At 51.5% G+C, this 69379-nt stretch overlaps 4 protein-coding genes across 4 annotated transcripts; all 4 read left to right on the top strand.

Annotated features, from left to right (window-relative positions):
* The first annotated feature begins 6188 nt into the window (after positions 1 to 6188).
* LOC102463206 (thaicobrin-like) lies at positions 6189 to 12674 on the top strand. Its single transcript, XM_075914124.2, has 3 exons — positions 6189 to 6336; positions 10148 to 10250; positions 11544 to 12674. The coding sequence occupies exons 2-3, from the start codon at positions 10175 to 10177 to the stop codon at positions 12044 to 12046; spliced, it is 579 nt and encodes a 192-aa protein (XP_075770239.1). The 5' UTR covers positions 6189 to 6336; positions 10148 to 10174; the 3' UTR covers positions 12047 to 12674.
* A 5588-nt stretch (positions 12675 to 18262) lies between these two features.
* LOC102454390 (thaicobrin-like) lies at positions 18263 to 22852 on the top strand. The gene is made up of 3 exons (XM_025186909.3): positions 18263 to 18394; positions 19941 to 20043; positions 21450 to 22852. The coding sequence occupies exons 2-3, from the start codon at positions 19968 to 19970 to the stop codon at positions 21950 to 21952; spliced, it is 579 nt and encodes a 192-aa protein (XP_025042694.3). The 5' UTR covers positions 18263 to 18394; positions 19941 to 19967; the 3' UTR covers positions 21953 to 22852.
* A 13702-nt stretch (positions 22853 to 36554) lies between these two features.
* LOC102454235 (vespryn-21-like) lies at positions 36555 to 44333 on the top strand. The gene is made up of 3 exons (XM_075914126.2): positions 36555 to 36711; positions 37924 to 38026; positions 39278 to 44333. Exons 2-3 carry the CDS (start codon positions 37951 to 37953, stop codon positions 39778 to 39780), a joined length of 579 nt encoding a protein of 192 aa, XP_075770241.1. The 5' UTR covers positions 36555 to 36711; positions 37924 to 37950; the 3' UTR covers positions 39781 to 44333.
* Positions 44334 to 45332: 999 nt separating this feature from the next.
* LOC102463146 (zinc finger protein RFP-like) lies at positions 45333 to 68316 on the top strand. Its single transcript, XM_006118407.3, has 7 exons — positions 45333 to 46353; positions 48229 to 48324; positions 48884 to 49114; positions 56233 to 56255; positions 59020 to 59135; positions 63114 to 63146; positions 65753 to 68316. The coding sequence occupies exons 1-7, from the start codon at positions 45934 to 45936 to the stop codon at positions 66268 to 66270; spliced, it is 1437 nt and encodes a 478-aa protein (XP_006118469.3). The 5' UTR covers positions 45333 to 45933; the 3' UTR covers positions 66271 to 68316.
* The last annotated feature ends 1063 nt before the right edge of the window (positions 68317 to 69379 follow it).

Below are 69379 nucleotides of genomic sequence, written 5' to 3'. Positions count from 1 at the left end.
CTCGTAGAATGAGGTTTACCAAGTTCGAACTAAGCGCTCCGCTATTTCAAATTAAATTTGAAATAGCGGTTTACATGTATAGCCACTATTAAAGTTAATTCGAACTAACGGCTGTTAGTTCGAATTAACTTTGTAGAGTAGACATACCCTGTATTGGATCTCGATTGTTTTCAGTAAAGTGTCTGGGAGAGATAAAAAATTATACACGTAGGTCTTTTCAAACACTTTGAAATGGAAAAAACGTGGAAGTGTATTTTTTAGTGTGGCCTTTCCTTCCTGCCTCCCCCCCCCCCACACACACAGTTTTCAACCAGGTCTACTTTCTCATGAGGTTTCCTTTAATTTTTCCACCCACGAGTGGAATAAATTTTATTGGATGCACCAAGGTCCATACAGATGTGCACCACCCATATAAACACTGCAGGAGCTCTGCTAATCAGCTGGGTGGCATTTGAATCTCTCCTGGGTGGCCATCCGTGTGCTCAGCTTTCAGGGAATACTGGTCCCTGGGGATCCCCTAAGACAGTGGTTTTAAAACTTTTTTTTTCTTGTGACCCTGTTGAAGAAAATGTTTGATGCCCATGACCCAACAAAATAATATCTTTGGATTAGAGGGCAAGCTTGACGGCAGGGCTAGAGATGAGGGAATGGGGAACAGGAAGGGGCTCTGGGCTGGGGGAGGGGGCTAAGGGCTAGGTCAGGGGATTGGGGAGCAGGGCGGGGTGAAGGTTTCCCTCTGACTGCTTCTGGTCAGCAATGCAGTGGGGGTGCTAAGTCAGGCCTCCAGCCTGTCCTGACACTGTGGGACCACGTTGCACCTCAGAAGGGAACCTGCCTAAGCACCCCCCACTGGTCATCGGGGCCCCCCACAGCAGGGCAACACGGTGCCCGACATTACATAACTGGGTTTGACCCATAGGATGAAAACCACTGACCCTAAGACACAGGGAAAGACGCATCCGGCTCCAAATGAGGGAGATTCTGACTTTGCCTTTCCCATCTTTCCAAAGACCATTGGTCCCTGCCCTAGAACTGATACAAAACTCCCAAGTCCCAGGAGAGACGTGGCAGCAGGGACAGGAAAAACTGGCTGGGCTAGAGAAATGAAACTGTTTCTTCCAGACGAGGCATTGCCCCATTGGGATCTGGATCCTAGAAGAAAAGTAGATGCAAGTATGTTGCATCAGCTTTTAAATCGCAGCCCTTAATCAGCTATGCCTGTTTATTTGGCCTACGTGTGCAAATTACAATGCAGCATCAGTCTTTACCAGGGCTGTGTTATTTCTTCAGTTGGTTTTTAAGGAGAAGCACAATATTTTTCAGATGATTTTTATTAGGGTTGGCCAAAAATTTGCATCCAATTTTTTTTTTGCTGGTACATTGGATTTTCGACTACACTAAAGTTTTTTGCATGTTCAAAAGCTTCAGAGGGGTGGCCGAGTTAGTCTGTAACTGGAAAAACTTCAAAACCAATAACCTGAAGAAGGGGACTGTGCTCACGAAAGCTCATGATCCCATCGACATGTGTTATTAGTCTCTAAGGTGCTGTGAGACTATTAGTTGTTTTCAGAGTTTTTAGTAAAGTTTTTATTTTGCAGAAAACAGCAGCTTGCTTTCCTAGCAAAGGTTTCGTTCTTTTTGTCGCCCAGTCGCCTTTCCACACATTTAAAGTTTTTCAGTTTTTAGCCATGTTGGCCCAAAGCCAGTTTGGTTTTGCCTGTTTGCATGTTTTCAACTGAAATGTTTTGCAGCCTGGTGGTTTATCTGGTTAGCATGATTCACTAATAACGCAGGAAATCTCCCTCTCCCCCATTTTGTTCATTGTGTCAAAATGAACCAAAGTGTGTGGAACAAGCAAAATAAAATGCCACATTTCTTGACGACTTCCATATTTTACTCTTCAGTGACATCTGTTCATTTTTCTCTGTTTCCCCTGAAGTAACCCTGTTTTCAACAGCATGGAGACTTTCCTTAGGATGTGTTATGGGGCGTCTACACAGCAGCATTAGTTCGGAATAAATAACTATGCGAGTGTCTACACAGCTAGTCTGTTCCTCTGAAATAGCTGCCCAAGTGTCTACATAGCAAGCCCATTATTGTGAAATATTTTAGAAATAGCGGGGGGCTTATTTCTGTGTTTGTAAACCACATTCCACAAGGAATAACGCCTCTTCCAGAAATAGCTATTTCGGAATTGCCGTAGTGTGGATGCCGCACTTCTGCTCTTTAAAAATAGCTTCTCCCCCAAGTCAGTCGAAGTAATGACTCCCCAGTGCCTCCTGGGGGTCTAAATCGAGATAGCGCATCCACATTAGGGGAGCCTGCTTCGGGCTAATTTCCAGGCTTCCCTGTACTGTAGATGTGTTATTCCAGAATAAGCTCGTTCAGAGTATTTCTTCCAGAACAGGTGACTCTGAAATAAGCGTGCAGTGTGACCAGGAGCGGCTCGAGGTGGGCTGCGGCAGCTGGCGCCCCAGGCAGAATGCGCGATTGTCGCCCTCGCCTGCATGGCTGTCACTGGAGTCATCATTGGGCGCCCTGTGACGTCATCATTGGGCGCCCTGTGACGTCATCATTGGGCGCCCTGTGACGTCACCATCGGGCACACTGTGACGTCATCATCGGGCACCCCGGGTGCCCCGTTGAAGGCAGCGCCCTAAGCGATGGCCTAGTTGGCTTATAGTCTCAGTGTAGATGTAGCCTTAAATGAGGGCTACTCAATATGTGGGTGACCCAGAGGCGGATACGGTAGCAGGCTCCTTTATTGCAGATACTCCTTCCACCTCGGACCCCCACAAACCTTACTATGCAAATGAATCACAAATTGCCCACGGGAACGTTTCTGTATTGTTGTTGGTATGTAAATATACAACTCAATTACATCACCCTGTAACCCTAATTTAATAACGAGAACACTCTTATCATGCATAATCTTATTCATGTGATGAAAATAATTGGACCTGCCCCTGTTTACAGCTTTTTGGGCGGTTCTCGCATCACAAAGCTCTTGACATCAGCAAGATACAAGGGGAAAGGAGATGTGACCCAGCATGTTGATTTCAGAGCCAATGGGAGCAGAGAAGGGGGGAAGGAAGGCAGAGCATTAACACACAGAGCATCCATTAAAAGCGACATCCTTGGTACAGCTGCTTGCGTATCAACCCTGAGCAAGCACGAAAGGAGGGATCAAAGCAAGCCTATAAGTCAATAGAAGCAGGGTCTGCTCACGCCGTACCCCTTAGTTAAGCCTGACACAGCCCAACAGTAGGGGTGCTCTCTTGTGGGGTAGAAGGAAGCACAGAGTTGTCAGTCTGCCCTAGATCTGGCATTTGCACCTGCAGCACCACGAGGAGGTTTAGGCCTGGGCCATGATCCCCACACGTGGTGGAGCAGGTCTGCCTGCCTATGTCAGATCCTTGCCCCCTTTAACTGACAGGATCCCACAGCTGGGAGGGCCAGTGGAAAGATTCATTGCCTGTTCCAATGGGCCCTCAACCCATCTGTGTTTCCAAGCAGCAGAGGCCCAGGTAAAGCACGCAGCTTCCGTTCTGATCCGCCAGGAGGGATTTCCTCAGGGCTAGGGGCATTCCAGGTGTCGTCCCACCAAATGCCCCAGGAGAATGGAGCTTTTGAAACTTGGGGAACAGGTGCAATTTCCTGGTAACATCCAGCGCTTATGTAGCACTTTGCATCCAGCCAGCTCACGGCCCTTGCTCAAGGAGATCATTATTCCCATGGCCCTTTGAGCTGTGGGGAAACTGAGGCAGGAAAGGTCTCCCATGCAGCCGGGGCTGCAAATTTGGTCTGCTGAGGCCCAATAGAATGCTCTCTCAATAGACTCCCACACTCTGCCCAGACTCCTGGGGTCTTCTTTGACTCATCCAAGGCTCTAACTCTGACCTACGCACTGATGAAAAAGGATGTAACACTACCACTAAAGAACATGCACAAAGACCTTTCCAGGAATCCTTGTTCAAAGCTCAGCTCATAAGAATGTAAGAACGGCCAGACTGGGACAGACCAAGGCTCCATTCAGCCCAGTATCCTGTCCCCCGGCAGTGGCCAATGCCAGGTGCCCCATAGGGAATGAATAGGACAGGGAATCATCCAGTGATCCCTTCTCTGTCACCCATTCCCAGCTTCTGACAAACTGGCTAGGGACATCATTCCTATCCACCCTGGCTAATAGCCAGTGATGCACCTACACTCCATGAATTTATCTAGCTCTTTTTTGAGCCCTGTTAAATTCCTGGTATTCACAAGATCCTGTGGCAAGGAGTTCCACAGATTGACTGAGCACTGTGTGAAGAAAAACTTCCTTTTCTTTGTTTTAAATCTGCTGCCTATTCATTTCATTTGGTGACCTCTAGTTCTTATGTTATGCACCTGGGGCTGTTGCTTCTGGCCCTTTATGTGGGGTTCCAGGTGCTGGCCCCATGCTCAGGCCTCTGATGTTGGCCCCCATGCGAGGTCTCGGCCTCCAGTCTTGCTCCTAGGGTTCCACTCCTGGTCCTGCTCCCATGATCCCGGCTGGCTTCCTTCCCACAGCCCCAATTGTATCCCCAGCCTTGGCCCCCCCATCCCGTCTGGTTCCCCCCAGCTGGAAACACTGCCCTGACCCTCCTGACCCTCACTGTGTTGGGGGGAAGCAGCACAGACGGGGTAAGGGGTCTGGCTTTAAGCCAGTGCTGGGTTTATGCACAAGCTAAATAAGCTATAGCTTAAGACAGTGTTTCCCAACCAGTGGTACGAGTGCCCTTAGGGGTACTTGAGAGAATTCTGGGGGGTACGTCAACACAACTGAAATTTGGAGAAACTGAGGTTATACGGCGCTTGATTATTTTTGTACTTTTCACATCCAGAAATTTCATCGCCTTCCCGGCTATGATAAAATTGTTTAAACAAATGTGTTGCAATGGTAGAAAAAAAATGTGTGTGTCTGAAAACTCTAGGTACTGGGGTTCTGCTGTTACCCTCTCCTCTCCCAGCCCCACCCCTACCCCCACTGCAAGGCTGGGACACACAATATCTGCTAACCTGTGTGGGAGAAAAATCAAATAACTCCAATTGTGTCAAAGGGGGGACTGTGCAGGAAATCAAAACTCTCTAAAAGAAAACTGCTGTAAGGGTTAAAAAGTTTTCCAGACCTCTCTCCCTGTAACAGAGAGAAATCAAATTAACTCTAATCAAGACCCTTACAATGCCTATCTCAAGTTCATGGATACTCCTAGTCTGTCACAATTTGTCATGTAAATCCTTATCTTTGTCACAGTTTGCCTTGTAGACTCCTCCACTCAAGTTCGCATGTGGCTTTGTGTACTGTAAAAACTTACTTCTAGCACTCCTGGGGTGAACAGAAGTCTCAGAGTACTTCTGCTGAGACTTTGATATGTTAAAGAAGAACAATCAACAACTGAACTGTCTAAGCATTCTGTATATAGGATACCTGAATCTGTCTCTCATTGCTGCTGCTTTCACTCTTGGTGTGACAGCCTGCATGCATGCATCATAAAGTTTTTCCTTCTAGATTTCTCTCCTGCCTCACTGATTTGACCTCCGGCCTTGGACCCTTCTGGGGGCTCTGTACCCCAGGGGAGCGAGATTTCCCCCTCGCCTGCCCCCCTCTCCAGGTACAGGTATGAGGTGGAGGGGAATGTGGGGAGTGTCTTTCTGCCTCTCAATTGTGGGCCATGTGAGTGAGACTAACTTTTTTTTTCTTTTCATTTGTGTGCGGCTCCTGACTGATTTTTCTGTGCTCGAGCGACCCCCCAGTCCCGTCCAATGCTGGTTTAGGGCCTCAGATTATGAGGGGCCCTTAAATCAAAAAAATGACTCGTTTTTAATTGCAGCCTCACGTACTGGCCTAGATGCAAATATACAACTTTTTTGTTTCTATTTTCATTCTCCTTTTAGTTGGAATCATGCACATTTCGGGGACAATGCGGTGGGGGCCTCTTAAACATGATATCATTTCAGACCTCAGCATGGCTGGCTCCGGCCCTGCTTTCCCTGGCACTGGGAATAAAGTCTGGTGTTTTAAACCTGTGGACACAAGTTCTGCTGAGCCTGCATCCTCCCGTGCCCTGGGGAATCAGGTAGGAACACCTCCTCAGCTGAGCACAGAGATAGATCTCTCATCAGGGAAATGTTGTGCCAGAGAGGTGTATCACGAATGCTGTCGAACCGGACATATATCTCCTTTTGCAATCTGGGAAAGATCTGGGAAGAGGGAAGGTGTGCGAGGCGAGGCAGGTATATAAGCTGGTTGCAAGCTGACATCTTGAAGAAGGCTGTCAGGAAGTTTCTGAGAGCTAGCTGCAGATCCTGCACGTGGAGGTAAGGGATGTGGTGGTGGTGGTGGGGTGTGTGTGTGTGTGTGTGTGTGTGTGTGTGTGTGTGTGTGTTTCGCCTCCTTGTTATGGCTTGGGAGGGAAAAAGCAACCCTGCTTTATTCTCAAATGCTCAGATGAATACAAAGAAAATATTCAGCCAAACCTGGCCAACACCTGAAAAACGTTTGCCCCAAAGCTGTCCAAAAAATCCCCCCAAAACAAAAAAGGTCCCAAACTGCCAAATACTGATTTTTTTTTCAGCTCAAAACTAAAAAAAAAGTTTGTCCAAGTAAATCATGAGAAGAAAATTGCCCCAGAGATGCTGCAAATAAACAATCAGAAAATAAAAAAGTTCCACGGTAGTTCCTTGCTCAAAGTTGTCCCAGTTAACTTTCAGAAGGGTAGTTGAGTTAGTCTGTAACAGAAAAAACTTAAAAAACAAGTAATAGTGTTGCAGCACCTTAAAGACTAATGAAACACGCAGATGATATCATGAGCTTTTGTGGGCACAGCCCTCTTCTTCAGATTATTAAGTTTCCTTTGTTTCCTTATTAAGCTGTCAATGGCTCTTAGCCATGATGCGTGGGAGTCGTGTCCCTAAGCTGTTTGTCTGGAAATGGGTGACAGGAGAGGGATCACGTGAAGATTCCCTCTTGTATTTTCTCCCTCAGGGGCATCTGGCGTTGGCCGCTGTGGGCAGACAGGATAGATGGACGCTGTTCTTGGGTTCTTATGTTGTCGATCTTTTAAGGAACACACTTGTTTAAAGCAATGTTGTGGTGTAAGGTTCTTTGCTTTGCCCCATTCCACCCGCCCACACAATGTTCCAGCGAGGAAGCAGGGTTGGGGCGCAGGGACTTACCGCACCCTGCTTGCCCGGCATTCAAGTTAGGGAGTAGACAAACCCCTAACTCTAATGGGGTCATTGGATTTGCTTCACATTGTTTCCCTTAAAGTTGCATTGTTCAGGAACATAACGACAATGTTAAGGAAAGAAAAATGTGGAGTCTTGTCGCTCCTTAGGGTGTGTCTACGCAGCAGCGTTACTCCGAAATAACAATCCGAGCGTCTACACAGCCATTCCGTGATTTCGAAATAACTTTGAAAAAACAGACGGCTTAGTCTGACTTCTGTAAACCTGGCTCCACGAGGAATAAGGCCTCTTCTGAAATAGCTATTTTGGAATCGCAGTCATGTGGACGCTCCACTCCTGCCATTTCGAAATAGCTTCTCCCCAGTGCCTCCTGAGGCTCTAAATCGAAGTGGAGCATCCACATTAGGGAACCTGCCTCAAACGAATTTTGAGGCTACCCTGTACTGTAGGGGTTTGTCTAGACTACAGGGTTTTGTCGACAAAAGCAGACTTTTGTCGACAAAACTATACCTGCGTCTACACTACCACCGTGTTCCGTCGACATAACGTCGACAGAACTCAGCAGTTTTGTCAACGCTGGTAAACCTCATTTATTGCATGTAAACTGTCCTTTGCGTCTACACTACCATGTCGACAAAGCAGCTTGCTTTGTCGACAGAACTGAATGTAATCTAGATGCTCTTTGTCGACAGAAGTTTTGTCGACAGTATCTGTCGACAAAACTTCTGTCGACAGAACCCTGTAGTCTAGACGTACCCTAGATGCGCTATTTTGAAATAAGCTATTTTGGAGTATTTCTTCAGGAGCAGCTTATTTCAAAGTAAGCGTGGAGTGTAGACGTGCCCTTAGAGCAGGGCGACTCCACACACGGCACGTGACCCATTTGTTTTCTGCCTGCGGTGCGGTTTGGGTTTACATGGGGCTCAACATGCTGCTCACAGGTGGGATCCTTTAAACATGACCTCCACTGGGAATACACTCCACAACACCGAGGCGTCTCCGAGGCGGGGTGAGCACTGAATGACTCAAGCAGATGGGCAGACTGGAGCCAACGGCTATAGGGTGTTGGTGTGCCTAGTCCACAGGGAGGAGGTTCCAGGAGCCCTGGGGCATTGTGGGAAAAAACTATTTGCACGTATTTGCATGTATATGCACCTCCTTGTCAGTTGTGGCCCTTGGTATGTGCTCTGAGTTCCATTGTGGCCCCCAGGACTTCCAAAGTTGAGTAGCCCTGCCTTAGAGAATAACTAAAATATATAGAATCCTGAGAGTTTGTGGGTAAAAGCCACTTCATCAGATGAAATGGAGTGGAAATTACTGAGCCAGGGGTGTGTGTGTATCTATATCTATATCTATATCTATATCTATATCTATATATTAGCCAATTAGCTAGTCATAAAATGGGATTTTCGGGTCTCTCCTCCACGTCCTATTCCCTTCCTATCTCGCTCTTCTCTCTTGAGATTCAGGTCTCTCACTCCGTCTCTCTCTCTCTCCTCCTCCTACTGCCTCCCCATCTCTCTGTCTCAGCTCTCCTCCCCCTCCTGCCTCTCTCTCCGCCTCTCTCTTTCTCTTCTGCCCCTCCTGCCTCTCACTCTCTCTCTTTGCTCTCCTCCTCTGTCTCCGTCAGGGATGCACACTCGTCCATGCCCCGCCCCCTGGCCGTGTACGTCACCGCCGCTCCCCACTTCGCCTCCCGCCGTGGCGCTCGGCTGACTTCTGCGCTGCTCAGTTGGTCCGCCACGCAGGAGCGGCGCAGAAGTCAGCCGAGTGCCACGGCGGGACGCGAAGGACGTTACAGAGGCAACAGCGACACCCAGCGTTACAGCGTTAAAGAGTCACAGACATTGGGCTACTATATATATGATATGAAAGTTCAATAAAAGTGACTTATTATGTGTTAATGAGGCTAATAAAATCAGGGTAGATATGGCTCATTTGCTGCAGCTGATGGGGAGATGTGACTATCAAGAGAGGGGAAGATGCCTTTGTAGTGTAGATGCCTCTCCCCCCACTGCACCCCCTTTCTCCAGATTTCCCTCCACTGCTCCGCTTCTCACTCCTCCGCCACCAAGAAAGGGGGTGGAGGAAAGGAGGGACAAGACGAGGGGCAGAGGAGGGGAGCCAAGTAAATAAGGGGTGTGTGGTCTTGGTGCAGTGTGGGCGGGATCAGGGTGGAGTGGGGGGGGGGGTCATGAAGAGGTGGGGCAGGAAGCTAGCCCCCCACAGGGGAAGTTTTACTCACCGCCCCATGGGCAGCATTGCCCTCGACAGCACGTTTTCCAGGGTTTGGTTCGGTTTTGTGTTCGCATTCCAGTCACACACACACCGACGCCACACAATCGCACGCCCAGGCGAAGACCGGGGGTGATGTCTCAAAGGCTGGCTGGGGAAGGCTAGATCTCCCAGCCACGCCCCTTTCCCCCAAAGCCCCGCCCTTTCTGTGCTCCTTGGAGCCCACCTGGTCCTCACTGCAGCCACTGGGCCCTGCCTGCACCCCTGCATCCCTCCATTGTGGCTGCTGGCCCCAGGCTAGCCACGCGCGCACCACTCCACCTCAGGCAACCATGTGGCCCTAGCCTTCCTCTCCCTGGAATGGTGGGGATCCCAGGAAACAACACTTCCCTGTTTTCCTGGCCCTGGGCGGTGGGTTGGGTGGCCCAAGAAGCCTGGGTTCTGCTGCCAGACAAACCCCCAGCAACCCCTTCCAGCCACCAACCCCAGTTCTGAGCTAAGAGCAGCCTGCTGCAGGCAGGTAGGAGAAGGCTTGACTTGGGCAGGACATGAGCAGGGTCACCCATGTCTCTCTGGGTAGGCAAAGCCTTCCCCTGCCTTCATTACCCGCCGCCCACAAATTACAGAATCTTCCATCGCTGTTAAGACTGAACCTTGACATGAAGAGGTCGGGGTGCTTAGTCGGCTGCTTTGTTTATATCTCTAGCACCAAGAAGGGAAGTGTCGGGCTGAGATGGCGTCTTCCCGTGCTCCCAGACTCCTCCGGGAGGCGCTGCCGGAGAGAAGCGAGCTTCAGGAGAAGTGCAAAGGTAAAATCCATCCTCTCCCCGAGCCTCAACCACTCCTGGCTGTGACCCTGTCTCTCCGCCACGGGAGGTGCTGCTGAGTTTCCTGGTGCCCTCCCGAGACTGAGCAACCTTTTAAGTCAGGGGTTGGTGAACCTAAGACCCAGGATATGGTCCGCGGCTTGCCTGGATCCATTCCTCCAGACTCGGGGCTCTGCTGCAGCATTGGTGCTCCAGCCGCTCTGTAGTCCTCTCCCTGGGGATGGAGCACACAAAATCTACTAGCCTGCTCCGCACCCCCAAATCTCTGGTGTTCGAATGGAATGTGGGGAGCGTCTTTTCTTTCTCCTTCTCAGTCGGGGGCCACGTCAGTGAGGTTTCTTTTTTTCTTCTCTTCTCACTTGTGTGCAGCCCCCTGTCCTCAGACCAATTGGCCTGGGATTGGTGGGGGAGTGTGTGAAGTTTCCTTCCCCCACCTCTGCCACCAGTGGATCACGGTGCATAGAGGGAGCTGCCACAGCTGGCGGTTCCTTCTCCGTGCTGCGCGATCCTGGCAGGGGGGCGAGAGAGTTCGCACGGTCCCCCCGCCCCCAGATCCTGCTCCCAGTTACGATGATTGGCCTGGGGGCAGGGGAACATGGGAAGTCTCTTGCCCCCTACGGATATGTGGCCCTGAGCGGCACATGGAGGGAACCTCTTGAGCACCCTCGGGCTGATGCAGGAAGGAGCTTGCCTCAGGGACCCTGCTGGGCTGCTGGCTGGGAGGCGCCAATGGTAAATTACTCCCAGCCAGAGCCTGCCTCCCACTTCCCAGGCCCCTGACCCAGGTCACCACCCAAATTCTCTGCCCACACATCCCACCCCAGGTCACAACTCCCTCCCCAATCCTGCACCCCGGCTACACCTCCTCCTAGATCAAAAATCCCTCTGCACCCCCCGACTCCCTCCCAGATCCTGCACCCCAATCCTCCGCCCCAGGTCACAACCCCCTACTCCACCTAAGCTTTCTCCCAGACCCCATACCCCCTCCGTAGAGGAGTGCAGCCTAAGACCACTTGCCAAAATCAAGGAGTGGGCCCCCCCCTCAGAAATTATTGATTTAACCACTTAACCCTAATACAGAAGATGCGGCCCCCCCAGTGCTGCAGTTATTGGGCCACTAATAGGTCCACAGAAGAAGCCCACAAGGGACACGTGAGGCTCCAGGTGGTGGCTGTGTCGGCCCTGCTCCGGGTGCTCGGGGCTCTGCCCAGGGGTTTTCTACAGGAGAAGAACCCCCCCGGCTCTAACGCTCTGCTTCTCTCTCTCCCCACCCAGCGGACGTGACTCTGGATCCGGAGACGGCGCACGCCTCTCTCATCCTGTCTGCAGACTTGAAGTCCGTGACGGCGGGACACCCCCCGCAGGACGTGCCCTCCAACCCCAAGAGATTTGTGAAAGCTCCCTGTGTTCTGGGCGCCCAGGGGTTCACCTCAGGGAGACATTACTGGGAGGTGGAGGTTGGGGATCAGCGGGAGTGGGCCGTGGGAGTCGCCTTAGAGTCAGTAAAGAGGAATGAAGGGCTCTCTCTTCAGCCGGAGGAGGGGATCTGGTGTCATGGATGCTGGTGGCTTCGGAGGGCAGCAGACAGCTCTTCTGTTGTGTCCACACAGGGGTGTGTGAAGTCTGGGAAGATCGGAGTTTGTCTGGATTATGAAGGGGGGTGGGTTGGATTTTATGAAGATGGAAAGATGACTGTAATGTTGGCCTCCTTCAAGAAGGAAGTCGTTTTCCCCTTCTTGTACGTGGGCTCCACGGTTACCCTCACAATCTCCCCCTGAGGCACACTGGGACTCGACCTCCCCCCTCTTCCCCAGGAAAGGCACCCCTCTAGCCATTTTCTGTACAGCCTGCCCTAGCCTCTGCACCCTTGTCTACACACAAGCTTTGCACCAGCATCTGATTTAATTTGAACCGGAGCACACACCTGTGTGGATGCTCTTAATTAGGCTCCAAAGTGGTGTGGCTCAATTTTAAGGGCTTGTCTACAGTCGATGGGGGATCGAGGCTGCAGCGATCAATCCACCGGCGGTTGATTTATTGCGTCTGCTTAGATGTGATAAATCAATCTCCGAGTGCTCTCCTGACGATTCTTGCGTTCCACCAGGGTGAGAAGAGTAGCTGGAGCTGACAGGCAAACAGCCCCCACCCACCTTATTGCGTGGAAGATACCGCGATAAGTACATCGACTTTAGCTACACTCTTCGCATAGCTGAAATTGTGCAGGTTAGATCAGCTGGGGGAAGAAGGGGTCAGTGTAATGTAGACTAGGCCTAAGTGTTGCCAGCACTTGTAGTTTTCTCATGTGTGTCATAATATTTGATTTTTTCTCTTAAAGCCCCAGTTCCCGGAGTCCTGTGATTCCCTCAGGCTTTGAGCACTTATTAAATCAAGCAATTAAAATCATAACAGCCTACGATTTCATCAATGCACTGGAGAAGTTTCCAGGCTTCCCAGTGGCAGCAAAGACAAAAAATGGATTCTTAAAGGCTCCAGCAAATTCAAATACCCCACATTTATTACTGCTAGTTCTCTTCGGTGGGGGGGAGTGTCTTTTTGGATTGGGATCCGTACAGCGCCTTGCACAATAGCGTCCTGTCCGTGAACAGGTGCTACCACAATATACTAATAAGAACACTATTTTTTTTAAATCTGATTTTTAAGAAGCGGGGATGTTTTGAACACGGGGGGTTGGCAATTCTGGGATTGACTAAAACTTGCTCCTAACTGATTTAAAAGGGATCATTTGTGTCGATTTAAGAAGCTTTTGAAGGAGGTTACCTACATCCCGTTGACAACCCCGTCTTTTGTTAAATGGGTGCAGAAATGCATGGAGTTGAGACCTCCCCACTGCATTGTTGATCATCCCAGCCCTGGTCGAGGAACTCACACAACCGCCTGGCTCCCTCTTATGAGTGGTGGCCCGCCCCCACGGGAAACCAAGCCCAACCCCATCATCAGAATGGCGGCCACCTCTCCACCACAGCAACAGGCCTCCACGTGAGCCTCCCTGATGTGGGGTGGGCTCCTGTGGCCCCAGCCACCCCAGTCTCCATGGGGAAGGTGCACTACGCCAGCCTCAGGATGGCTGGAACCCAGGAACTGGGTTGAGGCTGGGGGTGGAGTGTGGGCGGGCCCATGCCTCCATTTTGGGAAGGTGTGGCCTTCACCCACCCCTTCTACCCACCGCCTATGTTCCCGCTAATCTTTTCCATCTCTGTGGGGATTTTTTCCATTCATGTGCGGAATACATTTTGTTGTGTGCGCCGAGGCTTGCGCCAATGTGCACCACCAGCAGAAACACAACACCTCGCTGTGGGTGCTCGGCTAATTAGCTGTGCGGCTGTGAACTCTCTCCCGATTGGCTGCGCAAGCGCTCGGCTTACAGGGAACGTCGGCCCAGAGCTCACACAAGGACTCCAAAGCGCAGAGAGAACTTTGACATTCCCCCATGAGCCACAGCTCGGGTCTAGAGTCGGGGAGGGGAAAGGGCTTCAGAGCCGGGGCTTCTATTTCAAAGCCCCATCTGCACAGGAACTTTTTGGCCTAAGCGCCGACTCCGTGGGGTGTTCTAGGGCTCGATCACCCGTCCCCCTGCCTTCCGTCCACTGGTAGCCCTTTCAATCAGCTCCTCTCTCCCTCCCACCATCTCCCACCCATAGGCGTGTGCAGCACATTTCAATAGGGTGTGCACCCAGGGAATTTGATTTACTTATTTTTTTCAAGGCGAACATTTATTGAATACTCAATCACAAAGGACATTATTTTTATTCATCAAACAAACTAAAGAAACGAAACCTTAACTAAACTTAATTTTTTTTAAATTGACAACTAAGCTTTACTTAAAAGAGCGTATCATGCGATTTAATTAAAATGCAAAGCCACTTTTTTTTGAGACATTAGGGTGTGCCTGGGCACACCCGGCACACCCTGTGTGCATGCCTATGATGTCTAGATTCCATACACAGACTCATCAACTACAGATTTACCCCACCCATCCATAGGGCAGGGGAGAGAACAGGAGCTAACTCTCTCCCCAGCCTGACACACACCTATGCTCCCACCTGCCATAGCTCAGCTGTTGTGAGGTGTGCAGTAGGCTCTGGGAGGCATGACCCCCACCTTCTCACACTCCCGCCGGCTCCAGAACACGGTGGGGCGCTGCCCTTCATTGCTCGCTTTGATGAGCCGGGCAGACTCCCCTCTCCTTTGCTCTGAGCTTCGCCTCATCCTCTCTCCCGCCTTTGCTCAGGTCTGGTCGCGCCGTGAGATCGGGGCATTGAAACCACCCCACGCAAGGGAAACTCTCGCCCGAGCCCCGGGGCCCACGCTCCCACGGAGACGCTCCTCGCAGCCTCCTCGACACAGCCCATCAAAACCCCACAGCCGGCGCCGGCCCGGGGGGAGTGTGGGGACTTGAGACGACTCCACCCTCTTGCCTCGCCTCTTCCGCCCTTGCTCCACCCCCTACGCCGGCCCTGCAGTGGAGGGGGCGATGCGGCCGGGAGCTGGCGGAGCGGAACAGGCCGATGGGTCGCTCCACTCCTGCAGCTCCCCTCTCCGCACTCACCAGCTACCCACACCAGGCCCTCCAAAATGTGAGGTCTGGGGAGGCTGCCCCTGCCTGTCCTAGGGACGGGATGGCTCTACCCAGAGCAGAGAGTCCAGAGTCCAGAGCAGCTAACTCAGACTTGCATGGCTCTGGCCGTAGACCTAACTAGAGCAGGTCCACGGGGGGCGGGAAGCCAGGCCCTGAAACGCCACAAGAGGGAGGCTCTAAAAGCTCAGCATGGAAGTCTCTCACAGATGTGTGTGTGCGGGGGGGGGGGGGGGGGGTGTCACCGGGCCCTGCACCCCCCTCCGCAGCCAGACGAGATGATCAGGCAGCAGGTAGAACAGAAGGTTTATTCGTTCATGAGGACACAGGGTAGCACAGACGTGTTGTTACAGGAACCCGGAGCCGGCAGCGCAATCAAACGTGGGGCTAGGGAAGCCCAGAAGCAGGGCTCTGGGCCCCACCCTGCCCCCCAAGCTGTCTAGACTCCCAGTATCCTAAGCCAGCTGAGACTAACTCCCCCACTCAGCAAGGGGGTCCAGCCCTGCAGGAAGCCCCATCTCTTCCTTTGTCCAGCTTCCAAGGTAAAAAGGTGTCACCTGGTCGCACCCCCCAGCTAGGGTCAGGATACAAGAAAGTCTGAGCCTGAAGCGGTCTCCCCTCAGTGGGAGCCACACCCCACACAAGAGCAGTGCCCGGGGAAACTGAGGCACAAGCACAGCGTCACGACAGCACAGGACAGCAGAAATCACATGCAACAGACCAAAGCGAAGAGCGCGACGACCATCCCCGCTTCGCTGCAAAGTCTACACAACAATGAAATGGCTCGAGCCCCATGAGCCGGAGTTAGCAGCCGGGCCGAGGACACACGCATGGTCTCTGCTGTTCACCATGTGCAGGGCCGGCCCGAGCCCTTCGTGCGCCCCTGGCCCCGGGAATGCGGCGCCGCCCCAGGGAGTGTGGTACATGTGCAGCACCGCCCCAGGCGCCCTGCACATGTGTGGTCCCGTCCCCACTGGGCCCGGCAGCCCCACACTGCGACCCTTACAATGGTGCGCCCTGGGCGGTAGCCCGGTCAGCCCGTAGCTTGGGCCAGCTCTGACCATGTGAGAGAAAGGCAGCAAGACATGAGGCTTATGAAGAACTAGCCAATTAGCCCGTCATAAGACGGGATTTTCAGGTCTCTCCTCCACGTTGGTCTTCTCTCCTGAGCCTCCGGTCTCTCGTTCTGTCTCTCTCTCTCTCTCTCTCTCTCTTCTCCTGCTTCCTCCCCCCCCTCCTCCTCCTGCCTCTCTCTCTGTCTCTCTCTTTCTCTTCTCCTCCCCCCCCTGCCTCTCACTCGGGGGACCGTGGAGCCCAAATGGCCGTTTGGGCTCAGCATTCACCGTGCTTAATGGGGGGCGCGGAGTCCAAACGGTGGCTTGAGCCGCTAGCCCCCACGCGGTGGCCTGGTGTGCCTCGGGCTAATTTCCAGGCTTCCCTGTACTGTAGATGCGCTATTCCAGAATAAGTTTGTTCAGAGTATTACTTCCGGAACAGCTGACTCCGAAATAAGCGTGCAGTGTAGACAGGAGTAGCCCAAGGCGGGCTGCAGCAGCTAAGGCCCCAGGCGGAACGTGCTATTGGGGCCCTGGCCTGCACGGCCGTCAGTGGAATAACGACATCATCGGGCACCCTGTGACATCATCATCGGGCGCCCCGGGTGCCCCGTTGAAGGCGACGCCCTAGGCGCCCGCCGAGTCGGCCTATAGTCTCGGGCCACCCATGAGTGTAGACGTAGCCTTAGAGCAGGGCTACTCAACACACGGGTGACCCAGAGGTGGATGGGGTAGCAGGCTCCTTTATTGCAGATACTCCTTCCGCTTCGGACCCCCACAAACCTTGGAATGCAACTGAATCACAAATTGCCCACGGGCACATTTTGGTATTGTTGTTGGTATGTAAATATACAACTCAATTACATCACCCTGTAAACCCTAATTTAATAATGAGAACAACCTTATCATACATAATCATATCCATGTGATCAAAATAATTAGACCTGCCCCTGTTTATAGCTTTTTGGGCGGTTCTCGCATCACAAAGCTCTTGACATCAGCAAGATACAAGGGGGAAAGGAGATGTGACCCTGAATGTAGATTTCAGAGCCAATGGGAGCGGAGAAGGGGGGAAGGAAGGCAGCATTGTTAACACACAGAGCATCCATTAAAAGCGACATCCTTGGTACAGCTGCTTGCGTATCAACCCTGAGCAAGCAGGAAAGGAGGGATCAAAGCAAGCCTATAAGTCAATAGAAGCAGGGTCTGCTCACGCCGTACCCCTTAGTTAAGCCTGACACAGCCCAACAGTAGGGGTGCTCTCTTGTGGGGTAGAAGGAAGCACAGAGTTGTCAGTCTGCCCTAGATCTGGCATTTGCACCTGCAGCACCACGAGGAGGTTTAGGCCTGGGCCATGATCCCCACACGTGGTGGAGCAGGTCTGCCTGCCTGTGTCAGGTCCTTGCCCCTTTTCACTGACAGGACCCCACAGCTGGGAGGGCCAGTGGAAAGATTCATTGCCTGTTCCAATGGACCCTCAACCCGTCTGTGTTTCCAAGCAGGAGTGGCCCAGGCAGAGCACGCAGCTTCCGTTCTGATCCATCAGGAGGGATTTCCTCAGGACTAGGGGAATTCCAGGTGTAGTCCCAACAAACGCCCCAGGAGAATGGAGCTTTTGATACTTGGGGAACAGGTGCAATTTCCTGGTAACATTCAGCGCTTACGGAGCACTTTGCATCCAGCCAGCTCATGGCTCTTGCACAAGGAGGTCATTAGCCCCATGGCCGTTTGAGCTGTGGGGAAACTGAGGCAGGAAAGGTCTCCCCTCTCCAGGCACAGGTACGAGGAGGAGGGGAATGTGGGGAGTGTCTTTCTACCTCTCAGTTGGGGGCCACGTGAGTGAAAGTAGCTTTTTTTTTTTCTTTTCTTCTCATTTGTGTGCAGCTCCCGACTGATTTTTCTGTGCACCATTGACCCTCCCCTCCAATGCTGCTTAAGGGCCTCAGATTATGAGGGGCCCTTAAATAAAAAAAATGACTAGTCATTAGTTGCAGCCTCACTTACCTAGATGCAAATATACAACTTTTTTGTTTCTATTTTCATTCTCCTTTCACTTGGAATCATGCACATTTTGGGGGACAATGCGGTGGCGGCCTCTTAAACGTGACATCATTTCAGACATCAGCATGGCTGACTCTGTCCCTGCTTTCCCTGGCACTGGGTATAAAGTCTGGTGTTTATAAATCTGAGGACACAACTTCTGCTGAGCCTGCATCCTCCCGTGCTCTGGGGAATCAGGTAGGAACACCTCCTCCGCTGACACAGACACAGATCTTTCATCAGAGAAATGTTGTGCCAGACAGGCGTACCTTGAATGCTGATGAAGGGGACATATATCTCCTTGTGCAATCTGGGAAAGATCTGGGAAGAGGGAAGTGTGCAAGGCTAGGCAGGTATATAAGCTGGTTGCAAGCCGACACCTTGAAGAAGGCTGTCAGGAAGTTTCTGAGAGGTAGCTGCAGATCCTGCACGTGGAGGTAAGGGATGTGGTGGTGTGTGTGTGGGTGGGTGTTTCGCCTCCTTGTGATGGCTTGGGAGGGCTCCGTCATAGAATTACAGAATGCTAGAACTAGGACTGGAAGGGATCTCGAGAGTTCCTCAAATCCAGTCCCCTGCTTTATTCTCAAATGCTCAGATGAATACAAAGAAAATATTCAGCCAAACCTTGCCAAAACCTGAAAAACAGTTGCTCCAAAGCTGTCCCAAAAAAACCCCAAACTCTCCAAAAGGCCCCAAACTGCCAAATACTATTTTTTTTAGCTCAAAACTGAAAAAAAAGTTTTTTTCAGGTGAATCATGAAAAGAAAATTGCCCCAAAGATGCTGAAAATAAACAATTAGTTTATAAAAAAGTTCCACGGTAGCTCCTGGCTCAAAGTTGTCCCAGTTAACTTTCAGAAGGGTAGTTGAGTTAATCTGTAACAGAAAAAAATTAAAAAACAAATAATAGTCTTGCAGCACCTTAAAGACTAATGAAACACGCAGATGGTATCATGAGCTTTTGTGGGCACAGCCCTCTTCTTCAGATTATTAAGTTTCCTTTGTTTCCTTATTAAGCTGTCAATGGCTCTTAGCCATGATGCGTGGGAGTCGTGTCCCTAGGCTCTGTTTGTCTGGAAATGGGTGACAGGAGAGGGATCACGTGAGGATTCCCTGTTGTGTTTCCTCCCTCTCGGGCATCTGGCGTTGGCCGCTGTGGGCAGACAGGATAGATGGACCCTGTTCTTGGGTTCTTATGTTGTCGATCTCTTAAAGAACACACTTGTTTAAAGCAATGTTGTGGTGTAAGGTTCTTTGCTTTGCCCCATTCCACCTGCCCACACAATGTTCCAGCCAGGGAGTGAGATCAGGGCGCAGGGACTTACCTCACCCTGCTTGCCCGGCATTCAAGATAGGGAGTGGACAAACCCCGACGGGAACACTGGATAGATAGGAGAGAGCAACCCCCACACACCAAGCCTGCTCCTTGGTGAGAGCACGGGGTGAGCGGAGCGGGGAAAACTTCCACCCCCCGGCCCAGCTACACCCCTTCCTCCACCAAGGTTCACAATCGTCATTGGGGAGCACAGGAGTCAATCGTTTAGAATTATTCAGAAGTGGTATCTGTACTGCCAAAAATAATGTCCTTGGAACCTAGCAGTTTACACTAACTCCAATGGGGACGTTGGATTTGCTTCACATTGTTTCTCTTAAAGTTGCATTGTTCAGGAACATAATGACAATGTTCAGCGACGAAAAATGAGGAGTCTTGTTGCTCCTCAGGGTGTGTGTACACCGCGGTGTTACTCCGAAATAACAAAGCGAGCGTCTACACAGCCATTCTATGATTTCCAAATAAATTTGAGGGGGCTTGACTTGGGCAGGACATGGGCAGGGCCATCCATGTCTCTCCGGGTAGGCAAAGCCTTCCCCTGCCTTCATTACCCACCGCCCATGAATTACAGAGTCTTCCATCACTGTTAAGAGTGAATCTTGACATGAAGAGGTTCGGGTGCTTAGTCGGCTGCTTTGTTTTTATCTCTAGCCTCTAGAAGGGAAGTGTCGGGCTGAGATGGCGTCTTCTCGTGCTCCCAGACTCCTCCGGGAGGCGCTGCCGGAGAGAAGCGAGCTTCAGGAGAAGTGCAAAGGTAAAATCCATCCTCTCCCTGAGCCTCAACCACTCCTGGCTGTGATCCTGTCTCTCCACCATGGGAGATGCTGCTGAGTTTCCTGGTGTCCTCCCAAAACTGGGCAACCTTTTAAGTCAAGGGTTGGTGAACCTAAGACCCAGGATAGGGTCCGCGGCTTGTCTGAATCTATTCCTCCAGATTCGGGGCTCCGCTGCAGCACTGGTGCTCCAGCCGCTCTGTAGTCCTCTCCCTGTAGTTGGAGCACACAAAATCTTCTAGCCTGCTCTGCACCCCCAAATCTCTGGTGTTCAAATGGAATGTGGGGAGCGTCTTTTCTTTCTCCTCAGTCGGGGGCCACATCAGTGAGGTTTCTTTTTTTCTTCTCTTCTCACTTGTGTTCAGCCCTCTGCCCTCAGACCAATTGGCCTGGGGTTGGTGGGGGAGCGTGTGAAGTTTCCTTCCCCCACCGCTGCCACCAGTGTTGCACGGTGCATAGAGGGAGCCGCCAGCGGCTCAAAACAGCTGGCAGTTCCTTCTCGGCACTGTGCGATCCTGGCAGGGGGGCGAGAGAGTTCGCACAGTCCTCCCGCCCCCAGATCCTGCTCCCAGTTATGGTGATTGGCCTGAGGGCAGGGGAGCATGGGAAGTCTCTTGCCCCCTAGGGGTAAGTGGCCCTGAGCGGCACATGGAGGGAACCTCTTGAGCACCCTCGGGCTGATGCAGGAAGGAGCTTGCCTCAGGGACCCTGCTGGGCTGCTGGCTGGGAGCCACCAATGGTAAGTGACTCCCAGCCAGAGCCTGCCTCTTGCTCCATAGCCCCTCCCACTTCCCAACCCCCTGTCCCAGGTCACCACCCAAATTCTCTGCCCCCACATCCCACCCCAGGTCACAACTCCCTCCCCAATCCTGCACCCCTGCTCCACCCCTCTCCTAGGTCAAAAATCGCTCTGCACCCCCTACTCCCTACTGGACCCTGCACCCCGATTCCCTGTCCCATGTCACAACCCCCACTCCATCTAAACGCCCTCCCAGACCCCACACCCTCTTTTGCACCCCAGTCCCTTATACCAAGCTCCCTTCTGCACCCAGCCTCCATCCCAAACCTCGTACCTCCTCCATTGAGGAGTGCAGCCTTAGACCACTTGCCAAAATCTAGAAGTGCCCCCCCCCATCAAAAATTATTGCCCACCCCTGATTTAACCAGTTAACCATTCACACCCCTAATACAGAAGATGTGGCCGCCCAGTGCTGTAGTTATTTGGCTTCTCATAGATCCACACAAGAAGCCCATGAGGGACACATGGGGCTCCAGGTGCTGGCTGTGTCAGACCTGCTCCGTGTGCTCGGGCATGTGTCCAGGGGTTTTCTACAGGAGAAGGTCTCCCCCCAACTCTAACGCTCTGCTTCTCTCTCTCCCCATCCAGCGGACGTGACTCTGGATCCAGACACGGCGGAAGAGTATCTCATAGTGTCTGAGGACAGGAAGTCCGTGACTGCAGCAGACTTCCCCCAGAGTCCACCCCCCAATCCCAAGAGATTTGAGCTTGTACCCTGTGTGCTGGGCGCCCAGGGGTTCACCTCGGGGAGGCATTACTGGGAGGTGGAGGTTGGGGATCAACGGGAGTGGGCCGTGGGGGTTGCCATAGAGTCGGTGAAGAGGAAGGAAACACTCACTCTTAAGCCAGAGGAGGGGATCTGGTGTTATGAGTGCAGGTGGCCTCGGAGGGATGCAGACGGCTCCTCTGATGTGTCCTCACAGGGGTGTGTGAAGTCTGGGAAGATCGGAGTTTGTCTGGATTATGAAGAGGGGTGGGTTGGATTTTATGAAGATGACCATACGACTGTGATGTTGGCCTCCTTCAAGGAGGAAGTTGTTTTCCCCTTCTTGTATGTGGGCTTCCCGGTTACCCTCACAATCTTGCCCTGAAGCAAAATGGGACTCGACCTCCCACCCCAGGAAAGGCACCCCTCTAGCCATTTTCTGCATCGTCTGCTGTAACCTCTGCAGCCTTGTCTACACACAAGCTTTGCACCAGCATCTGATTTAATTTGAACCGGAGCACACACCTGTGTGGATGCTCTTACTTGGGCTCCAAAGTGGTGTGGCTCAATTTTAGGGGCTTCTCTACATTCAATGGGGGATCTAAGCTGCAGCGATTGATCCACCGGCTGTTGAATTATTGCGTCTGCTTAGATGTGATAAATCAACCTCCGAGTGCTCTCCTGACGATTCTGGCACTCCACCAGGGTGAGAGGAGTAGCTGGAGTTCACAGGTGAACAGCCCTCACCCACTTCACTGTGTGGAAGACACCACAATAAGTACATCAACTTTAGCTACACTCTTTGCATAGCTGAAATTGTGCAGATTAGATCAGCTGGGGGAAGAAGGCATCAGTGTAATGTAGACTAGGCCTAAGTGTTGTCAGCACTTGTAGTTTTCCCGTGTGTGTCATAATATTTGATTTTTTCTCTTAAAGCCCCAGTTCCCTGAGTCCTGTGATTCCCTCAGGCTCTGAGCGCTTATTAAATCAAGCAATTAAAATCATAACAGCCTAAGATTTCATCAATGCACTGGAGAAGTTTCCAGGCTTCCCAGTGGCAGCAAAGAAAAAAAATGGATTCTTAAAGGCTCCAGCAAATTCAAATCCCCCACATGTATTACTGCTACTCTCGTCAGTGGGGGGATGTCTTTTTGGACTGGGGTCCGTACAGCGCCTTGCACAATAGTGTCCTGTCCGTGAACAGGTGCTACCACAATATACTAATAAGAACACTATTTTTTTTAATCTGATTTTTAAGAATTGGGGATGTTTTGAATGCGGGGGGTGGGCAATTCTGGGATTGAATTAAACTTGCTCCTAACTGATTTAAAAGGGATCATTTGTGTCGATTTAAGAAGCTTTTGAAGGGGGTTACCTATATCCAATTGACAACCCCGTCTTTTGGTAAAGGGGTGCAGCAGTGCATGGAGTTGAGACCTCCCCACTGCATTGTCGATCATCCCAGCCCTGGTCGAGGAACTCACACAACCGCCTGGCTCCCTCTTATGAGTGGTGGGTGAATGTGGGGTGAGTGTAGGGCTGTGGGAAAGAAGCCTCCAGCCCCGCCCCTTGCGCCCGAGGCCCCGCCCCCACAGGAAACCAAGCCCAACCCCATCGGAACGGCGGGCCACCTCTGCACCACAGCAGCAGGCCCCCACGTGAGCTTCCCTGACGGGGGGTGGGACGCCCGTGGTCCCAGTCTCCATGGGGAGGGGGTACTGTCCAAACCCCAGGGTGGCTGAAACCCAGAAACTGGGCTGAGGCTGGGGGCGGAGTGTGGGCGGGGTCATGCCTCCATTTTGGGCAGCCATGGCCTTCCCCCACCCATTCTACCCACTGAGCATGTTCCCTCTAATCAGTTCCATCCGCGTGGAGATGTTTTCCATCCATGTGCGGAACACATTTTGTTGTGTGCGCCGAGGCTTGTGCCCATGTGCACCACCCGGGGAAACACAACACCTCGCTGTGGGCGCTCAGCTAATCAGCAGGGTTGCCATGAACTCTGTCCTGATTGGCTGCATAAGCGCTCGGCTTACAGGGAATGCCAGCCCAGGGCTCACGCAAGGACTCTGAAGTGCATAGAGCGCGTTGACGTTCCCCCATGAGCCGCAGCTTGAGTCTAGAACCAGGGGAGGGGAAAGGGCTTCAGAGCCGGAGCTGCAATTTCCAAGCCTCATCTGCACAGGAACTTTTTGGCCTAAGCGCTGACTCCGTGGGGTGTTCTGGGGCTCGATTGCCAGTGGAAAAGAGTTAGTGGATGCTCCGAACCCAGCTTCCGCCACTCATCCCCCTGCCTCCCATCCACTGGCAGCCCTGCCAATCAGCACCCCCATCCATGGCTGTCAGGCAGCAGGTAGAACAGAAGATTCATTGATTCACAAGGACACAGGGTAGCACAGACGTGTTACAGGAACCAGGAGCATTCAGCTCAATCCATCTTGGGGATATGGAAGCCCAGGACCCAGGCTCTGGGCCCTCTCCCTGCCCCCCAGGCCAGCTAGACTCCCTGCATCCTAAACCAGCTCTTGCACTCAGCAAGGGGATCTAGCCGTGCAGGCAGCTCCGCCTCCTCCTTAGTCCAGCTTCCAAGGCAGAAAGGTGTCACCTGGTTGCACCCCCCAGCTAGGATCAGGTTACAAGAGGGTCTGAGCCTGAAGCAGTCTCCCCTCAGTGGGAGCCACACCCCAAACTCTCATCTCCAACTGGGATCAGGGAAACTGAGGCACACACACAGTGTTATGACAGCACAGGACAGGAGAAATCACATGCAACAGTCCAAAGCGAAGGGCATGACCAGGGGTGGCCTGTGCATAAAGGCTACCTCGGCAGTCGCCTAGGGCACCACATGAAACAAGGCGCCCAGTGATGACGCGACATTGGTGAGGGCTTTAGAGCTGGGAGTGCCGATCGTGTAGTCTGCCTAGGGCGCCAGATGCCGGCAGCTTGTCTCGGGCTGCCGCTGAGCGTGACCTCTCTGCTTTGCCGCAAAGTCCACACAACAATGAAATGGCTCGAGCCCCGCGAGCTGGAGTCAGCAGCTGGGCCCAGGGCAGCCGCAAGTGATCCGGTGGCTGTGAAGACACACGCATCATTTCTGCTATTCACCATGTCAGAAAAAGGCAACAAAGACATGAAGCACATTAGGAATAATACCCAGTTCCGTTACACACTGGACCCTCCTCAGCTCCATACTTGTTTGATTCAAGTAAACAGGCAAGCCAGTGCCCCCGGCAATAAGGAGAACGTGAAATAAATACAAAGTGAGTCCAGGAAAAAGTCCAAGGAGATACATGGCATAAAACCAGGCCTAGTGCCAGGCGTGTGCTGGGGGGGATCCTGTTGCAAACACGTCTCATTTATCCTCTCTGCTTTTCTGTCTCTAGGGCTGTGTCCAGACTCAGTGTCTAGACTGCAGCTGTGTTCTTGCGAAATTAAATCGAAAGAACGCGGCTTTTCTTTCGACGGCGGTAAACCTAATTCCACGAGGAAGAATGCCTTTTTTCGAAAGTGCTCTTTCGAAAAAAGGCGTTCTTGAAAGCAAACAGGGCTTTTTAGAAAGAAAGCATCCAGACTCGCTGCTTTCTTTTGATAAAGTGGCTTGCTTTTTCGAAAGTTCCACGTGCTGTCTAGATGCTCTCTTTCGAAAGAGGCTTGCAGTCTAGACATAGCCTAGCAGAAATACCCCAGAGTTTGCAACAAACGTTTGTTCCCCTGGTTCGCGTTGCTGCATCTCAATTTTTCCCAAGCTCCTTCCCTCCACCTTGCTGCCAAACATGGACAGGTCCTTTGTTCTCCCCTATGGTCAAGGTTGTTACTTAAAAGAAGATGACTTTTGAATAGTTGATGAGAAAATGAAAGCATAGAAATATTTGTTATTTCAGGGTGACTCACTCCGATTTCCTTTCACCCTAGGCTCTGGCGTGCAAGGGAAATACGGCAAGAGCTTTTTTCCTTCTAAGTCGGGGGCCACCTCAGTGAGTGTGCAGTCTCATATTGATTTTTCTGTGGGCCAGCGGTCCTGACCCAAAAAAGTTTCCCCACTCCTGCTGTAAAGAATGGGGGGGCTTGTCTGTTTGTCCCTCCCACACCATCCTGTCCTTTACCTTCCTGCAACATCCAACCCAAGGAGGAAGAGAGGGGAGATGGTTGGGGACAATGTCCTCTCCAAACTTTTCCATCCATGTGCAGAATAAATTTTGTTATGTGCACCAAAGCATGTGCAAATGTGCAGCACCAGTAGAAACACAAAACCCAGTTGCGGGCATTCTGTTCATCAGCTGGGCAGTCGGGATGTAAAATCCCGATTAATCCATTGGCCAGTTCAATGTTGGGTTCACCTCACATTTGACTGGTTAATTGACCCAGCGGAATCCTGGGCAGGGTAGTGGCCCCAGGGCACTGGTTAACCGTCACCTGGGAAGCATCATCCGTCCACATCCCTTCTGAGCAGCCACACAAGTGTGCAGCTTCCAGGGAGCCCTGGTTAAAACCCCGTTACAGCTGCTCCACCAGGTCTGAGATAGGGATGTTAGCGGATAGCCGTTTAAACGATTAAACGATACGCCTAGCTTTTTCGGTTAATCCAAATGATCCAACACCTCCCTCCTTTTTGTTGCCCCTGTATCAGAGGCAGAAAGTGCGAGAGGCAGGAGCCGGTGTCCATGGGGAGCTGGCGTTAAAGCCGGTTTGCCATGAGCACTGGATTCCAAGTTGATGCCTGTCCCACCTGCCCTGCACTGCTGCCTCTGATAGTGAGACAGCAGTGCAGAGGGTGAGGGGGGGAGGTGGGAGCCAGGACACATGGGAAACCAGCTGCCTCCTGCCCAACTCCCATGCCGCAGCCTCTGTTCTAGAGACAGTGCGGGAAGGGACGGAGGGGAGGGGATATGGCACACCAGCGCAGCCTCTGCCCAATGGGAGCTTGGGTGCCTTGTGCACAGGGGCTATTGCTGCCCCGTGCTGCTGCCTCTGGATCAGAGGCAGCAGCATTAGGGAACCAATATTTAAACTGGCTCCCCTCATGGACTGGCTCTGCCTGCCTCCCCACGCTGCTGCTTCTGATCCAGAGGCAGCAGCACAGGGTGGTACAGGCCTCTCCAGAAGTGGGGCCGGGAGCAGGAAGCGGGGGAGTGCACTGGCTGCTGGCCCTGCCCGAGGAGTATTTCTTCAACTGCTAAAAATTGTTGTGGCTGCACAATAACTAAAACACACAAAATCTACAATCCCTCCTCTGAGAACCCTCTTCTTTCTCCTGCTCAGCTGACTCATGTATTGAGGAACCCTGGGGAGAGGTGTCCGGTGAACAGGATGGCTTGGAGGGGTGCCCTGGACCCTGTGTTTTAGGGGCCCCATAGGGCCCAGGGAGGCCTGGGGAATCACTAGAGGGAGGCTGGATCCAGCAGCAGGGTTTGGGCACATCTTTTCCTGATGTGGTTTTCTTAAGAGGTTACCACACTGGGGCTCTGTTTGGCTGGTTTCCATATTTATTCTTAAGCTAAAGCACATTCAAATACTGCAGATGCTTGAAAGCCCCAGTCCTGGCTTTTCCCCCCTTTTCGCTGACCAATCCAGCGCATGAGAGAAAGGCCAAGGTTCATGAAGAATACCAGATAAAGGCAGGTGACCTAGCACATCCTGTGGCTCTCGTAAGCAATTAGGAAAAGGAGCCAAAAGGTGGGGAAGGCATCCCCCAGAAATAATGGGGGCATGAGACAAGAGTGAAGTGAGTGAATGGGAAACTCCCTTGTGATACAACAGACTACATCATTCCCCCTCCTTCCGGGTATGGATAGACCAGTGTTTCCCAACTGATGCTCCGGGTACTCTGGGGTCCGTGAAGGAAAACGAGGGGTTCCGTGAGGAGCTAGCACTCCCCCGTAAGAATATAAGAACATAAGAACGGCTGTACTGGGTCAGACCAAAGGTCCATCTAGCCTAGTAGCCTGTCTGCCGACAGTGGCCAGCACCAGGTGCCCCAGAGAGGGTGGACCGAAGACAATGATCAAGCGATTTGTCTCCTGCCATCCCTCTCCAGCCTCTGACAAACAGAGGCCAGGGACACCATTTTATCCCCTGGCTAATTGCCTTTTATGGACCTAACCTCCATGAAATTATCTAGCTTCTTGTTAAACTCTGTTATAGTCCGAGCCTTCACAGCCTCCTCTGGCAAGGAGTTCCACAGGTTCTGTCCGCTCTGAAGAAAGAGAGCCGGCTAGCCAGCAGAGGCATGGGCGGCAAGTTGCATGGGCTTGTGGTGCCCATGCTCCACCAATATTTAGAGATGGATTGGGCCCCGGCCTCCCCGTGTGTCCTCCCACCCCAGCCCCAGAGGGTCTCTCCCCCGTCCCCATCCCTATCCTGTCCCTGCTGTGTGCAACTTTCACTGAGCTCCGCCTTGCTGGCTGCTGCTGCCCTGCACGGCGTGCTCAAACCGGTGGGCAGGGAGATGCCCGGGCATGATGTAACGTCACGGCCCAGGATTTTAAAACGGCTGGGCGCTGTATTGCGCCGCACGGCTGAGTTGTGGGTTCCCAGTCCAGGGACAGAGGGCAGACTCCAGCCCCGCAAAGTGGAAGGCAGAAGGTAGGGGAAGGGGAAGGGCTGGGAGAGGAAGGGGCTTGTGCAGAGGGGAAGGGAAGAGGGGGAAGAGAGGGAAAGGCACCAAAAGGACAGGGTAGAGGAGAGACAAATGCCAGGGGGCCAAGCGCAGACAATGAGGAAAAAGGCAGGTGGGGAGGTGTCAGTGGGAGAGGGACAGGGTGATGCTGGTAGGGGAGAGGGTATGGGCCTGGGGGGCTAGAGGAGGGAGGAGGAGGTGCTGGGAGAAGGCTTGAAAGAAGGGCATGAGGAAGGCTGGGATAGAGCAAATCATGTGTGAGAGTACATGGGAATGAGGGAAATGGGGGCAGAGGGTGGTGAGGGAGTGGACATCAGGGAAAAAGAGGGCAAAGGGGGCAGAGGCAGTGAGGGAAGGGGGAGGCACCAGGAGGGTGCAGGGGTAAGAGAAGGTGCAAGTGCCAGGGGATTCTGGGGGTGAAGCAGAAGGGCAGACACCTGCAGGAGAGGGACCAGCACCAGAGGAGAGAGGCAGGGCAGGTGTGTAGAGGGAGGTGTTAGGAGAGGGGATGAGGAGGGGTAGCTCACATGATCAGAGTGGGGCTACTGGAGGAGTGGGCACAGGGGGGAGAGAAGGGCTGGTGGAGGGGGGCAGGTCTCAGGAAGGCTGAGGGCAGTGAAAAGGGCAGGAGTCAGGACAGCAGAGGAGGGTGAGAGGTTGGGGACAGCAGGCACCAGGGGAGCTGATGAAACAAGGGGAGGAGACATGTCAGCAGAGAGAAAAGATAAAGGTTTAAAAATATTTCATAACTTGGGTGCCACAGTGGCACATGCAAACAAGCCACACGACTCAGTACTGGTGCACAACACAAAATTCATTTTGCTCATGAGAGGAAACTCTTAGGCTATGTCTACACTGGTGGTTTCTTGTGCAAGAACACGTCCACACTGCCATGTGCGAGCTGTGTTTTTGCACAAGAGCATCTCTGGCAGTGTGTTCGCTCTCTTGCCCAAGAAAGTGGCCATGTTCGCCATAGGGCTTTCTTGCGCAAGAAATTCATGTTGTCTGTCCACACTGGCCTCTTGCACAAGAACAGTTGCGCAAAAGGGCTTATTCCTGAGCGGGAGCGTCAGAGTTCTTGTGCAAGAAGCCCTGATTTCATACATGAGAACATCGGTGTACTTGTGCAAGAATACACGGCCAGTGTAGATAGGAAGCAAGTTTTTGCACAAGAGCAGCCGCTTTAGCGCAAGATCGCACCAGTGTAGTCACAGCCAAGGGGAGGGAGGGAGGAAGGCAGGGGCAGGGAATTAGCCCTGGCTCAGCATGTCCACATGGTTTGGGGGAAGGTGCAGGGAAATTGAGCTCAGCTGGGTTGCAGAATGGGGAGGTCCGGGGAGCTGGGCCGGGCTGTGGGGTGTGTGTGTGGAGCTCAGACCTCAATTTGGCTGCAGGATGAGGGAGGTGCCAGGAACTAGGGCTAGACTCAAGGGGAGGGAGTGGCAGGGAATTGGTGCTTGGCTCAGCAGTTTTGTGGGACTTGGAAGAGGTGCAGGGAAACGGGGCTCAGCTGTGCTGTGGGGGAGGCAGCAGGGAACCAGTGCAGGGCTCAGCTGGGCTGAGGTGGAAGGGGGCGGGCATACGGAACAGACGGGCAGCTCAGCTGAGCTGTGAGGGGCTGCAGGGAACTGGTGCTACACTCGCTTGGATTGTGGGGGATGGATTTGGGGGAGGTGCAGGGAACCAGCAGGGGTGGGCAGCTCAGTTGGGTTGCAGGGGATAGAAGTGCAAAGAAGCCTAGTGGGGGGAGGGGGGGAGGGACCAGGAGCCCTGAAATGACCTCCCCTGGTCCAAAAATCCCTCATCTGGGATCAGTCAGGTCCATAGGGTGCCAGATCAGGGAGGTCCAACTCCTACCCAAGTCCCCTTCTTGCACCCTCCTTCGTAGCCAGACACCCTACCCCCAATCTGATTATGCTCCCTCCCCCTGGCCAGACACCCTCCATCCAGCCTGATTCTGCACCCTACCTACTAACCAGACCTTGCCCCCTTCCGCCCCCCTCCTCCCTCCCAGATCCTGCACCCCATCCGTATCCCGCTCGTTGGCAGCCCTGCCATCCATCCTAGCACCCAGCACCACCCTGTCCCTGGCCCCAGCACCCTGCCTCACACCCAAGAACTCAGCAGCACCCTGGCTCTGGCCCCAGCACCCTACCATCCATGCTAGCACCCAGCAGCACCCTGTTCCTTGTCCCGGCACCCTGCCAGTCACCCTAGTGTCCACATGTCCATGGAGCTGTGCACCACCCATAAAAACACTGCAGGAGCTCTGCTAATCAGCTGGGAGGCATTTGAATCTCTCCTGGGTGGCCATCCACATGCTCAGCTTTCAGGGAATACTGATCCCTGGGGATCCCCTAAAACAGTAATTTAAAAAAAAATTCTTGTGACCCCATTGAAGAAAATGTTTGATGCCCATGACCCAACAAAATCATATCTTTGGATTAGAGGGCAAGCTTGACGGCAGGGCTAGAGATGAGGGAATGGGGAACAGGAAGGGGCTCTGGGCTGGGGGAGGGGGCTAAGAGCTAGGTCAGGGGATTGGGGAGCAGGGTGGAGTGAAGGTTTCCCTCTGACTGCTCCTGGTCAGCAATGCAGTGGGGGTGCTAAGTCAGGCCTCCAGCCTGTCCTGACACTGTGGGACCACGTTGCACCTCAGAAAGGAACCTGCCTAAGCCCCCCACTGGTCATCTGGGCCCCTCCACAGCAGGGCAACACGGTGCCCGACATTACATAACCCAGCACTGGGTTTGACCCATAGGATGAAAACCACTGACCCTAAGACACAGGGAAAGATGCATCCGGCTCCAAATGAGGGAGATTCTGACTTTGCCTTTCCCATCTTTCCAAAGACCATTGGTCCCTGCCCTAGAACTGATACAAAACTCCCAAGTCCCAGGAGAGACGTGGCAGCAGGGACAGGAAAAACTGGCTGGGCTAGAGAAATGAAACTGTTTCTTCCAGACGAAGCATCGCCCCATTGGGATCTGGATCCTAGAGGGAAACTAGATGCAAGTGTGTTACATCAACTTAAAAATTACAGTCCTTAATCAACCATGCCTGTTTATTTGGCCTACATGTGCAATTTGCAATGCAGCCTCAGTTTGTACCAGGGCTGTGTTATTTCTTCAGTTGGTTTTTAAGGAGAAGAGCAATATTATTTAGATGATTGTTATTAGGATTGGCCAAAAATGTGCATCCAAATTTCTTTTTGCTGGTACATTGGATTTTCGACTACACTGAAGTTTTCTGCATGTTCAAAAGCTTCAGAGGGGTGGCCGAGTTAGTCTGTAACTGGAAAAACTTCAAAACCAATGACCTGAAGAAGGGAGTTGTGCTCACGAAAGCTCATGATCCCATTGACATGTGTTGTTAGTCTCTAAGGTGCTGCGAGACTATTCGTTGTTTTCAGAGTTTTTAGTAAAGTTTTTATTTTGCAGAAAGTGGCAGCTTGCTTTCCTAGCAAAAGTTTCGTTCTTTTTGTCGCCCAATCACCTTTCCTCACATTGAAAGTATTTTCCATGTTGGCCGAAAGCCAGTTTGGTTTTGTCTGTTTGCATTTTTAGAACTGAAATGTTTCGCAACCTGGTGGTTTATCTGGTCAGCATGCTCCGCTAATAACACAGGCAACCTCCCTCTCCCCCATTTTGTTCATTGTGCCAAAATGAACCAAAGTGTGTGTGTGGAACAAGCAAAATAAAATGCCACATTTCTTGACCAGTTCCATATTTTACCCTTCAGTGACATCTGTTCATTTTGCTCTGTTTCCCCTGAAGTAACCCTGTTCTCTGGCAACTCAACAGCACAGAGATTTTCCTTAGGACGTGTTATGGGATGTCTACACAGCAGCATAAGTTTGGAATAAATAACTATGCGAGCGTCTACACAGCTAGTCCGTTCCTCCGAAATAACTACACGAGAGTCTACACAGGAAGCCCATGATTTAGAAATAATTTTGAAATAGCAGGGGGCTTATTTCCGTGTTTGTAAACCACATTCCACTAGGAATAACGCCGCTTTCAAAATAGCTATTTTGGATTTGCCGTAGTGTGGACACTGCACTACTGCTCTTTCAAAATAGCTTCTCCCCCAAGTCATTCAAAGGCATGACTCTCCTAGTGCCTCCTGGGGCGCTAAATCGAGGTAGCGCATCCACGTTAGGGGAACCTACCTCGGGCTAATTTCCAGGATTCCTGTACTGTAGATGCGCTATTTCAGAATGAGCTCGTTAGGAGTATTTCTTCCAGAACAGCTGACTCTGAAATAGCATAGACAAGAACGGCCTGAGGCGAGCTGTGGCAGCTGGGGCCCCAGGTGGTACGTGTGACTGGGGCCCTGGCCTGCACGGCCATCAATGGACTGCCGTCATCATCGGGTGCTCCGGGTGCCCCGTGACATAATCATCAGGCGCCCCAGCTGCCCTGTTGAAGGTGGTGCCCTAGGTGACTGCCGAGTTGGCCTACAGTCATGGGCTGCCCCGGAGCGCAGATGTATCCTTAAAGAAGGGCTACTCAACACACGGGTGACTCAGAGGCGGATGGGGTAGCAGGCTCCTTTATTGCAGATGCTCCTTCCGCCTCGGACCCCCACAAACCTTGGGATCCAAGTGAATCACAAATTGACCACGGGTCACTGGTATGTAAATATGCAACTCAATTACATCACCCAGCAAACCCTAATTTAATAATGAGAACACTCTTATCATGCATAATCATATCCATGTGATGAAAATAATTAGACCTGCCCCTGTTTACAGCTTTTGGGGCGGTTCTTGCATCACAAAGCTCTTGACATCAGCAAGATACAAGGGGAAAGGAGATGTGACCCAGCATGTTGATTTCAGAGCCAATGGGAGCGGAGAAGGGGGGAAGGAAGGCAGCATTGTTAACACACAGAGCATCCATTAAAAGCGACATCCTTGGTACAGCTGCTTGCGTATCAACCCTGAGCAAGCAGGAAAGGAGGGATCAAAGCAAGCCTATAAGTCAATAGAAGCAGGGTCTGCTCACGCCGTACCCCTTAGTTAAGCCTGACACAGCCCAACAGTAGGGGGTGCTCTCTTGTGGGGTAGAAGGAAGCACAGAGTTATCAGTCTGCCCTAGATCTGGCATTTGCACCTGCAGCACCAAGAGGAGGTTTAGGCCTGGGCCATGATCCCCACACGTGGTGGAGCAGGCCTGCCTGCCTATGTCAGATCCTTGCCCCATTTAACTGACAGGACCCCACAGCTGGGAGGGCCAGTGGAAAGATTCATTGCCTGTTCCAATGGGCCCTCAACCCGTCTGTGTTTCCAAGCAGGAGTGGCCCAGGCAAAGCGCGCAGCTTCCGTTCTAATCCGCCAGGAGGGATTTCCTCAGGACTAGGGGCATTCCAGGTGTCGTCCCACCAAACGCCCCAGGAGAATGGAGCTTTTGAAACTTCGGGGAACAGGTGCAATTTCCTGGTAACATCCAGCGCTTACGTAACACTTTGCATCCAGCCAGCTCACGGCATTTGCCCAAGAAGGTCATTAGCCCCAAGGCCGTTTGAGTTGTTGGGAAACTGAGGCAGGAAAGGTCTCCCAGAGGCGCAGCTCGGGCTACAGCTTTGGTCTGCTGAGATCTAATGTTCTCCCAACAGACCCTCCACAATCTGCCCAGACTCCTGGGGTCTTCTTTGACTCATCCAAGGCTCTAACTCTGACCTACTCACTGATGAAAAAGGATGTAACACTACCACTAAAGAACATGCACAAAGACCTTTCCAGGAATCCTTGTTCAAAGCTCAGCTCATAAGAACGACCAGACTGGGACAGACCAAGGCTCCATCCAGCCCAGTGTCCTGTCCCCCAACTGTGGCCAATGCCAGGTGCCCCAGAGGGAGTGAACAGAACAGGGAATCATCCAGTGATCCCTTCTCCGTCACCCATTCCCAGCTTCTGACAAATAGGCTAGGGACACCATTCCTATCCACCCTGGCTAATAGCCACTGATGCACCTACACTCCATGAATTTATCTAGCTCTGTTTTGAGCCCTGTTAAATGCCTGATCTTCACAAGATCCTGTGGCAAGGAGTTCCACAGGTTGACTTCCTTTTCTTTGTTTTAAATCTGCTGCCTATTCATTTCATTTGGTGACCTCTAGTTCTTATGTTATGGGAACAAGTAAATAACTTTTCCTAATTTACTTTCTCCATACCTGTCATAATTGTATAGACCTCTGTCTTATCCTCCCCCCTTAGTCTCCTCTTTTCTAAGGAGACTATTCCAAGGCTTTTTAATCTCTCTTCATATGGCAGCCGTTCTGTGCTTCTGTGAAGAGGAGGTTGGATCTGACTTTCATGGAAGGAGCTGTGTGAATCCAGGAAAATACTCCAAGGTCTGGATTGTGCATAGAGGCAGGATTTCAGGATGCAGAGGTGCTGTGTTTCCCAGCCCTGCACCTGGGCCTGTTGCTTCTGGCCCTTTATGTGGGGTTCCAGGTGCTGGCCCCATGCTCAGGCCTCTGTTGTTGGCCCCTGCGTGAGATCTCGGCCACCAGCCTTGCTCCTAGGGTTCCACTCCTGGTCCTGCTCCCATGATCCTGGCTGGCTCCCTTCCCACAGCCCCAATTGTGTCCCCAGCCTTGGCCCCCCCATTCTGTCTGGTTCCCCTCGGCTGGAAACACAGCCCAGCTCCTGACCCTCGCTCTGATGGGGGGAGGAAGCACAGACGGGATAAGGGGTCTGGCTTTAAGCCAGGACTGGGTTTATGTACAAGCTAAATAGGCTATAGCTTAAGACAGTGTTTCTCAACCAGTGGCATGAGCACCCTTAGGAGTACTTGAGATAAGTCTAGGGGATACGTCAACACAACTGAAATGTGGAGAAAACGGAATTTTTGTTGTAAGTTTTACAGCGCTTGACTATTTTTGTACTTTTTACACCCAAAAATTGCATCTCCTTCCTAGCTACGATTAAGTTGTTTAATCAAATGTGTTGCAATGGTAGAAAAAAGATTTGTGTGTCCGAAAACTGTAGGTACTGGGGGTCCTTATAATTCTTTTTTTTTTAAAGGAGTACTGTACTTTATAAAAAAAAAACATTAAGAAATACTGGCTTCAGAGATGGGGAACCTAAGGCCCAGGGGATGTAGCCCCCAGCTTACCTGGAACTGGTCCTTGAGTCTCAAAGCTCCCCCGCATCTGTGCTGGTACTCCGGCTCCATCCCTACCTCCACGGCAGGGCTGTGGCATACAATATCTACTCACCTGCCCCCCGCTCCAGGCACAGGTGTGAGGGGGAGGGGAATGTGGGGAGTGTCTTTCTGCCACTTAGTTGGGGGCCACATGAGTGAGAGTTGTTTTGTTTTTGTTTTTTTGATTTTCATTTGTATGTGGCTTCCGACTGATTTTTCTATGCACCAGAAACCCCTCTGCACCCCAAAAAGTTTCTCCACCGCTGGTTTAGGGCCTCAGATTATGAGGACCCTCTACATCAGTGGTCCCCAACATGGTGCCCGCGGGCGCCATGGCACCCGCAGGGGCATTTGTGTGCGCCCGCCAAGTGCTCAGGGCTGGTCTGGCCCCGGGCACGTGGCGCATGCGTGGTGCCAGAGCCAGCCCCGGGCGCATGGCTCACGGTGAGCGCCGGCCCCGGGAGCGCCGCAGATTGGCTGCCCGCGCTCTGGGCGTGCGGCGCTTGGGGGGAGCGCCGGTCCCGGATGCGCGGCGCTTGGGGGGGGAGCGCTGGCCCCGGGCGCACGGCGCTTGCAGGGTGCACCAGTCCCGGGCGCGCAGCGCTTGGGAGGGGGGAGCGCCAGCCCCGGGCGCGTGGCACTTGCAGGGTGCGCCGGCCCTGGGCGCACAGTGCTTTAGGGGAAAGCGCTGGCCCCGGGTGCGCAGCTATGGGGGGGCCCCGCTCCCAGGCATGCGGCTATGGGGGGGCCCCGCCCCGGACGCGCAAGTGTCCCCGCCCTCTGGCGCCCGGCGGGTGAACGGCCACGCCCCCTGGCACCCGGCAACCTCAACTGGTTGGGGACCACTGCTCTACATAAAAAAAAATGACTCGCTTTTAGGTGCAGCCTCACTTACGTACCGGCCTAGATGCAAATATACAACTTTTTTGTTTCTATTTCCATTCTCCTTTAAATTGGAATCATGCACATTTTGGGGGGCTATGCTGTGGGGCCTGTTAAACGTGACATCATTTAGGACCTCAGCATGGCTGACTCCAGCCCTGCTTTCACTGGCACTGGGTATAAAGTCTGGTGTTTCTAAACCATGGACACAATTTCTGCTGAGTCTTCATCCTCCGGTGCTCCGGGAAATCAGGTAGGAACACCTCCTCCGCTCAGCACAGAGAGATCTTTCCTCAGGGCAACCTTGTGCCAGAGAGACGTACTGGGAATGCTGTGGAACGGGACATATAACTCCTTTTGCAATCTGGGAAAGTGCTGGGACCAGGGAAGGCGTGCGGGGTGAGGCAGGTATATAAGTTGGTTGCAAGACAACACCTTGTAGAAGGCTGTCAGGGAGATTTGGAGAGGTAGCTGCAGCTCCTGTGCGTGGAGGTAAGGGATCTGGTGCTTGGTGTGTGTGTGTGTGTGTGTGTGTGTGTGTGTGTGTGTGTGTGTGTGTGTGTTTTGCCTCATTGTTATGGCTTGGGAGTGCTCCATCATAGAATCCTCGGAATGGAGGGCACCTGGCAGGACCAAATACTGTCTAGACCATCCCTGATAGACGTTTATCTAACCTGCTCTTAAATATCTCCAGAGATGAGGATTCCACAACCTCTCTGGGCAATTTATTCCAGTGTTTAACTACCCTGACAGCTAGGAACTTTTTCCTAATGTCCAACCTAAACCTCCCTTGCTGCAATTTAAGCCCCTTGCTTCTTGTTCTATCCTCAGAGGCCAGGAAGAAGACATTTTCTCCCTCCTCCTTGTGACACCCTTTTAGATACCTGAAAACCTCTAACATGTCCCCTCAATCTTCTCTTTTCCAAACTAAACAAGCCCAATTCTTTCAGTCTGCCTTGATAGCTCATGTTCTCTAGACCTTTCATCATTTTTGTTGCTTTCCTCTGGACCCTCTCCAATTTCTCCACATCTTTTTTGAAATGCGGTGCCCAGAACTGGACACAATTCTCCAGCTGAGGCCTAATCAGTGCAGAGTAGAGCAGAAGAAAGACTTCTTGTGTCTTGCTCACGGCACATCGGTTAATACGTCCTAGAATCATGTTTGCCTTTTTTGCAACAACGTCACACTGATGACTCATATGTAACCTGTGGTCCACTATAACCCCTAGATCCCTTTCTGCCGTACTCCTTCCTAGACAGTCGCTTCGCATTCTGGATGTGTGTGTTCACACTATACCCCGGTATCGGCAGAGGGATGCAAACTAGACACATCGAAAGCGCAAATAAAGCAGTGATTCAAACATCCCACACCTTACCACCACAATTACGCTCCACCGTCCAGTCTTTGAACAGAGCAGCTGTTTGGTTTGTCTGACAGATTACGGTCCTTTTGCTCAGGGTGGCTGTGTGAACTCTCTGAATGCTGATCCTTTTTAACCCAGGGATTCACTTTGTTTTCTTGTGTTATTATTTCCTGTGAAGAGGATCGAATACTTGAACGGCCTGGGCATTTGGGCTTTCCGTTTTCTCCTCCGAAAGGGTTGACTGAAAAGAAAATGCGACCCTGCTTCGATCGCTGTTAAGACTGAACCTTGACATGAAGAGGTTCGGGTGCTTAGTCGGCTGCTTTGTTTTTATCTCTAGCCTCAAGAAGGGAAGTGTCGGGCTGAGATGGCGTCTTCTCGTGTTCCCAGACTCCTCCGGGAGGCGCTGCCAGAAAGAAGAGAGCTTCAGGAGAAGTACAAAGGTAAAAATCCATCCTCTCCCTAAGCCTCAACCACTCCTGGCTGTGATCCTGTCTCTCCGCCACTGGAGGTGCTGCTGAGTTTGCTGGTGCCCTCCCGAAACTGGGCAACCTCCTCCCCGCCCCCCCACACTCCCGCCAAGGCTCTGGTGTGCAAATGAAATGATGGGAATGTCTCTTCTTTCTCCTTCTCAGTCTGGGGCCACGTCAGTGAGGTTTCTTTTTTTCTTCACTTCTCACATGTGTGCAGCCCCCTGTCCTCAGACCAATTGGCCTGGGGCTGGCGGGGGAATGAGTGAAGTTTCCTTTCCCCACCGCTGCCACCAGCAGTGCGTAGCGCATAGAGGGAGTCACCAGCTGCTCAAAACAGCTGGCAGTTCCCTCTCGGCGCTGCATGGTGCTGGGAGGGGGGCCACAGAGTTCGCGTGTTCACCCTGCCTCCAGACCCCGCTCCCAGCTGTGATGATTGGCCTGGGGACAGGGGAGCATGGGAAGTCTCTTGCTCCCTAGGGATACGTGGCCCTGAGCGGCACATGGAGGGAACCCCTTGAGCAGCCTCGGGCTGATGCAGGAAGGAGCTTGCCTCAGGGACCCTGCTGGGCTGCTGGCTGGGAGCCACCAATGGTAAGTGACTCCCAGCCAGAGCCTGCCTCTTGCACCATAGCCCCTCCCACTTCCCAGCCCCCTGCCCCAGGTCACCATCCAAATTCTCTACCCACACATCCCACCCCAGGTCAAAACTCCCTCCCCAATCCTGCACCCCTGAACCCTTCTCCTAGGTCAAAAATCACTCTGCACCCCCTACTCCCTCCCAGACCCTGCACCCCAATTCCCTGCCCCAGGTCACAACCCCCATTTCCCCTTAAACTCCCTCCCAGACCCCACACCCTCTCCTGCTCCCCAGTCTCCTACCCCAAGCTCCCTTCTTCACCCAGCCTCCGTCCCAAACTCCGCACACCCCCCCATGGAGGAGCTCAGTGTTAGACCACTTGCCAAAATCTAGGAGTGCTCCCCCCATCAAAAATTATTGCCCGCCCCTGATTTAACCAGTCAATCATTCACATCCCTAATAGAGAAGATGCGGCAGCCTAGTGCTGCATTTGTTGGGCCTCTAATAGGTCCACACAAGACGCCCACAAGGGACACATGAGGCTCCAGGTGGTGGCTGTGTTGGCCCTGCTCCGTGTGCTCGGGGCTCTGCCCAGGAGTTTTCTACAGGACTCTAATGCTCTGCTTCTCTCTCTTCCCACCCAGTGGACGTGACTCTGGATCCGGACACGGCGGAAGAGTATCTCAGCCTGTCTGAGGACAGGAAGTCCGTGATGGCGGGAGACTTTTCCCAGAATGTGCCTCCCAATCCCAAGAGATTTGAGCATGAAAGCTGCGTGCTGGGCGCCCAGGGGTTCACCTCGGGGAGGCATTACTGGGAGGTGGATGTTGGGGATATGCGTCCGTGGGCTGTGGGGGTGGCCATAGAGTCAGTGAAAAGGAAGGGAACTCTCATGCGTAAGCCGGAGGAGGGGATCTGGTGTCGTGAGTGCAGGTGGTCTTTGAGGGACGCAGACGGCTCTTCTGATGTGCCCCCAAATGAGTGTGGGAGGTCTGGGAAGATCGGGGTTTGTCTGGATTATGAAGAGGGGTGGGTTGGATTTTATGAAGGTGACCATATGACTGTGATGTTGGCCTCCTTCAACGAGGAAGTCGTTTTCCCTTTCTTTTATGTGGGCTTTGGGGTTAGCCTCACAATCTTGCCCTGAAGCACGCTGGGGCTTGTCCTCCCACCCCAGGAAAGGCATCCCTCTAGCCATTTTCTGCACAGCCTGCCCTAGCCTCTGTGGCCTTGTCTAGACACAAGCTTTGCACCAACACCTGATTTAATTTGAACCGGAGCACACACCTGTGTGGATGCTCTTAATTGGGCTCCAAAATGGTGTGGCTCAATTTTTTCTATATTAGATGAAGGATCGAGGCTGCAGCGATCGATCCACTGGTGGTTGACTTATTGCGTCTGCTTAGACATGATAAATTAACCTCCGAGTGCTCTCCCGATGATTCTGGCACTCCACCAGGGTGAGAAGAGTAGCTGGAGTAGACAGGTGACAGCCCCCACCGATCTTACTGTGTGGAAGACACCGCGATCCAAACGTAAGTTTTTTATCCCCAGAGAGGGGAGTTGGTTGGGGATAATGTCCCCTCTAATCTTTTCCATCCATGTGCAGAATACATTTTGTTATGTGCACCAAAGCATGTGCCTATGTGCACTACCATAAGAAACTCCAAACCCAGCTGTATGCGCTCTGCTGATCAGCTGAGCAGTTGGAAGGTAAAATCCTGATTAATCTGTTGGCCAGTTAAACATTTGGTTCACCTAGCGTTTGACTGGTTAATCGACCAAGCAGGATCCTGGGCGGGGGAGTTGCCCCATGGCACTGGTTAATCATCACCCGGGAAGCATCATCCGTCCACATCCCTTCTGAGCAGCCACACAAGTGCACAGATTCCAGGCAGCCCTGGTTGAAACCCCGTTACAGATGCTCCAGCAGGCCTGAGATACAGATGTTAGCATATAGTCGTTTAAACTATTAAACGATACACCTCGTTTTATCGGTTAAGCCAAATGACTACATGCAACACTCCCCTCCCCCTTGTTGCCTCTGTATCAGAGGCAGCCAGGGTGGGAGGTGGGAGCCGGTGTCCATGGGGAGCCGGCTTTAAAGCTGGCTCAACACAAGCACTGGATTCTGAGGAGCCGCCTGCCCCACCTGTCCTGCACTGCTGCCTCTGATAGTGAGGCAGCAGCATGGAGGGGGAGGGGGCTGGCGGGAGCTGGGACACATGGGAAATCAGCTTTGAAACAGCCCTCCACACGTGCCAGTTCTGCGGGGCCACCTGCCGCGCTCCCACGCTTCAGAGGCAGCAGAGTGTGGTGGGGCAGGTGGGATGCTAGCGCAGCATCTGTTCAATGGGAGCTCGAGCCACCCATGGACAGGAGCTGGTGCTGCTGCCTCTGAATCAGAGGCAGCAGCATTAGGGAGCCTGTTTTTAAACTGGCTCCCCTCACGGACTGGCTCTGCCTGCCTCCCTGCACAGCTGCCTCTGTTCCAGAAGCAGCAGCACAGGGTGGCAGGGGCCTCCCCAGAAGTGGGGCCAGGAGCGGTGGGTGGGGGGAGCACACTGGCTGCTGGCCCTGCCCGAGGAGTATTTCTTTAACTGCTAAAAATTGTTGTGGCTGCACAATTACTAAAACACACAAAATCTACAATCCCTCCTCTGAGAACCCTCTTCTTTCTCCTGCTCAGCTGACTCATGTATTGAGGAACCCTGGGGAGAGGTGTCCAGTGCACAGGATGGCTTGGAGAGGTGCCCTGGACCCTGTGTTTTAGGGGGCTCCATGGGGCCCAGGGCGCCTGGGGAATCACTAGAGCCGTGGTCACCAACCAGTAGATCGCGATCTACCCGTAGATCTCAGGGGCTCTTGAGCCCTCTCTGAACTGCGCACCTGCGCAGTACATTTACATTAGATTCCCTCATGTAATGTAGGCGGGGCTTCAAGGAAGGGGCGGGGCAGTAGATCTTCGCCTGTTCTGAGACTTAAAAAGTGATCTTGGGTGTAAAAAGGTTGGAGACCACTGCTCTAGAGGGAGGCTGGAGCCAGCAGCAGGGACTGGGCACATCTTTTCCTGATGTGGTTTTCTTAAGAGGTTAACACACTGGTGCTCTGTTTGGCTGATGACCATATTTATTCTTAATCCAAAGCACATTCAAATACTGCAGATGCTTGAAAGCCCCAGTCCTGGCTTTTCCCCCCTTTCGCTGACCAATCCAGCGTATGAGAGAAAGGCCAAGGTACATGAAGAATACCGGATAAAGGCAGATGACCTAGCACATCCTGTGGCTTTCGTAAGCAATTAGGAAAAGGAGCCAAAAGGTGGGATTGGGCCTGCGCCCATATTCCCCGGCAGCAGTGGGAGCAGGAGAAAGCAGAGCAACTCAGCCTCAGCCCGCTTGGCTTCACTCCCCGGAGTGGAGGCGGGAGATTGTTCCAGGCCCTGCGGCCATCGTTCCCTATAAGCTGAGCACCTGGGCACCCCCCAGGAGAAATTCATGTGCCGCCCAGCTAATTGGCAAAGCGCCCACAACCAGGAACATATGTACCTTCTGGTGGGGCACATGCCTCAGTGCAGATAGTAAAATTTATTCTGTGCATGGATGGAAAAACATTAGAGGGGATTCTGTCCCACACCTCCCCACACCTCCCACACTCTGTCCCACACCTCCCTGGATGCTGGCCCTGCCCCTAAGGAGTATTTCTTTAACTGCTAAAAATTGTTGTGGCTGCACAATTACTAAAACACGCAAAATCTGCACAGTTACTAAAACACACAAAATCTCCCTAGGAACAAAACACAGGACTATGTAGCACTTTAAAGACGAACAAGATGGTTTATTAGATGATGAGCTTTCGTGGGCCAGACCCACTTCCTCAGATCAAATAGTGGAAGAAAATAGTGGAAGAAAATTTGATCTGAGGAAGTGGGTCTGGCCCATGAAAGTTCATCATCTCATAAACCATCTTGTTTGTCTTTAAAGTGCTACATAGTCCTGTATTTTGTTTCAGCTACACCAGACTAACATGGCTACATTTCTATCCCTACGAACAGCCTTCTGATCCCAGGAGCTGCCAAGATGGGATATAAAGTCTGAGGGGGTAGATATTGGGTCAGAACTGCCTAGTTTTACAATCGAAAAGAAAAGAAAAAAAAAAGAAAAATAATGGAGATTGCCTATCTCCTACAACTGGAAAGGACCTTGAAAGGTTATCAAGTCCAGACCCCTGCCTTCTCAGCAGATCCAAGTACCATCCATGATGAATTTTTGCCCCAAATGGTTTCCACAAGGGTTGAACTCACAACCCTGGGTTTAGCAGGCCAATGCACAAATCACTGAGCTATCCCTCCTCCACCAAGCTAAAAATCTGTGGGGAAACCTGGATGGCCCTCCCGTGACCAGAACAACATCTGGAGTGCTAGGCCTTGTCCCGGCTTTGTCCAAAGTATGGCTCTCTAACACACCATCCCAGGTCTGACTCTAGCCTGGGCACACATGTATGTATGCAGGCCAGGCCAGAATGGGTGGGGCAAAGTCAGGAGTGCTACCCAATTATTCAGAACTTGTGCAGGACAGCGAGACTAGGGCAAAAAGACCAGAAACAACCTGGTACGAGTAAATCCCATATTTTGATAAGAGCAAAATTCAAGAGACAGCCAGCCAAACTATTAATTAAGCACTTTTGCAATATTTTGGCATCACAAAATGTATTCTAGATTTTGACATAATAGGTATTTTAGTTGATTTAGTTTATGTCGGTGATTGGTAGGTAGTACTAGAACGACCAAGTCTTGCTTTGCTATAAATTGGGTTTAGTAAGAACAATCAGTGGAAGGGAATAAGCAGGTTTGACCCACAGGTCCTGATTTCGATGTAACAAGAAGGAACGGATCCTTTGCAGGAGGAATAACGGTAGTTCCAATTAGGAGCTTTAATTCGAACTACCTAGTCCGTGCCATGTGTAGCCGCGGGCAGATAGTTCGAACTACGGGGCATTTAAAAATGGCGGCGCCCAGGAACATGCAAATGAAGCCCGGGATATTTAAATCCCAGGCTTCATTTGCAAGTTCGAATACCTACGTTAGCCACCCTAGTTCAAACTAGGGTGGCAGTGTAGACATACCCTGAGAGATATGGGTGAAGGGCCTCAACGAACCAAGAACACTGAAAGGGAAGATCCAACAACCGACTAGCAGGCATATCCAACAAGGGCAGATGGGTGACTGTTGTGGTTGGAAAACCCTTGTATGTGGAGAAGTTAGTGAATCTTCTCAATTCTCATGTCTGCAAACTAGAAAACAGACTTTGGCCTGCTCTTAGAAGGGGATATTCCCAGTGTCTAGCTTGTTAGAGAGACAGGCTGTGCCTAATGTGTGTGTGTGTGTGTGTATAGGAGAGATGGGGGAACTCATCACATAGTAACCAGAACCTGTCTGTGGGAAACTCCTCACAGGTAGGTGCTGTTTTGGTTTCTGCTTTAGCACAGAGTTAGCTGCTGCTTTTAGGACTCTGTGCACAGGCTATATATTGCTTAATGTTGCCAATGCCCTTTGGACTTCCCAAAGGATCTGGAACTGTACAGAGATGCCTCTCAGACATGGCCCATGAGCCGAAGTCGCCAGCAAGCCAAAGGGATGTTGTAAGCCTTCTCTTGCCTTTTCTTTCTGTAATATCTAATAAAACTTGCACCTATTCACATTCAGCGATTTGTGTCTTCTTGGTTACCCTCCGAACCTGAGAGCAGAGTCTGGCCGGCCCAGCCTCTGAAGTAAAACGGTGACCCAAGACAGGGAGGGAAAAGGGGAAACATGTATCAGTTGAATCCAGCTGAGCATGGCCAACCAAAGAAGATAAGGAGCAAGAGAAACGACCAGAGATAACAAACATTCGCCAGAAAAACCACAGGATGATGCAAAACTTACTGATCCCAAGGAAGAAAAAACTACCGTGTATTAGCGTATATAACCCGCACTTGTGTATAACCTGCACTTGTGTATAACCCACACTTGTGTCTAACCTGCACTTGTGTATAACCCATGGTTTTCCTTTGCTGTGTAAAAAAACCTGCAGATTACCTGCGGACGTGTATAACCCACGGGTTCTATAGGCTAATTCACGGTAATTGCACATACCGGGATAAACTGCCAATGTCCTACATTCCACCCATCTTTTGTTAGGTAGCCATCCTGCTTCCAGTGGGGGGAACGGAGAGAGCAAGGCAGGCAAGCTGGCCAGCCTCAGGAGGAGAGCCATACTCGCAACCAGGCACTGCGCAGCCATAGCCAGGTGCAACCCACCCTCCTCCGGGCGGGGGAACGGAGTGCACAGCACAGGCGCACTGGAAGCTCGTCAGACCCTCCCTGCAGCGGAACGGAGCTGACCCAATTCTAATGAGTAAAGCTAAACTTGTATACCCCGCGTGGGAGGGGGCGGGGTTTGTAAAAACGTGTATAACCCATGGGTTATATACACTAATTTACGGTACTTTAAAAAGGGGCTGCTTTGATATGCAACTTTGGGGACATCCTGCCATGTCTTGAACATTGGTCCAGACTGATTGATCACAGATGGAGGAGGGGGCCTACCTGGCTGGCCACAGGACAAGGACTGGTAAATATAACATTGATTTGTGGGACAGTGTGTCTGTCTGTTTATGTAAGGAACAGATCCCTCGCAGGAGGATTAATGGTAGTTTGAGCATTGGCCTGCTAAACCCAGGGTTGTGAGTTCAATCCTTGTGGAGGCCATTTGGGGCAAAAATTTGTCAGGGATGGTACTTGGTCCTGCTGAGAAGGCAGGGGACTGGACTTGATGACTTTTCAAGGTCCCTTCCAGTTCTAGGAAATAGGCAATCTCCATCATTTTATTTTAAGTATATGCTAACTGCTCTGCTGTTGAATTCTCAATAAATGCGGTGTGTTGCCTTTTCCTCCTTCATAAAGACCCCGTGTGCTTCTTACAAGCATAACACTAGATGTCACCCTGCGCTGCAGGCGCATGTAACCGTGCAACTGCTGAAAGTTTTCCGTGCTTACACCGTTTCTCACTTTTCCTAATCCTGGGGTGTGCAAACTGGCGAGAACTGGCGAGCCATCGGCTCCACCAGGAGCAACCATTCTAGGCTGGTCCAGCCATTGAGGAGCTGGGAAACACACAAACTGGCAGGCGCTGGAGCTGGGCTTGGTGGACGGCTGCCAAAGCCACTTGCAACCTCAGGGAAGGAGCCGGTGCAAGCTCCACCCACTGCTGAGCTCCAGGAAGTGGAGACCCAGCTCGATTCTGTGCATCTGCTTGAGTGTGCAATGGCTGCGGAGAATCCAGCCAGGACGCTGCAGGAGGAAGCGACGTGTTCCATCTGCCTGGATTATTTTCACGAGCCGGTGATGATTATCGACTGCGGGCACAACTTCTGCCGGGCCTGCATCACCCAGTGCCAGGAGGGATGGCAGACAAACCTTTCCTGCCCCTGCTGCAGGGGCAGTTTTCCCCAGAGGAACCTCAAGCCCAACAGGCAGCTGGCCAGCCTGGCAGAGGTGGCCAAGCAGCTCAACCCGCAGCTGATCAAAGACCCTGGAGGGGAGAGGGTGTGCGAGAAACACCAGGAGGCCCTGAAACTCTTCTGCCAGGACGATCAGACCCCCATCTGCGTGGTGTGCAACTGCTCCAAGGAGCACAGGGCTCACAGCGTCGTGCCCAGCGAGGAAGCTGCCCAGGAATACAAGGTAGAGTGTGGAGGAGAGGAAGGGACCACCAGAAGGCTTCTAGTACAGTCCTCTGCATTCCTGGCTGGATCAAGTAGAGTTGCCAGATACTTAAAAAAAAATACCGAACATGGTGGGGAAAAACTTGGTTAAGCAAAAAAAAAAAAAGGAACGGAGCCTTTAAATCCCTCACTCCCGTCTCCCATCCCACCCTCCGCCAGACACACCAGAGGGGGAATATCCCAAGCAGCCTTCTGTCTGAAAAAAAACCAGAAAATATTGGACAGTTTACATGTCCATTATTTTCTGGTATTTTTACTGGACAGAGGCTGCAAATATCAGACTGTCCAGGCCAATTCCGGACCCCTGGTTACCATAGGATCAAGCACCATCCAGGGCTAGGGTGCAGAAACTTTTTTGGAGCGAGTCGCTGACTCACAGAAAATTCAGATGGGGGGACACACACAAGGGAGAAGCACCCCCTCAGAAAAAACCCTCACTGACCTGGCCCCCAACTTGGGGCAACTTGGCAGGGGGAAGACTGAAGCTCAGCGTTCCCTGTCATGATTATGAGGGTTAGCCAGCAGCCTGGGGATTAAGGGGTTAACTACACCTAGCCAGGTGGCGTGACCAGTAGGAATGTAGGTGGGACTTTCAAACTGGGACAAAGGAATTTGTTTTTTTTTTCCCTTTCTCCTTTTGTCTCTCTGGGGTGAGTTCTCTGCAGCTACAGAGAGGGACAAGCATGTCTCTCTCTCTCCAAGACACCATTCTTCATTTTCTGTAGGTAGGGTAAAGTTCAGGTAGTTTCGTTAGGTTTTATTGTTTTAAGGATTGGGTATGGGATCTGAGATCTGGCACTGCTTAAAAGATGTTTTGGCTTTTCTTTGTAACTAAGTTCTAGGCCCATGGAGTTTCTCCATGAGTATATTTTGTTACCTCCCTATCTAGTCATTATGTTTGCAACAGGAATATTGTTGTAATAATAAAAGTTCTTTCTTTTCTTTTTATTAACCGGGCAGTGGTTAATTGTGTGCCTTGATTTTTATCTTAGGGGTGAGATTTCCCAAATGATCTTCCCCCTGATTTCTTTATCAATATTTGGGTGGTGGCAGCGGAAGTTTTATTCCCAAGAGCTAGGTTTTTAAGGTTTTGGGGGGAGTTTATACCAAAGCCTGGTAGATAAGGCTTGGGGGTACACTTGCTGGCCCCCACTTCTGCATTTATCATGCCAGAGAGGGGAAAGAGCCATGACATTCCCCGCCTCCCAAAGCTGGATTAGCTCTTCTGGGGACCCAGGACTTAGTTGATTTTGTGGGGCTCCAAGGTGAGGCCAAATATCAGGGGTTCACTGTGTGTGGGGGATGCCGGGAAGTGGACCCAGGGCAGGAGGACTGTATTCTTCTGGGGGTCGTGGGTATGTTTCCAAAGGGAATCTAAAAAATGGTTGATTTCTTTATTTTCTATGTAGAGGGCAAGTAGTTGAGGACAGAGACAGTCTACTTGTACAGTGAGCTCTTGACCTTGGACTGGACCTCCTGGTTGCTTCCACATTATAACTAATAATATCCTAGACAATTTAGCCTTCCCTGAAAACTATGCACATGTGCGGCCACTCAGGAGAGATCCCAGGGGCACCCAGCTGATGAGCAGAGCGCCCCCTGCTAGGTTTGTATGTCTATAGGTGGTGCACATTTGCACCTGCCTTCGTGCACAAAATAAAATTTATTCTGCACATGGATGGAAAAAATTAAAGGGACAAATGCTACACATTAGCATTGAACACAAGGATTAACAGTGCATATTAATAAGCCATCTATTTGTCCTTGATGATGGAAGAGCCTTAAAAAGTCATGTAGGCTCTCAAAACTTGCTTTTCCCCTTCCCTCTTTGTAGGTGGAAATTCAGAGCCAGGTGGAGATCTTGAAGAAAGAGAGAGCTGAGATTCAAGTGTTTCAATCAAGTGGGGAAATGGCAAGCCAGGAACTGCTGGTAAGAGCCACTATCGCTTACCCGCTCAAGGGCATCACCGGTACTCAGAGTAATATGTTCCCCTCTGAGTACGGAATTACTCAGCTGTCTTTTGTAAACTCTGTCCCGGTTCCCTGACTTTCTGTCTGTGATGGGCAGGGCCCTATCAAAGTCACGGTTATGCAAAATGCATCACAGGCCACGAAATCTGGGGTCCATGTTTGAAATTTGGTCGTTTGTGGGCTTTTTTCTGATACTGCCCAGATTTTATTGGGGTGGGGAGACCAGCCTTTCTCAGACTCGGGAATCTGTCCCAAAAAGTAGTTCCAGAGGGATCACAAGGTTATTTTAGGAGAGTCACAGTCTTGTCACCTGGAAAGCGTGGTGGTTGTTATGGTGGCCATGTGCCCAGCTCTAAAGGCAGCATGTGGCCACAATGCAGAAGTAAGGCTGGTGATACAGACCAGTACGCAGGAATTTCTAGGTGTGTGTGTGTGTACAAAAGGATCTATGAAATATCTTGTAACTTTCTGAGCGTCCCTGGTCTGACCTTTCCCCTGCCTATGCCTGACTGCTGCAGCAAGAAGTGGAAGCTGAGAAGCAGAAGGTTGTGTCTGAATTTGAGCAGTTGCACCTGTTTCTGGAGAAACAAGAGGAACATCGACTGGGCCAGCTGAGGGAGCTGGACCAGGAGATTAAGAAGAGGAGGGATGAAAATGCCACCAAATTCTCCACGGTGCTCTCCTGCCTCGGTGACCTGGTCTGTGAGCTGGAGGGGAAGAGCCAGCAGCCAGTGAGTGAATTCTTGCAGGTAAGAGGGTATTAGAGGACCCCACTCCCTACCCCTTGCTCCAGATCCCTGGATGAGGCAGGAGGTACTCCCTGAATCATCCTTGGCCTAACTAGAGGAACCCAGCACTCAGAGACCATCTTCTAAATCAGCCTGCGAGCTGCTGATGTTGTTATTTAGGTGTTAGTTAGTGCTTTAAAAGCTGAGTCACAATGTCAAAGATCTGCGGTGTCATTCACCCCCGTTCCTCTAGGGTGGGGTGGGCAATTATTTTTGCAGGGGAGGGACCACATCCCAAATTTTGGTATGTGATTGCAGGCCGACTCCAGCACCCCCAGAAGGAGCAGGGCCTCTGGCAGAAGGCTACAGAGTGTGTGTGTATGTGTGTACGTGCGTGTGAATACACATGAATGTGTGCGTGTGTGCGTGCTTGTGTGCATGTGTGTGTGCGCGTGCACAGGGCCAGCCTGAGCCCTTTTGGCGCCTTGGGCCCGGGAGCGCAGCGCTGCCCCCAGGCACAGGGTGCATGCGTGCGCCGGCCACAGCCGATGGTGTGCAGCCCAGGGCCTGCCCCCGGGATGCTTGGCGAATGCACGAGCCAGTCATGGCCGCTGGCGCACAGCCCAGGGCCCGCCCCCGGGGCGCATGGCGTGTGCGCTGCCCAGCCTGGCCCGGCCAGCGCTGCTGACGCGTGCGCTGGGCGGTGCAGGGCCCCGCAGTTGTGGGCGGAAGGGCGCTGCTGGCTGGCGCCGCGGGAGCTGGGCACGCGGCTCCTGATGGCAGCTGTAAGGGATGCTGTGCGCCCCATACAGCTGGCATCAGGTGCCCCGCATCGGTTGCGTGTGTGCATGTGTGTGTGCATGCCCGGGTGTGTGTGAACATGCGTGCACACACTTGTGTGCATGTGTATGTGTTTGTGTGCGTGCATGTGTATGTGTGTACACGTGTGCATGTATACACATGTGTGCGTGTGTGTGTGAAAGAGAGACGCTCTGCGTGTGAGACAGACTTTGTCACACAGACTGAGTGTGGGGCACAGAGGGGAGAATATGTGCTGCTGTGTATGTGGGTGACAGGGACACAAATTGTACGTGCGTTGGGTAAGTTTCTGTGAGCAGCCGGGCTCTGTCTCTTTAAGGCAGGGTTGGGGGAACCTATTTTTGGATCAGGGCCACAGACCCACAGAAAAATCAGTCAGGGAGGGCTGCACACAAGTGCAAAGGAAGTGGGGCAGTGAAGTTGGGCGGACCCCTGACTGAAGAGAAAAACACTCCCCACATTCCCCTCACACACCAACGCTTGAGGGGCCCAAGCTAGTAGATTCTGTGGGCTCCAGCCCCATAGGGGGACAGCAGGGAGGCTGGAAGACCAGCGCAGGCTCCCCAGTGCTGGGGGAGGGGGAAGCCCCAAACCTCGGGGGCCAGATCCAGGCAAGCTGGAGGCCGCATCCAGCCCCTGGGCCTTAGGTTCCCCACCCCTGCTTTAAGGGAAATCTGTCTTGCTCTGTTGTCTCCCCCCACCTTCTCCTCCTTCCTCACTCCTCTGGGGTCACATGCTTTGGACTGGAGCAGCTCTGCTAACTCTGAGTCTCCCTCTATGATGCCTGCTCTGCAGAGATGGGGCACAGGGACAGGGGAACCCTCCCCTCCACCCCCAGGTCTGGATTAAGGGGGGGGCTAGCTGGGTAGCTGCCTGGGGTGCCAACCTATGGGGAGAGCTTGATTGAAGTGGTAAGGGGCGCTGTGTGCCTGGGGGCGGGGCCGCCGGGCACACAGCACTCCTTACCACTTCAATCAAGTGCCCCCCATAGGTTGGCGCCCGGGGGCAGGGCAGCGCATGAGCCATGTGCCTGGGGGTGCGGCGCCCCTTACTATGTCAATCAGGCGCCGTGCACCCGGGGACGAGGCTGCGTATGTGCCACGCGCCTGCTGCCCAGGGTGCAAGTGTGGCTCAGTCCGGCACTGTCCACCCCAACCCCCCAGCACAGCGAGCAGGAGAATCCTGGAAGCAGCTGGGCTGCAGGGTGAAGTAAGGTGCGGGGAGGGGCAGCTGAGCACATGCTGCTGGCTGTAAGTCTGCAGGAGCTCTGCAAATTAGCTGGGCACAGGGCTGGACTAAAAGGTGGGCTAGCCGGGCAGCTGCCCGGGGCGCCAACCTATGGGGGGCGCCCGGCTCCCGGATTGCGGGCTGCAGCAGCTCCAAGCAGCCACCCTGCAGTAGCTGCCCGGGGTGGGGGCCATGTTAACCCCCGCAGCACCGGCCAGCAGTGCCCTTCCCCCCACAGCTGTGGGGCCCTGCACTGCCAGGCGCGGTCCACTGTGGGCGGCCCCAGGCTGCGCGCCAGTGGCGGTAGCTAAGCCGGGCAGTGTAGCACATGTACATCCTAGCACTGCCAGCTCTGCGCACTTACAGCTGCCTTCAGGTGCCGAGGGGGCGGGGCCGCGCATGCGCCATGCGCCCGGAGGCGGGGCCACGTACCCAGGGCCCAGGGCATCAGAATGGCTCAGGCTGGCCCTGGCTGGGCAGGCTGGAGAGAAATGCTTGGCAGGCTGGATCCGGCCTCTGGGCCTGAGTTTCCTCACCCCTCTGTCTGAGGAAGGAAGTGCTCATCATGAATCATCCGTAGCGGCACCGTTTTCAAAATCAGACCGTGAGCTGCTGATGTTTGTGTTGTTACTTAGCACTTCGAAAGCTGAGTCACAGATTCGCGGAAGCGATGGGTGTCAAAGCCCTGCTGTGTCATTCACCCCAGCTCCTCTAGACCACTTGTTCCCAAACTTTTCGGCATCACGCCCCCTTTTTGATTTTTGAAAAACTCTCACGCCCCCCACCCCACCAAAAATAGCAGAAAAACTTGTTGAGAAAGAGAGAGAGAGAGAGAGAGAGAAAAGGAACTGACCGGGCAACAAAACATGATGGGGGGGGGGGGCTGGTTTGCCTTTCACCTCCCCTGGAAATTCTTCACGCCCCCCAGTTTGGGAACACATGCTTTAGGGCAAGTGCAGAATTGCTCCCTTTCCCACATGTCCCGGAGGGGGCTGGCCAGAAATGGTTTAAAATATCCCTGACTCGCATATCTCATGGTTAGGAAGTTTTCCCTGACAATCAGCTTCAACTTTTTTTTCCCTTCCTCTATTTGGTGTTATTGCAAACTATGTAAATATCAGGTAGTTCTTTTTTCCAAGCCCCTTTCCATCCACTGGTTGGATCATTCAGTACTTGGTACTTCAAATACCTCATCATCCAGTGAAAATTTTGTGCGTGCACGTGTGGGGCTTCATCTAGTGCAGAACTACTCAACTTTGGAAGGCCGGGGGGTCAAAGTGATACAGCACATGCTGAGGGCTGCAGTTTAAGTGTGGTTGCATAGACATGCAAATATACATGCAAATATATACAAACAGCTTCTTTCATACTGATGGACAAGAATACAAAGATTAAAGCAAGACTTGTCGTGTGGCTCGATTTATGTTAGATCCAAGGGAAACCAGTACACGCCAGGGCTACTTAACCACTTTCTTATTTAGTGCAAGCTTTAAGCAGTTAATACAGTTGTTTAAGTTTTACAAGCCTTAAGAACAATGATGCTACAATTTAAACCTTAAATACTATACATTCTAAAACAATTACTATAGCGCAAAGCAATGCAAAAACAGTTACTAAAAGATCTGCTATATACAATGATAAACCCAAATTCACTTTGGCTACGTCTACACTGGCATGAATTTCCGAAAATGCTTTTAACAGAAAAGTTTTCTGTTAAAAGCATTTTCGGAAAAGCACGTCTAGATTGGCAGGATACTTTTCCGCAAAAGCACTTTTTGTGGGAAAGCGTCCATGGCCAACCTAGACGCGGTTTTCCGCAAAAAAGCCCCGATCGCCATTTTCGCGATCGGGGCTTTTTTGAGGAAAACAATACTATGCTGTCTACACTGGCCCTTTCGCGCAAAATCTTTCGGAAAAAGACTTTTGCCTGAAAGGGAGCATCATAGTATTTAAGGAAAAGCACTGATGATTTTACATGAGATCGTCAGTGCTTTTCCGGAAATTCAAGGGGCCAGTGTAGACAGCTGGCAAGTTATTCCAGAAAAGCGGCTGATTTTCCGGAATAAGTGGCCAGTGTAGACACAGCCCTCGCTTTACTTCACAATAATGCCCCCTTAGCTTGAATTTATAAGCGAAGCGTCCACACTACCAAGCCCATTTTTTCGAAATAATAGGCCACTTAATTTGAAATCTGTCCTCTTGCTTTTCTCGAGGAATAACACTAATTTCGAACTAGTTATTTCAACACAGTGGAAGCATGGACATTCTGGTGCCGCTATTTCAAAATAGCGACTCCCCAGGGTAATTTGAATTCACGATACTCCCCAGTGCTTCCTGAGACTATAAGTCTGAGGTAGCACATCCACATTAATGCTGCCTGCCTCGGACTAATTTCAAGGCTTCCTCCCAACGGGGAGACGCTAGTTTGATTTTGTAAAATCGGGCGTGATTAAGTCAAATTTAGTTATTTCGAAAAAGTTTCCTCGTGTGGACATGGCCCTTAGAAGCCAATGGGAGTGCGGAGCTAGGGCTCAGATTAGGGGCAGTGCATGGAACCTTGTGCGCTCTTCAGTCCTCATCTAAGAGCGAGGCCTGCTGCTAGTTGCTTGTGGGGCACAGCACAATCTACAGGGCCAGGCCAGGAAAGGAGCTGCCTTACCTGTCAATTGCCTAGATTATTTTGAAATTGGCAGCAATGGTGAGGGGGAGAAGAGGGGAGAATTTAAAAGCACCAGCACGCACGGAGCCGAAAGTCTGCTGCTCTGTGAAGAGCTGCCTCAGGGAGCCTGGGGTCAGCTGGGGAGTCCCCAGCTGATCCCTGACTGCACCTGGCATTTCAAAACAGCAGTACCCCATGGAGCCCAGGATCAGCTGACCATGGGTTCCTCGTGGCATTTCAAAGCGGCAGCGCCGCATGGAGCCCGGGATCAACTGGGGTGGCACTGCCACTCTGAAATGCTGGGAGGAGCCTGGGATCAGCTGGCGACTCCCCATGTGACCCTGGGCTCCATGCAGGGTGCCAGCTTTGAAATGTATAAGAGTCCCCAGCAGGGGCTCTTGTGCATTTCAAAGGAAGCGCCCGCATGGAAGCCCAGGGTCACATGGGGAGTCGCCAGCTGATCCCAGGCTCCTCCCAGCATTTCAGAGTGGCAGTGCCACCCCAGTTGATCCCGGGCTCCATGCGGCGCTGCCGCTTTGAAACGCCACGAGGAACTTCCAGCAGGACTTTCCAGCAGGACTTCCAGAAATGCCAGCAGGACTTTCCACTGGCCCTGGGCTGCACACGGCATTCCAAGTTTGAAATGTACAAGAGCCCCAGCTGGGGCTCTTGTACATTTCCAAGACAGAACGCGGAAGTGCTTATCGACTAGTCCAGTGTTTCTCAGCCAGTGGTACGAGTATCCTTAGGGGTACTCGAGAGAAGTCGGGGGGGGGGGGGAGCAAAAGGGGATGGCAACACAACTGAAATTTGGAGAAAACTGAATTTTTGTTTTAAGTTTTACAGCATTTTATAATTTTTGTACTTTTTACACCCCAAAATTTCATTGCCCGCCTGGCTATGATTAAGTTGTTTAAACAAAGGTGTTGCAATGGTGGACAAAAAAATTGTGTGTCTGAAAACTGTAGGTACGGGGGGTACTTACGATTTTTTTTTAAAGGGGTACTTTATAAAAAAAGGTTGAGAAACACTGAACTAGTTGAGTAGTCAATAGAAATTCCATCAACTACTCAACTAGCAAATTATTCGCTACTTAACATCCTTAGTCTACACAGTACTTATTTCAAAATAGAGCGCTCTTCCTCCAGCTTCCCTTACTTCTCGTACTATGGCTGTGTCTAGACTGGCAAGTTTTTCCGCAAAATCATTTGATTTTGCGGAAAAACTTGCCAGCTGTCTACACTGGCCGCTTACATGAGATCATCAGTGTTCTTGCAGAAATACTATGCTGCTCCCGTTCGGGCAAGCCTTTTTCCGAAAGACTTTTGCGCAAAAGGGCCAGTGTAGACAGCACAGTACTGTTTTTCGCAAAAAAGCCCTGATCGCGAAAATGGCGATCGGGGCTTTTTTGTGGAAAAGCACGTCTAGATTGGCCACGGATGCTTTTCCGCAAAAAGTGCTTTTGCGGAAAAGCATCCTGCCAATTTAGACGCGATTTTTCCGAAAATGCTTTTAACGGAAAACTTTTCCGTTAAAAGCATTTTCGGAAAATCATGCCAGTGTAGAAGTAGCCTATGAGGGTTGTAGGAGTCGGAGTAAGAAGTCCTCCTGCTTGACAGTATTTTGACATTATTTTGAAACACCTGCCGGCTGTGTATCTGCGGACTAAAGTTATTTCTAAATGTTGCCGTGTAGCCATACCCTAAGAAAAACTTCCTAACAGTCAAGAGATTAAGAACTGGAATAAATTGCCTAGGGAGGTTATGGAATCTCCAGCATTTGCGGTTCCCAAGAGCAGGTTAGACATGAACCTACCATGGGACATTTTGGGTACATCTACCCTTGCTCTGTAGTTCGAACTAGACATGCAGATGTAGCCGACCGAAATTGCTAATGAAGCGAGGATTTAACTATCCTGTGCTTCATTAGCATAATCTCGCCCGCTCGCTATTCCGTGCATTCGAACCAGGAAGTGCGCTCTGGGACGCGTTAGTTCGAATCAAACCCCTTGGTTCGAATTAACGTTGCTCTTCGAAAACTGAGGGCGAGATGATGCTAATGAAGTGTGGGATATTTAACCCCCTGCTTCACTAGCAATTTCGGTTGGCTACATTTGCATCCCTAGTTCGAACTAGGGAGCAAGTGTAGACGTATCCTTTGGTTATGTTGACCCAGCCCACCTCAGCTCCCAGCAGCCAACATTCAGCATTCCCAACCCATGGGAGCTGCGTGAAGGGGCAGTCACCACATCCCGGTCTTGTGATCTGCAGTCAGATTACCCAGATGGTCCAAATGGGGCTCATGGGCCATAGGTTGCCCAGCTCTGGTCCGGATTACACTCAGTCCTGCCATGAGAACAAAGGTCTGGACTAAATGACCTCTTGACATCCCTTCCAGTCCAGTGATTCTATTCTTTCTTTCTCTTTCTTTCCAGGACATCAGAAGCACCTTAAACAGGTATGTGGCCTCTTCTTGCTGCCAACTAACTCTTTCCAGCCCATGCTTCAACTGGTGTAGCCCTGCTAATTCTGCCTGTGCATTTTAAAGGGCTTTGAGAATTTGCTCTTAAATGGAGTGTGTGCATATTCCAGTCCTGCTGGGATTCTGCCCTGTTCACGTCAACCTCGCACACCACTCTGCTGAACCAAAATGACAAGTTTGTAATGTTTGACTTACTCGCTTTCAAGGATGGTTCGTGGTCAATGTTCCTGCTAATTTGTTCCATCCAGGTGCAGAATAAATTTTGCTATGTGCACTGAGCCACGTGCACCACCATGTGCAGCTGCAGCTCTAGGTGCTCTGCTAATCATCTGGGTGGCATTTGAATTTCCTCTGTATTGATGCCCAAGCACTCTGCTTACAGGGAATGTTGCTCATGATGCTGACACTTGATAAGTGCAGGATTTGTCCAGGAACAGAAATTTTATTTGGATGCTGTGCATAGTGTTTGTTTTCCGAGCTCCACAAATAAAAGTATTGTGGTGTGTGTGTGAGGAGGGGGAGGGGGGTGTTCCTGTCTGACCAAATGACTGCAAATACACAATTTCAGGCCAGACTGAACATGCATATGGATTTTGGGGCGCTATGTATTATTTGCCCTTTAAACAGACAGCCCTGTACAAACTGATTCATAAATATGGTGCCCTATAATAACTTCTGCAGCAGGCCATGAATTGCTTGTAAACAGAAAAGAGAATTCTAAGATTCAAACCAATGTTCCTTCTAATTTTTCTCATCTCTGTGTGAACTTTTCCCATTCATGTGCAGAATAATTTTTATGTGCACCAAGGGATGTGCAAATGTGCACCACCAGGAGAAACACAAAACCCAGCGGTGGGGTGTTGTGCTAATCAGCTGGGTGGCAGCAGATTCTTTCCTGAACAGCCACACAAGTGCACAGCTTACAGGGAACGCTGGTTCAAACCCCAGCAGCAGCTGTGAAGAGCTGTTAAACTCCAGAGGAATCACAAGCTTTCTTCCCCCAAGCACATAACATTTAGGTGCACTGAACTTTATAATCTTGAATTCTTTTCTGCTCATACATACCTATGCACCTAAATGAGTCCACCCATGATAAGTGGACATCCGGCTCACTCAAATCAAGCCACACCACAGAGGTCGCCGGACCAAAGAGTTGCTGGATTAGAGAGGTTCGACCGCACTGGTATAACTGTGTTCACACTAGAGCTTTTATCAATATAAACTATATTGTAACTATAAACTATATGGTTACGTCTACACTGGCATGATTTTCCAGAAATGCTTTTAACGGAAAAGTGTTCCGTTAAAAGCATTTTTGGAAAAGCGCGTCTAGATTGGCAGGATGCTTTTCCGGAAAAGCACTTTTTGTGGAAAAGTGTCCGTGGCCAATCTAGACGTGCTTTTCCGCAAAAAAGCCCCGATCGCCATTTTCGCGATTGGGGCTTTTTTGCGGAAAACACTACTGTGCAGTCTACACTGGCCCTTCTCCTGAACAGTTTTCCGGAAAAAGACTTTTGCCCGAATGGGAGCAGCATAGTTTTTCCAGAAAAGCACTGATGATTTTACATTAGATCGTCAGTGCTTTTCCGGAAATTCAAGCGGCCAGTGTAGACAGCTGGCAAGTTTTTCTGGAAAAGCGGCTGATTTTCCGGAATAACTTGCCAGTGTAGACACAGCCTATTGGTAAAAGATCACACATGCCCCAAAGTAGTCACACAAGTAAACAGGCCTTTGTGAACCTCTCCTGAGGGGTAAAGTGCTCAAGCTGAAAATGAATGGGGCTTGCATTCTTTTGAAAATCTATCCTTCTTTCTCCACTTAATTTACGCTGCAGTATTCCTTTTAAGAGAAGAAGGAAAAAACCCAATCCCCAAACGACCAGGCCCTTTTTCACCAAAGGACATTCAATTTCAAACAATAGCAGACGTCTTATTAATTTAAGGTGCCCTGCCGCCGCTAGGCAACAGGAAAGTTACAAAAATAGATGCCAATAACATTCCACTGAAAGAATTCTGTGTATTTAAAATATCAAAGTGATTGGGGGAAGGCAGGAAGTATGTGAAAGTCTCCTTTATTCAGACATGCTCTTCAAATAATCTACAGCAGGGATGTGTGGCTAGGATTAGTTCTTGGTGACCACCTGATGCTTTATTTTCCTGCGCATCCACAGGGTGGCCTCTGGCTGCTCCTGTTGGCTGCAGATCACCATTCTCAGCCAATGGGAGCGATGGAAAATGCTCCTTCTCCTATTGGGTGGGAGTGGTGAGCGGCCATACCTGCAGATGCACAGGTAAATAAAACATCTGGATGTTCGCTGGGGACTAATCTTGGTGAACCACATCTGGACAAACGGGCTGCTGATCTCTCACTCTAATCTAGAAGCAAAAAAAAAAAAAAAAGAGAGAGAGACTAAACATTTTCCCAGGTCAGCCATAGCATTGCTCTTTAATTCAGAGCTTCATGTTTTGAGTTATACAAGGGCAATAGAACGACAACAACCACCCGGAAATATTTTGAGTCTTCTAGCAGAAAGTAAGGCCTTTCTACCCGGGGAAGTTACTGTCGGTTAAGGCAGGGTCAATTAAAAGCTATTCTTGATAACTTCCTCCAGTGAATTCCTCCCGCATTCCAAATTAGTAGAGTTACACAGGAAGTTACCCCAGGAAGTTCAGGCCCCTGAAATGTCGCCCAATCTCTGCTACTGTTCAGATGAAGGTGACATAGGTTGTTTTCTCTGTAGATGCATGAAGGGGAAGTTTCAAAATCCAGCAGCTGAGCCTCTGACCTGGAGAAGGAGAATCAAGGAACTCTCTCGAGAAATTGTCTCGCTCCAGGATGCGGCGAAGAAGTTCAAAGGTAACAGAGACACGTCCTGTCATTGGACTTCAGGGCTACTCACTGATCTCTAATGCTCGCAGCCTGCACTCCAGCCAGCCAGGGCTGGCCTCTTTAGTCCAGCGGCAACAGAGCCGGGGGGCTTTTGGGGCATGCCTACATCGGGGAGTTATTTTGAAATAACAAGGCAAGTGTCCACGTGACCAAGTCTGTTATTTTGCAATAAAGGGCTTGTTTACTTCGAAATAATAACTCCTGCTCGTGGCGAGGAACAAGCTTATTTCAAAATAGTTATTTCGGGAGTTGTTATTATTTCGAAATAACCTGGCAGTGGAGACGTAGCCTTGGGGACAACGTTGGATCAGTTGGTAGCTGGAGAGGAACGTGCTTTTCTGAATACAGCAGGGCCAAAATCCCCCAGAGCCAGCAACAGTGAACTAGTTCTGCCACATGGAGTGTGCGGGAGGCAGGCAGGAGCCAGTGAGCCGGCTTTCAAGCTGACTCCCCACATGTATTGGCTCCTGCCTGCCCCCCTCACCTCTGTGCTGGGGTGGGGGGCAGGCGGATGTGGGAGGGAAGGCAGCTCCACAGCCACTCCTGCCTCCCCCTCCCTTGCTGCCTCTGATACAGAGGCAGCAAGCAAGAGGGGAGAGAATGCAGTTGGCAGGATTTACCGACAAGCCCAGGCTAATTGGTTAATTGTATAGTTGTCTGTATGCTGGCAGCCCTAGTCAGGTCCCGAGGGTGCTGGCCTGTTGCTGTTGATGATCTTGTTATCCAACAATTTGGCCTAGTGGGTAATTCACTGGACTACAGCCATAGGTGCTGGAACTAACGGTGCAGGGATGCTACAGTTCTCTCTGACTTGAAATGGTTTCCATTATAGACAGGATTCACAGTTTGGTTCAATGGCTGTCAGCACTCCCACTATAAAAAATTGATCCAGTCCTCCTGGCTGCAGCTCAGGAAACTGAAGGTCTCTGCCACTGGCTTACTCGGTGACCTTGGGCAGATCATTTTTTCTCTTTCTGGCTCATTTTCCCATCTGTAAAATGGGAATAAAATTCTTCATACAGCTCCTTGAAGATCCATGGGTCAAAAGCACTAAAAGCAAGACATGGGGGCTATGTCTTGCAGGCTTCTTGTGCAAGAACTTTTTGCGGAAGAGATTTTCTGCAAAAAGTTCTAGTGCAAGAGAGCATCCACACTGCCATGAACACTCTTGTGCAAGAAAGCGCTGGTGGCCATTCACAGAATAGCCACCAGAGCACCTGTGCTTTTTCCCATAGGGGTTTCTTGCACGAGAAACCCCTGTTGTCCGTCCGCACATGCCTTTTTGTGCATGTGCTCTTGCACAAAAAGCCCTGTCTTCTGACAATTTACTGTACTTTTTCTTGCACAAAAACCTGCTTGTAGTGTGGACTCGCCACAAGTTTTAGTGCAAAAACTCTGCAATGTAGACGTAGCCTAACAGTCTTCAATTTATTTTTTGGGGGTAATTTTGGCAGATGAATGTTTCATTTTAAGCCTTTTCTTAGATTTTATCTATTTTACAATTTTCACAGTGGTTCAGCAACATTCCTTCTATGCTGAGCGCTCGTGCGGGCACCCAGGAGAGATTCAAATGCTGATTAGCAGAGCACCCACAGTGCCCAGAACCAGCAGCATGTGTTTCCTATTAGTGGTGCACATCTGCACATGCCTCGGTGCACAAAACAAAAATTATTCTGCTCATAGATGGAAAAGATTAGAGGGAACACTCTCATACAGTATTTTGGAGAACAGGGTAAAATAATTATTTAATGGCAGTAGCTGTGGAGATTTCATAAGCTTGAAGAACGAAAAGTTCTGTGGCACCTTATAGACTTATTTAGATTTATTGGAGCATAAGCTTTTTTGGGCAAAGACCCACTTCACCAGATACATGTCATAAGCCTGAAACTTTGTCATGATGAAAACACAACTTGTTGACATCAAAGGTCAAAATATACAAACAAAATACCCTTCAATCAAACTCTAATAAGATCCGAGAAAAGAATTTTCTCACGTTGCCTTTCTGGCCAATTTTGATTTTTAACAGTGGCGACGTTTTCTCCCTCGTTTTGTGTACATGCAGTGAAATCAACGTCTACCACCATTTCCCAATTAAAAATCGAATCCTTCCAAACGAAATGTTAATAACGACTCATAGATATTAATACCTAATCAAGTATAAAGACTATAACTATCTACCTAGCCTTTTCGGAAAAGTACTAAATTTCTGCCTTCGGTGACATTCGGTGTCAGTGGTTTCTACAGTCCACTTACATACTATTGTGTTGCCAAATTCACTTATTCTTTCTTGGATGTGTGTACATAAATGTACGAGGAATGAGGGTGCACATGGAACTTCTGCTGTGTGGAAAAGAATGAGGGACCCTGATCCTGGGAGGAAGTATGAGGGTGCACACAGAACCCCTAACTGAAAGCGGGATTGAGGGGGGCCCTGGTATGGAATAGAAAGGGAAAAGCAGCTTTAGGACAAGAAGCAATGGACTTGAACTGCAGCAAGGGAGGTTTAGGTTGGACATTAGGAAAAACGTCCTAACTGGTGGTGAAACCCTGGAACAAATTGCCTTGGGAGGTTGTGGAATCTCCTTCTCTGGAGCTATTTAAGAGCAGGTTAGAGAGACATTTGTCAGGGATGATCTAGATGGTGCATAGCCCTGCTGTGAGGGGACTGGAGATCTGCAGAAAGGGATCTAGGAGTCATAGTGAACCACAAGTTAAATATGAGTCAACAGTGTGATGCTGTTGCAAAAAAAGCAAACGTGATTCTGGGCTGCATTAACAGGAGTGTTGGGAGGAAGACACAGGAAGTCATTCTTCCGCTCTACTCTGCGCTGATTAGGCCTCAATTGGAGTATTGTGTCCAGTTCTGGGCGCCGCATTTCAGGAAAGATGTGGAGAAACTGGAGAAGGTCCAGAGAAGATCAACAAGCATGAGTAAAGGTCCAGGGAACATGATCTATGAAGGAAGACTGAAAGAACTGGGCTTGTTTAGTTTGGAAAGGAGAAGACTGAGAGGGGACATGATTGCTGTTTTCAAGTATCTAAAAAGGGGTCAGTCACAAGGAGGAGGGAGAAAAATTGTTCTCCTTGGCCTCTGAGGATAGGACAAGAAGCAATGGGCTTAAACTGCAGCAAGGGAGATTTAGGTTGGACATTAGGAAAAAGTTCCTAGCTGTCAGGGTGGTTAAACACTGGAATAAATTGCTTACGGAGTTTGTGGAAACTCCATCCCTGAAGATATTTAAGAGCAGGTTGAACAAACACCTGTCAGGGATGGTTTAAACAGTGGTGGGTCCCGCCGTGAGGGCAGGGGACTGGACTCGATGACCTCTCGAGGTCTCTTCCAGTTCTCGTGTTCTATGATTCTATGATTCTAGCCTAGTGGGATACACTGGAAATGGGAGATGTATAGAGGAGAGAATGGGGTCTCTGGAGTGTGAAATACGGAGTGTTACAACTCCTGGCAGGAGGGAAATTGGAGTGTTCAGACGTGCGGTGGATAGGTGCATGGGGGGCACATAGGGCCCTCGGCAAGGCATAGGTGATGGGGCGGATAGCGGGGAAATAGAGGGTGATGGGAGGGTGGCTCATGGAGGCGGGTCATGGAAGGAGGGGAATAGAGGGTTGAAAGGAGCCTTGGGGGTGCTCTGGAGCTTAACCTAGAGAAACTTTGACTCGAGCTCACTCTGTGCAGCTCCAGCACTTCAATCAATAGAACAGGTTCGGAACCCGGCCGAGCGGGCGTCCGTCCACCGGCATGTCCCACCCAGCCCCCATAAGACCGGGCTAAAGGCTGAGTTTGTGTCTGCACAGACACAAGTCCGCAAGCACAGAGAGCTAAACCCCTTCTGGTAACGAACCCTGGGGGGATCTTACCGTAATCGATGTCACAGGAGGGTTCACCTCCCCCCCCCACACACACTCTTTTATTTCTTCTTCTTCTTCTAGAGACTTTGTCACCTGGCTCCACGTTGAACCTAGGTAAGTCTCAGGCCACAGTGGGCAGGGTCTGCAATGGGGGGGGGCATATGCCCCCCATGACATAGGCAGGAGGGTCTAGATGTTTGAGCCTCTGGGTGCCCCAGGAGTCTGGCTCCGGCAGCAGCAGCAAAGCCCTAAGATCCCTTTAAGCTGTGTGGCTGAGTGGCCATGCAGCTGCCTAATTAGCACCATGCAGGCACTCAGTTAAGCTGCCCAGGCCAGGGACCTGTGGGAGCCAGGGAAGGGCTGCCACTCTCAGCCTCAAATTAGCCCAGCCTCCAATGCAGCCCTGACGTGTCTCCTGCTGCGACAGCCCAGCCTGATCCCCCAACCCCTCTCTGGCTGTGGCAGCCTGTCCCCAGCCCCAGCTGCGGGTAGAGGGTAGTTTCAGCTCCCATCTGGCCATGGTGACCTGGCGCAGTGCCCTGCCCTGGGCTCCCATCTGGCTAGGGGCTGTGTCCTCTCCCTGGAACACCCTCCTTCACCCCACACTTTGCCTGAACTTGGCCCCACCCAACAGCTTGTATCCCCACTGCAGCTCTGACCCCCCCTGCACCCCAACCATCTGCTCCAGTCCTGAGCCCCTCCTCCTTGGCCCCACCCCAGAGCCCTCTGCCCCAGACAGAGCCTTCACCCTGTGCCCCAGGCCTGAGCCTCCTCTCCCAGCTATGACTCCCTTGGCCCCACCCCTGCTGCGTTAATTTTGTTATGTGTCCGTCGCCTGCACATTGGTGCACATAACAAAATTCATTCCACTCCAGAGTGGAAAAAATTAGAGGGGCGATTGGGTTGGGTCTGGGTGTGACGTAGTGGGGGTACTTGCTGGGCTGTGGTGACCCCTGCTGTCTGGAGCAAGACCCAGCAGGGAAAACCTCACTATGCAAAGGTGATGCCAAACTTGTTGAACCAGACACCCCCCATGGAGAGGAACAAAGGAAGGTGGATGCTGCCCTGGCTGGGGGGCAGGGCTGGAAGAGGGTTAGTGAGTTGTTGGCTGGAAGCATGGAGGAGACAGCCTAGTGAAAGGGACTGGAGTTTAGGGGCCCAGTCTCCCCCATCTCAAGGGGGCCTGAGGCATCCTAGCCCAGCTCTGTGACCAGATTACATCTGTGCTGTGCTGTATCCTGGAGAGGCAATAAACAACCTCCATTACACCAGCTGGTGCAGTCTGTTTGTGCCATTTCGGGGTGCAGGAGACGGGGGAACCCCATCGTGCCGTCACACTGGGTCTCTCTGCTTTCCCCCCATGGCTGCTGGTGAGTACGGGGGGAGGCCCAACCCCATCTCTGCTAGTCCCCCGGGGCCATGTCACTTGTGGGAAGAAGCAGGGCAGGGATGGAGTAGATATGGAGAGGGGGCGGGGCCTGCGGTACGGGGGGCGGGGTTGTCCCAGCCCTCTCTCGGGCTACGGTGGGCGAGGGGAGGAGTCACATGGAGAGGCAGTCCTCAGCCATCGCCCATGAATGTCGGCAAGGCGATGATCTCCCTGAATTGAGGAGAAAAGTTGGTTTGTGGGGGCCTGCGAGCCTGGAGTGAGGGAAGGTGGCCCTGAAGCTCAACAAAACCGAGTCCATGACAGCAGGAGGCATGGGCCAAGCTCCAGGGGTCAGAAGGTTTCCCTAAAGAGGGGAAACCTGCCGGCTGGCCTGGTGCAGTTCATGCAGCCGAAAGAACACACTTGGGGGAGTCGCCCACCAGGCCTTAGGGGGAAGGAAGCGAACGTGCTGTGCTGGGATGAGGAAGGATCTGTCACTCATCTAACACGTTTCACCGTGGAGGAGAGATATGGGAAAGGATGACTCCACCGACTCCTCCCTGCACCTCCCCTAGCTAGGGAAAGTCCAGGACAACCTCCGCTCTGCCCCCTCCCCAAGTCTGCTCCACTCCTGCCCCGCCTCTTCCTGCAAATCCGCCTCCCAGAAGCAACACAGCCTGGGGGCAGTGCTGTAGCAAGGGGGGTGGCGGTTGCCCCCGGGCGCCACGCTAGGGGGCGCCAATTTAGTCCCCCTCTGCTCCCCCCATCATCCCTCGGCTCACCTGCTCCTCCTCAGCCCACCACCTCCTCTGGAGCCTCCTCCCCACCTCTCCGCCCCCAGCCCGACCCTCCTCCATCTCCGCTGGTGGGTTAGTGAGTGCAGGGGCCTGGCCCCAAACTGGAGGGGGCAGGGGAAGACGCGGTACAAATCCCCCCCCCCCACGCCTCCCAGGGTTGGGCTCAGGCATGCAGCAAATTTGGGGCCCCACCACGCAACAGCGGTGGCGGCAGGATGGAGGGGGGGAATTTGGCCTTTGCCCCCAGGCGCATAACACCCTCGCTATGCTTCTGCTTGGGGGGCAAGCCGGAGTCTGGCACCAGCAGCAGGGGTCCCCACCACCTGCCCACCCGCCGCACACTCAGTAGCTGTAACCCACCTGTGCCAAGGGAATGCCTCTTCCCTGTAATTTGCTGAGGTCTCAGAGCTGTTCCCCATGCAGCGCCGGGTACATCTTGGAGAAAGTAGATTCCCCAGTTTCACTCTCTAACACTGAGGCTGATTCTGACACCCTCCCCTCTGGCTAAGCTCTGCCCCCAATGCTCTGACTGTCTCTCTCTTTCTCCCCTGCAGCAAATGTCACTTTTGATCCGGCCACGGCTCATCCCCGATTTGTCGTGTCCGAGAACGGGAAGAGAGTGAGATGGGGAGACACGCGGCAGGAGCCGCCCTACCGTCCCGAGCGATTTGATCCGTCTCGCTGCATCTTGGGCTCCGAGGGGTTCACCTCGGGGAGCCATGGCTGGGTGGTGGAGGTGGGGGACGGGGGAACCTGGGCCGTGGGGGTGGCCAGGGAGTCAGTGAAGAGGAAAGGGGAGATCCTCTTGGACCCTGAGGGAGGGATCTGGGCGGTGGGGCTCTGCAGAGGTCTGTACCGAGTTCTAACCTCCCCGGTGACGCCTCTGTTTGTGAGCAGGAACCCCCAAAGGATTGTGGTGTATGTGAAGTATGACGCTCACGCGGTGTTGTTTTTTGACCTTGAAAACTTGGCCTTGCTCTATTCATTCCCCTCAGCTGCTTTTGCAGGGGAGAAAGTCTTCCCTTTTTTCCGGCTTGGGGATATGCAGACCTGCCTCCGGATAGGCCCCTGAATCACAGGGGTAACACGCAGCCTTGGGGCTCTGTACGGAGAGCGCCCGTAGCAGGAGAGGGGCTTCTTCCATAAGCCTTCCTCACGGGTCTCCTGCAGGGATATTCGCAGCATCGCTCGCTGGCTGTAGTCTGGCTGGTGTCATCCCACAGTGCCGACACCACCAACGCCAACAGATGGGGCTTTTCCATCGGTGTAGGAACTCCGCCTCCCCAAGTGAAGGGAACTATGCTGACGGAAGCCTACTTCCTTTGAACTAGCCCTGTACAGGATGAGGGTTAAGTTGGTGTAGCTGCAGCCTCTGGGGACGGGGGGGGGGTGGTTATTCCCCCCCCCCCCACACACACACACACCATCACCACCCTGACTGTCACAGATATGTCAACTGAACTTTTTTTAAGTGTGGCCTAAGCCAGTGTTTCTCAACCTTTTATATATATATATATATAAAGTACCCCCTTTAAGACTGGATCTTATATCATAGAATTATAGAATCCCAGGGTTGGAAGAGACCTCAGAGGGTCCTCCAAATCAGTGTTTCTCAACCTTTTTTTATAAAGTACCCCTTAAAAAATTTATAAGTATCCCCAATACCAACAGTTTTCAGACCCACAAAATGTTTTTCTACCATTGGAACACATTTGTGTCAACAACTTAAGCCTAGCTGGGTGGGCGAAGAAAGTGTTGGGTGTCAAAAGTACAAAAAGAATAAAGCGCCGTAAAACTTAACACAAAAATTCCGTTTTCTCCAAGTTTCAATTGTGTTGACATGCCCCCTCCCTCCCCCCCCACTTCTCTCACGTACCCCTAAGGGTACACATACCACTGGTTGAGAAACATTGACCTGAGCTGTTGTCTCAGGGACTGTCTGGCCTCTCTCAACTCGGACCTCTGCAGGTTCTGTTAAATCAGCTGTCTCCCAGCTCAGAATAAGAGAAAGAGGGAATCTGGCTTTTGGGGGGCAGAGAAAGAGAAAGAGCAAGAGAAAGAAAACCTTGGGGGGAGGGATAGCTCAGTGGTTTGAGCATTGGCCTGCTAAACCTAGGGTTGTGAGTTCAATTCTTGTGGAGGCCACTTGGGGCAAAAATTGTCAGGGATGGTACTTGGCCCTGCTGTGAAGGCAGGGGACTGGACTTGATGACCTTTCAAGGTCCCTTCCAGTTCTAGGAGATAGGCAATCTCCATTAATTTAAAAAAAATGGGGAAAGAGGAAGTGGAGATGCTGATGAAGGAATTGGTCAGTAGAGAAGGGGAAGCTAGAAGGGGGACCCTAGTGAAATGAGGGTTGAATTTGAGAGCAAAGAGTTGGAAGGGGGAGGGTAACCCAGCGTGTGCATCCATCAGTAATCACCAAGTATGGCTTCATTTTGCACAAACAAACTCTTCAAAATAGATAGTAGATTTTAATGGCAGGAAGCCCAGCTTTGAGTTTGTTATGTAACTGGGCCAAATTCTCCTACAGCATTCACCTGTCCAGCCCTCCCACTTCAATGGATATTTCAGAGAGAGAAAGTTGGCTCTTTCCAGCAAGTTCTCGTTTGTAGCATGAGAGCGCCCTTTTGAAATCCTTGCTAGTAGAAGTGGAAAGTTGTTTTCCACTGAGTTTATTAGCCAAATGAAACTCCAGTGAAACAGATGCTTGGAAGCTCCATTTAGGTCTCTCTTCTGCACTGTTTGATGCATGATATGAAAGCGACTGGCTACAAAAAATGCAAGAGTGATGCTAACTAACGATACGTCCTGTGCTGGATTGCCCTGTATCTTTTCCCGTGTATATAGCTTAGCGAATGAGACAAGTAGTGGGCGAGGGCTCTCCCAACAGTAATCAGATGATGGAATAAGCGTGAAATGAGCCCACTGGTGAATAAAATAAAATCAGACCCAGTCTCTATTCCCCTACAGGGCTTTTTATGTTGGCTACTTTATTATTAATTACTATTATTATTATTTTAAGCAAACATCTGTTCCTCGTGTGATTCGCCAGTCCTGCTTTTTCTGTACAGGGCAGATATCTTGATGAGTTGGCAATAAACATTTGTGCCCGTTATGTCTTTTATTGGCTCTGAATGTATCCTCCATGTTGCACGTGATGACCTAATTTGTAACAAAGGATCCGACTTTTGAAGCCTGATGACTTTAGAACAGGGGTGGGGAAGATACCGCCTGTGGGTGAGATCCAACTCAACATGTTCAATCTGGCCTGCCATGCTGAGACCCTCAGACAAGAAGCAGGTCCGTGCCACTCAAATACGGCTGGCTGCTTCATGTGCCTTTCTGCACCATCTGAGTGGGGGAAAGAGGCTTCACACGCTGCCCCTGCTCCCAACACGATCTCGGCTCCCATTGGCTGGAAACCACACCCCACGTCACCAACCAAACCCTCTGCTCTCTCCCCAGCCCTAGGTTACAATCCCCTCCCAGACCCTGCACCCCCTCCGATACTCCTCCCTTAGACCAGACTCCTCTCCTGCACCCATCCCTCCTCCCTAACCCTGCACCTCAATCCCTTGCCTAGGTCACAATCCCCTTGTTCACCCAACCTCCCTCTCAGACCCCACACCCTCTCCTGCACCCCAACCCCCTTCCTCAAGTTCCCTTCTGCACCCAGTCTCCATCCCAGACCCTGCACCCCCTCCATAGAAAAGCGTGGCACATGACCCCTTACCAAAATCTTGGCGTGGCCCCCCTATGAAAAATGATTGCCCATCCTTGCTTTAGAAAATGTGTCAGGGAAGAAACTAGCCCCGGTATTTACCCTGAGAAGTACATTTGTGCGTGTATAATGAAAGTATGTCGAGGGGAAGAAACGGGACACAGGAAGTAGCAAAGAAGAGGTACAAAGAATCACGGAATCATAAAATACCTAGAACTAGAAGGGATCTCGAGAAGTCGTTGAATCCAGTCCGCTGTCTAGACCAGGGCTACTCAACTTTGGAAACCCCAGGGGCCACAATGCTACTCACAGCACATGCCGAGGCCCACAACTAAAGTCTGGCTGCATATGCATGCAAATATATGCAAATATATGCAAATAGTTAATTTCACATTGGCTGGCATGATACAAAGATTAAGGCAAAACTACACAACACACAGGCCTCATTAAGTCAGTT

The sequence above is a fragment of the Pelodiscus sinensis genome, chromosome 19, assembly GCF_052426305.1.
Source record: "Pelodiscus sinensis isolate ZL-2025 chromosome 19, ASM5242630v1, whole genome shotgun sequence".
Classification (NCBI taxonomy): domain Eukaryota; kingdom Metazoa; phylum Chordata; order Testudines; family Trionychidae; genus Pelodiscus; species Pelodiscus sinensis.
This window is presented reverse-complemented; position numbering and strand designations above follow the sequence as displayed.

Coding starts and splice junctions, on each gene's coding strand:
- LOC102463146 (XM_006118407.3), top strand. CDS start 45,934: ATGGCTGCGGAGAATCCAGCCAGGACGCTGCAGGAGGAAGCGACGTGT. Junction 56,256..59,019: donor ATCAGAAGCACCTTAAACAG/GTATGTGGCCTC, acceptor TTTTCTCTGTAG/ATGCATGAAGGGGAAGTTTC. Junction 63,147..65,752: donor TGGCTCCACGTTGAACCTAG/GTAAGTCTCAGG, acceptor TCTCCCCTGCAG/CAAATGTCACTTTTGATCCG.
- LOC102463206 (XM_075914124.2), top strand. CDS start 10,175: ATGGCGTCTTCCCGTGCTCCCAGACTCCTCCGGGAGGCGCTGCCGGAG. Junction 10,251..11,543: donor GCTTCAGGAGAAGTGCAAAG/GTAAAATCCATC, acceptor CTCCCCACCCAG/CGGACGTGACTCTGGATCCG.
- LOC102454235 (XM_075914126.2), top strand. CDS start 37,951: ATGGCGTCTTCTCGTGTTCCCAGACTCCTCCGGGAGGCGCTGCCAGAA. Junction 38,027..39,277: donor GCTTCAGGAGAAGTACAAAG/GTAAAAATCCAT, acceptor CTTCCCACCCAG/TGGACGTGACTCTGGATCCG.
- LOC102454390 (XM_025186909.3), top strand. CDS start 19,968: ATGGCGTCTTCTCGTGCTCCCAGACTCCTCCGGGAGGCGCTGCCGGAG. Junction 20,044..21,449: donor GCTTCAGGAGAAGTGCAAAG/GTAAAATCCATC, acceptor CTCCCCATCCAG/CGGACGTGACTCTGGATCCA.